At 33.7% G+C, this 72,089-nt stretch overlaps 2 protein-coding genes and 1 long non-coding RNA gene across 9 annotated transcripts; all 3 read left to right on the top strand.

Moving 5' to 3' along the window:
* The first annotated feature begins 13,925 nt into the window (after window positions 1-13,925).
* LOC147410074 (putative disease resistance protein RGA4) lies at window positions 13,926-19,105 on the top strand. Its single transcript, XM_086432262.1, has 3 exons — window positions 13,926-17,107; window positions 17,777-17,823; window positions 18,760-19,105. Exons 1-2 carry the CDS (start codon window positions 14,060-14,062, stop codon window positions 17,783-17,785), a joined length of 3,057 nt encoding a protein of 1,018 aa, XP_086288388.1. The 5' UTR covers window positions 13,926-14,059; the 3' UTR covers window positions 17,786-17,823; window positions 18,760-19,105.
* Window positions 19,106-46,482: 27,377 nt separating this feature from the next.
* LOC147410073 (putative disease resistance protein RGA3) lies at window positions 46,483-53,468 on the top strand. The gene is made up of 5 exons (XM_086432047.1): window positions 46,483-49,182; window positions 49,217-49,296; window positions 49,364-49,533; window positions 51,006-51,097; window positions 53,092-53,468. Exons 1-4 carry the CDS (start codon window positions 46,604-46,606, stop codon window positions 51,045-51,047), a joined length of 2,871 nt encoding a protein of 956 aa, XP_086288173.1. The 5' UTR covers window positions 46,483-46,603; the 3' UTR covers window positions 51,048-51,097; window positions 53,092-53,468.
* Window positions 53,469-62,428: 8,960 nt separating this feature from the next.
* LOC147410072 (uncharacterized) lies at window positions 62,429-67,810 on the top strand. Of its 7 annotated transcripts, none has more exons than XR_015175600.1 (5): window positions 62,429-62,580; window positions 62,996-63,103; window positions 63,202-65,437; window positions 65,863-65,905; window positions 67,143-67,801. It is a non-coding gene; the product is annotated as an uncharacterized LOC147410072 (long non-coding RNA). The 7 variants fall into 7 exon arrangements; XR_015175597.1 differs by having other exon boundaries at window positions 65,863-65,930; XR_015175598.1 differs by having other exon boundaries at window positions 65,863-65,930; window positions 67,140-67,801.
* Window positions 67,811-72,089: the final 4,279 nt, after the last annotated feature.

Here is a 72,089-nt window from a genome sequence, read left to right as displayed (position 1 = left end):
TCGTTACCATCGACATCCCACACCAATGTTATGGGAGCTGAATAGACATCTGGACCGAACATCTGTCAAAATGTTTGGATTGCGGTCGAACATGATTTAATTTGAGTGCTGTTAATGGCTTACCAACTTTTACTTATTACACTTCAATGAAAAAGTCAACGGTAGAAAATTATGGGCAGAACATGTAAGGACTGCACCCCACCTCACCTTTTTTTTCTGTTGATTTTACATATTTGTATTTTGGTGATAATTGACATACCCTTTGACCTTATTGCCCCCCTTCCCACAAATTTTATTTTTATTTTTTTTTCTGGGTGATTTAGTCACCCTTCTATCAAATTTAATATCATGTGTTTTCAAGCTGATGTCATACCCTCTTTGACATTTTCTTTTTTCCAGAATAATAAAAAAACATAATAATAATAATAATAAATAATAATAACAATCAAAATGCCCCCTTTTCAACTTGTAATAGAGAAACATTAGTTTTTCTTTATACAATCATTCGTCTTAAAGCACTTCAACCCTTATTAAAAATTAATTTCAATTTATATAATTTCATCTTCAATCCATCTTTTTGAGCATTACTTTAATTCTTCCTATGATACCTTAAGAACATTTTCATAAAAATTTCATCTTCTAGTCAAATGAGCCTATCTTGTTCTTTAGATTGAAAGATTTAAGTAGTTAAACTTAAGGTTGAAAATTAGAGTAAATTTTTTTATCTAAAGTTGAAAATTAAGGGTTTTGATTTTAGGTTGAAGATGAGGGTAACGAGGTTATTTTGCATTTATCTATTGGAGAAGACCAGGGTCGAAGGGTATTTCGAGAATTATTTGAAATTCCTTATATTTTTAAATTAATGGCATTGCATCACTTGACTTGGGTCTTCTCTCATAGACCAATGAGAAATGACCTAAATGCCATTTTGTTTAATCGCTAAGAAAAAACATTTGAATTTTCTCTTGATCTTCCAGCTTTTCAACGTTATCACTAACTATGGTTTTCCCCCTAGGAGGAAATCCTGGCTCTGCCCTTGTTGGGAATTGGTAAAAGTTGGAGTGTCAACATAAACTCTCTCTCTCTCTCTCTCTCTCTCTCTCTTTATATACATATTAGATTTAGGATTTTATATGAGCCTAATCCTAATTGTAAACAACTCTTGAAGTTGTTTGAATGTGTTATAACTTGAACAAGCAATTGTAATGTTTGAGTGATGTGTTTTAATCTTTAATAAGGTGCGATAAATAATTTAAGAGATTGGGGTGGAATACGTAAAAGTTAGAGTGCCAAAAACAGCTCTCTTTAGGTGCGAGGAACATATTATTTTTTCTCAAAAATCCAATCTTGATTTTGATTTTTGATTTTTGATTTTTTTTTGACTAAAATAGATTAAAATAATTGACAGTTCACTTTGTTAGGGACTTAGGTAATATATATATATATATGGGTCCCGTTCAACACTCTACACTTTACCCTACGTGTTTCATCCTACATGGGTTAGAAGTTTTGGAATAGGCTGATTTTTGGTTAGGATGATCTCTATATTTGGGATGTTCCATATGTTTAGATTAAGGACTCTCAAATATTTGAGTCTTGCATGAGAGACTAACAAAAATAATAGAAATGCTCAAAATCCCATGATTTTCCTCCCCCAAATCCATCATCCTAAACCACTAGATTAAAAATTTAACACTGAGTTTGACATTAGAATTCCATCTCCCTTCATCCAAATCGAAGGCAAATATTTCCTATCTTTCCCCTTCAAAAATGAATAATTTGAGTGGAAGATCCATATTTTTTTTTAGAACGAATCTTATTTTTGTTTGTATTATTTCTACTGTAAAATTCGTTTGTTTGTGGGATTATTTTCTCACCACAGATGACTGAAAGATCAATAGAGATAGAAATTTTCCAATAAAAATCAAATGTTTTTTAATTAAAATTAAAAAAAAAAAAAAGACATTTAAGTCATTTTCTATCAATTCCTCGAAAATACGGCCTCCGTCAAATATCATCCACCAAAATTAATCTATAATTTATTCACACCACATGCCATCATGTAATTGATTGGACTAATGATAAGCTGACGTGGCAAAATAACCTGGTCTGTACGAGGTTGACATGGTAAAGGCATAGAACCATTGAAATTTTTTTTCGTTGTGTATCTCGAAAAAAAAAACATGTATGATTCTATGATCTTGTCACGTCAGCCTCGTACAGACCTCATATTTTGCTGTGTCGTTCATAACATAACGGCACCATTAATTATGTTGCGTGTCACTATGGAGCCACAACTCCTTCACGGCTGCACGCATTGGAGACCGACCCCGACCACTCTCTCTCTCTCTCTGTCTGATGTAGATTTTATAATGTTCGATACTTCTCGGATTGGCTGATTGGGTCCTTCTCTTTGGATCTAAATAATTGGATTGTACCTCGATTTAGATCAAACCTGATTCGACATATAATATATATGTAAAGGTTGCTTGGATCGAGATATAGTCATCAAGTTGGAATACAGGTTTAAAGTGGAAAGAAAATCTTCGAAAAAAAACATGAAAAGAAAGGAGAATATATAAAACGGTAAAACAACGATGTTAAAATGTTAAAAAATGTTTATGATGTTAAAACTGTTTAACCATCAATATATCTTTTTTTAAAGCAGAACAAGATATATGAATTTTTAAAAGAATCATAACATCAAAGTATTATTATCAAATCCCGTATTAAAAAAATTTATAGGTCAAACTAGAAATAACCATAAGGCTATAAAAATTAGCCATATAGTTATAAACAAATAAGTTTATTTACTTAGATTATACATATAATCGGGTTTGACCTAATTTAATTGTTAATGGATCAGGTCTGGATCTTAATATTGAGACCCAATAAAAAACCTGGTCTAATAAGAATCCGATCCGATCCTTATTGGATCAATATCGGGGGACCATGTAGAGCCTGGTCCAAGATCCACATTAGAGCCACATGGACGGTCACATTGGTATAAATGACACTTCAATCCTCTTGATTTTGTTGTCTAGATTGGGTTTGTAAAACAAAAAAAATTCAAGAAAAAACATTTTTTAGGTCCAAATATTGAGTTTCAAAATGGTGGGCAACTGCATTTTCATATTCAAAATTTAAATTCAACCATAAAAAAAATCTCTTTTTTCAATCTTGTCTTTCGTAAGAGTTCATAAATTTTTATGGATGCTCTACATGCATATGACATCGATGGTGTTTTTGGGTGCCATGCGGTCCATAGAAATAAATGGTCCTTTGGTCCATATAACCCCCTTATCTAATTGAATTATACCTTTTCTCACATGTTAATATGTCATTGCCCTGGGTCCATTTGGATCATGGCTATTTGACGTCGCCCAATTCATTTAGTTCTCGGCTGAGCTTTTTAAACCCTGATTGGATTCCAAATCTTAGATCCAAACCAGAATTAATTAAATTAGATCGGATCGGGTATGACCTGATCCATTGACATCTATAGGGACCTCAATAAGAGAGGAAAGAAAATCACAGACATTATCTATTAGGGTACTCTAGGGACTTCAATCAAATCCCATACAAAAAGGGAAATTGACATATCCATCATGAGATGATAATTGAATTTCATTAATCCAATCTGATTGGGTTCTCATTACCAACCTCCATTTGATATTTTTATATTTTATTTTATTATTTTATAATTAAGAAACAAACAAAAATAGACAATAGTTATCAAGATACTATAAAGACAAGATGTCCAATATTCTCCCATTACTCTAAGATTTGGTTTCATTTCATGATCAGTGACCCCACACACTAATTTTCTTTAGATCTATTATAGGGACCAGTTGAGATGGGTCTAGTTTTGATTTATTCTAATATTCTTGGAATATAATGGGTTTGTCTACGGTTGGAATGTGAAAACAAAAATATATTAATGATTTGATTGGACCACTATCATACAAATATTTATTTTTTGTGGTAACAAAATGTTTAGGGCTTCCAATGTATTGGTTTGGGTTTGATTTAGATATGAAACGATAACATATTAGATTGGGTCCTCATTGGATCTCAATATTTGGATCCAATTTTGGATATTACATATATATGAGATGCACAAAGGACCACATATCTATATGCATTCCATCCATTTGAAACATAAAAAGCATGATTGGGTAACACATGGATGTAGAGTATAAACTTTTATAAATTATTAAAATATATCTTCAGCGTGCGATTTTAATTTTAAATTTAGGAGTTCAGTGGAAGTCCATTTTCAAAATCTGACATCACGAGAAAGTAATTTATTTACTTGTTTTATTTTATTTTTTTAATTTTTTTAAAACCTAATCCAGACCATAAACTCTAGAAGACTAAGGTGTCATTTGAACTCGAACCAAGTTCGTGTTACCTTTTACCCTATATTTTATGTTTTACCACATTTTATATGATTGGGTCCCTATTGGCTCAGAACATGATCAATCGTGAAACTAATCAGAAAAAAAGTTAACAAATTACATCTTCATTGAAATTCAAATCTTTGACACAAACCCTAAGTTACTGTGAGGCAGATTAGATTTCGGTTTGATCCAATGCATCAATAGCCTAGAAGTTTTTCATCTAAAGGTATCAAAATTTTTAACATTGGGATGCAAGATAGCTATCCATTAAGTGAACCCAATACTTGATCATTAATGGAATTGATTGATTTTTTAAGGTTCGGTTTGGTTTCATATTTCGGGCTTTATTGATAATTAGATGAGGTAAGTCGCACCCATATTGTTCATTTTTTGGGGTCTTAATTGAGTAACCTAGGAATCTATTTTTGTACGAGTAAGAGTTTCGTCCATATATATCTAATCCAATTTTCGTGTCTGGTCCAAGCCTATAGAGCTAAACTATCATTTGATTGATATAATGTGGTCACTCATGCTCTACAAATATAAAATGTGTTTTAAATATAATTTTTATCCTCTACTTATTTTTTATTTAATATTTTAAATTCTTTTCATTAAATATTCATAATAATATTTTAAAAATCAGATCAAATCAATTGTTCGACGAAATTCAACAGAAATTTGTATTGAAATAAGTTTGATCATGAATATTCATTTTTTTGAAGTTTTCTTTTTAATAGAGATAAATAAAAATAATGGTTGATGCATTTTTTTATATATTTAAATTGGGATGTAACAAGTAAAGTTGGGTTGCCAATAAAAATTTTATTATTTTTTAATTATGAGGAAAGTGAATTAGAGATATTAAATGGTGATTTAGAGGGTGGTAGGCACTGGAGTTCATTTTAATCTGAGAAGATGCCTGTATAGAGGCAAAAAATAGAGATTTGCGTTGGAGTTGCTCGCAAAAATGAAGAATGTCTGTTGTTGATCATCGACAGATGTGAAACCTAGTGGATGGATAAGGACAATTTTATTCGCCATATGTCCTATAGCGGGCTGTCCTCAAGTCTTTAATACTTTTGTCTTATTTACTTTCTTGTCCGTTGTTGTGAGATGTCTAATATTCTTATTGGGCTTGGACTGCAAGAGACAAGGCAGTATCAAAAGACACTTTTTCCAATGCGTAGTGGGCTCAGCCTGAGGTCCAAAGTGGAGGAAAAGGTCCTAAGTGGAGTTACTCGATTGGGCCCATGCAGGGGTTTGGGGCAGTGCCACAAAGATGAATTTCTTTGGGTATATATTGTATTTTCGAGTAGGGTTTCTTATGTGTTTTTGGTCTGTAAGGTTCTTTGCAACTGTGGATAGAGAGTCTGTAAATTTTATCGTTGATAGTGGATTTTTCTCCCTCTCCTCCATGGACGTAGGCAATTTGTTATTCTCTTTAATCTTATTACACTTCCACACGACAGGTGTGTTTATGGCAATTGATCTTTATTCTAAAAAAATTATAGCTTCAAACGATGTTTATATAAGAGAATGTTCTCAAGCGTAGGATTGAGATGAGAAAATGCTCCCTAGGGATTCCTTCCATATGAAATTGCTACCCAATAAACCTCTTGTGATATGTAGGAAACCTGTATTAAATCCATATATCAAAATATGTTGTAGGCATGATGTGTAAGACACAGTTACAACAAATCCGTTCATCGATTTACTTATGGAGCAACGTAGGTGCATCTAACTTTTAATCTCTAGGAGCATGCTAGGATTTTTGAGATATATGTGATTCTTGATCTTTGAAATTTTATAGAATTATGGGTAAGTGGAAAAGATTTAGAATGGGTTAACAGATTTAACCCGAATAAATTTTGAATTGGACCAACAAAAATACATCAGCCACTTCCCAAAATAGTTGATGTTCACCAAACCAGTTGACCCATAATCATAGTGATAAAAATCTATGATTTTTTTTACAAAAGTTAACGAAGTTTTTGAAAAAATCATGATTTCGACATATTTTTGAAAAAAATACAGATTATTCTTAATTTTAGCAATTTTAAGTTTACTTTTATCATTTAATATTTGAAATAAATATTTTTTAATTTAATATATATATATATATATATTTATATATTTATATATTTATTTTATCCAATGTTTTTCAGACTTTATCGACTTTTTCCGGAGCTTTTCTTACTAAATTATTCCCAAACCCCAACTTTGTCACTATGCCCATTTCAAGAAGTAGATCCATTGAAGAGGAGTGTACGTAGGTGCTTTCTTTAAGGGGTTTCATGACTCCGTAGGAATTGACGAAATGCAAACAATATCATAATGTGATACACCCAATATATAACATTCTAATAATTTATCATCTTTCACTCATCCTTCTCCCTATAGAAAAGAAAAAAAAAAAATCTAAAAAAATAACATAGAGAATCCATTTTCTATTTTTTCTACAACTCAAAATGGGTCTAAAATGTAAATAGACTTATTAGCCCCATAGTGGTAGGTAATGCGTTGATCATCGTAAGACTTGAGTTATTTTACGTGAAATTGGACATCACAAATTGAAATGCTTACATGCATGCAACGCATCTCAATCTACTTCAAATATCTTAGAGAAGCCTTATAAGATTAGTATTGGAGCTTCAATCAATTTCTCTTTGATCAACTTCAGAGCCATTGTTTCTAAATCAAAAATCAAACTGACCTTGTTTCATGCAATATGTATATGTTGAGGGCGTCATTGATTTGAATTCGGTTTTTCTCATCCTAGTGGTTGAAGTTCTCTTATAGGTTCAATGTCCACCCATCTTTGCCACAAACACTGAAGTTATAAGCTTGTGACGAGGAGAGGAGAATCATTTCGATCAAAGACAAAAAGCATAGATATCTGTTGAATTGCATGTGTAAAGATTGATGAAGATAGTAAGAGAAACACTAAAAAGATATTAGGGGAAATATATATAGAGATAGCTTGCGAGAAGATTGAAAATTTGAAATAGAAAGGGAAAGAGTCGTGATAATCTGACTACCCCATGTGCCAATGGCACACTCAATCAACTCTCCTGACGTGACAAGTTCGGGAACTCTAGATCTGTATGCCTCGGAATACATGGTTCCCTTGGGATATACATTTTATGGGGAACTGCAGTAGTGTATCTCGAGGCATACAGATCTATGGTTCTTGAACTTGTCACAATAGGAGAGTCGATTGAGTGTGTCATGTTGGATAGTCAAATTATCACTATTCAAAAAGAAATCTCTTCAAGGGAGCTACTACGAAAAAATTAATGAGAGGAAACAACTAAAGAGAATTAACATAACGGAATCCAATACCCGTACATCAAAAGCCACTACTTCATCTCCAACACATCCTTTAAGAGGAAACCCTTGCATTGAAACAGCAATGCGTGGATCGATCACCCTACTAGCAACAATTACCAATTATGAAATCAACAACAGAACTGCCAATTATTCAAAGAGATAAAAGAACTACCGGACTTCCTTACAAGATATAATCGTAGTATTAAATTTTAAAATATTTTCACGAAATACATTGAAATATTTCCATTTCCACAAGGTCCAACATAAAATTTAGTCAACAATTTCTTTACATATATATATCAGTGAAAATTACTATTCATTTATAAAATGAATAGTGAATTTTGATCAGAATAATCAAATTTACATATAAAAATGTAAGATTTTGAATAAAAAATATTTCAATGAGTAATAGACTTTTACCGAAATATTAATATAGGTATCCACATACAATCTTCCATGTTTTGACTAGTTAGATATATCAGTAAGTTTTTCATTTACATTTAAATATACAAAAGTGAGTATGTGTGAGCCCCAAATTTTACATGGTATCAGAACAAAAAACTATAAGCATGTAGGAGACATGCTACACGTGAGGGGGAGGGGGAGTGTGAGCGATAGTCCCACATCGCCTGGGTATCATGACCTTGGACTATATATAAACTTGAGGCAATCCAAGCCAGTTTTGTGAGGATGAGTTAGGCCCATGGGTTTTCACATGGTTTCAAAGTATGTCTTTCTTTTCTCCATGTCACCCAATTCACATTTCCACATGCTTTTTGGGCCAATCCAGCCCACACGTGCTCGGGCATGTTGAATTTAATCCCACATTGGACATTTATTGCCTTGTCTCTCTCCTTATAAGCTCATGGGCCTCTCCATTCGTTGCCAATTAGTTTTGAATTGGACCCCTAAATTTATCACATATTAAAGAATTTGTAGTCAATGCGACATTATGATTTTTATTTCCACGAGGCATGTAGTTGTTTCAGGTGTCAAACTCTTACGTACTTATGCCAACATGTAGCAAAGCACTACTAATCTTCATTTTCACAATTCGTATGACTGTTTTTATTGTATTTTGATGGCTTATGAGTATGATTTCATGTTTGTTTTATCATTTACTATACTTCCAATGAAAACCTCCTCAACATTTTCATCATTTCTTGATTTTTATTTTTATTTTTTTATTGTTTATGTCACGAGGTGAGCCCATCATTTCTTGAAATGTATTTGATTTCAACATTGTTGGAAATATTTCCATCAAATATTTTCATTTTCAAGATGATCAAAATAGACATTGAAATCAAAATTTAATACCTTGGATAGAGTTTTCAAATAAAGACTCATTTTCTCTGGTTGAATCCAAGAACATAACTTCCAAATAACAAAGTGCAGATAATCGAACCAAGATTGTAATGAACCTGGAACCAAAACTACCGATAATGACTGTAGATGCAAAAACTTGCACTACCTCATGATTCTCCCTAATCAAAGATCTCTCACCTTCTTGTGTTCCTGGGTGGGCTTGCAACAACACCACTCCGACGTCCAAGTCCGGATTTTAGTATAAGAGGTAGAGCAAAGATTTTTTAAAGAGAAATTGCATAGATTTCGGTGTGTTTCACCTTCATATTTATAGGAGTTTTCTCCCTTGATATTCCCATATTTTCTCCATGATTCCCGTCCGAGTGGTTACACCATTTTACGGGCTTGCCTTTATTTCCGCAAGAGCAGTTATACTCCATATTTTATGGGATTTGTATCAAGCTTCACACCCTTGGGGCTCGGTTAAATTCAAGTCGGTTAATCTGGTCATTCGGATGCTCAGTTAAATGAAAGTCGGCTCTTCTAGTTGTTTGGGTATAATTCCTTGAGATTGCCACATGTTGCCTTTTTTGAAAAATATCCTCCACATTGACCATTCAAGCATTATAAGACAATTATAAAGATCAAACCAAAAGGAAAAAGAAAAAAATCAGTAGTGTTGTTGGATTTCAACATTTCCATCTGTGATCTCCTGCTACAAATACTTCCCTTCAACTGAACATCCATCGCAAATGCACATAGCAACTTGGCAAGGATATCCTTCATTGATCCGCTCAAATCCTTAGCCATCAATTGACGTGTCGTAACCTTATTGATCTCGATCACATAGCCAAGAGAATTGTTACCACCTGACATTGACCTTCCCTCTCAAGGTCAATCACACAGAAATCCCCAATAGGACCCAAATTGACATGCCTTTCTAGAACTTCTACATATGAACCTCCTTGTACCAGCTTGGAGAACAAGCTTTATGAGCTGTTTGCAGAATTGCATGATTAAAATTCAACAATGTGAACTAGAAAATGAAATAATCAAAATGAGCAAAATATAGGAACCACTAGCTAGAGATGACAAAATGTTAATATCAAGCAAATTAAATTATAGAAAAGATTGTTATTGTTCAATATGCACTCAAGACCCGAGCCCAAGAGTTGGACTACAATGAAAATGTCGACAGAAATCCCAAAATGCCCCACTACAATCTTTTGGGCTAACTGGCTTACCCTTCACAAATGAAAACTAAAAAGTCAGACTGATTTATAATTCTACCTGATGATTTACATACCCCAAAAATGCTTTAATCCAATAGTTAGAAACCATCTACTTGAATCCTAGAAGTCAACAATGATGCTAAGTTTTAGAATGTAAGCCAGCTCACCAAAAAGGGGGCCAAGCATTTATAAAGTTAATGGGCCCATATGTTTATTAAAAAAATTGATGAAAATATGTTTACAGATTTTTCTAGAGATTTGGACTATATGGATAAAACTTGGCCAAGAAACCAAGGTTGGAGAAGTGGGTCTCAAGTCCTAACTTGGGCAAGGTAGATACCAAATACTGGGCATGACCTAGACTTGGCAATAAGCCTTTTCTCTCGGCTGTGTAACAAAAGTTATTTGCAAGTTAGAGAGCTGAGATGCCAAGACAATCAAGTCTAGACTCAGAAAAACAACCAGCCCCCCACCCCACACACTTTTTTTTTTTTAAATGGAACAATTTCATGATCAATATTTCAGATAATAGACTAACAGTGGCATATTGATTTTAAGCCATTTTAAATGGCTTAATTTCATAAGTAATAGTTCAAGTTAATAGATTACTAATGCAATTAATAAGACAATGCAAGTCTGGTAAGTGTGTGCAATATCAGATATGGCCTATCAATTGGACATTCATAATGGAAATCACATGTAGTAAACATATCTTCAGTATTTATTAAGCAGCAGACTTGATTGATAAAAAACTACAAATGTAAAATCTACATTGAATCCAATGGTAGTATGTAATGTAAGTCTTAAAAAGCAAGGGTAACAAATAAATGAAACATTTTAAAATTATACACAACAAAGATAGTACACAACACTTGAGAACTATGTGACAAATCATAGGTTCTTAGTTCTGAGAGGACTCAACTTCCATACTATGCATTGCCAAGACCAAATAATCGGCTCAGATATGCCACCTCTTGGCTGGGATTTTGTTTAAAAAGAAACATAAAACCCATGATACAAACAATCCTCATAAGAGAAGCCTTAAAAAGAAACATAAAACCCATGATACAAAGAATGCTTCCTGCAAAGTTGTTTTTGTTTATTGATAGATAAAGAGTTAGTGATTAGCAAATGAAATAGCGATTATGGGGGTTTGAACCAGGGGGAGCTAGGATTTTCTTCCAGGGGGGCAAATTATAATAGTCAACTCAACTGAGTATATCAGTAATAGCCTACCAATATATATATTGACGAACCCTACAAATAAATAAGCATAACTACTTCTTGGGACAAAAAGAAACTTTAGGAGAAAAATCATTAAAAAAATGATTAAATTACTAAAATACCCCAGACATTAAAACATCTCTAGAGCCTACATTATGCTTAGGAAAATCTTTTTAAACACATAAGACAATGAATTTAAATCAAATAAACTGTTTCGCAAATTTCTATCAAATTCGACAAAATTACGAAAACGCCCTCATAGGGTCCATAATCATTTCATGTCAAAAACTCATAAGTGATATAAATCGATACTCTCATTGAATTTCTTACGAAAAATTAATTTCAAAGCATTCCAAAACATCAAAAAATAACATTTCAACGCAAAAGTCCTATTTGAGGGTAAAACGATAATTTTCTAATCCTAAAATTCAAAATTTTGAAACTAATAATTAAAACATTTTCAAGGTAGGCTCTTGATGCAATGCGAATAACAATTTTCCAATTGGTCCTTAATTCTCAAAAGAATACTGAACAATTAGGTATCAGAAACTTTTTGATTCACACACCAAGTAATTGCAAAAATAGTAAAAATGTCTAAAAATCAAGGTAAACGAATGAATCGGGTTTAAAAACGAAAACTCAATTGCAAATAAATTGATCTTGAAGATTTCAATGTTTCCATTCAAGAGTCGATCTTCTCGAATTATTCTTATTTCGTCGCCCCTTGAGATCCGTGGGCTTCGGCCTTATGCTTAGACGTTTGGCGATCCAAACGTTTCATGAATTCTTTTACAATGATCTTTACATCAGCTCCCAGGTTGCCAATAGTCCAGACATCTTCTCAATAGCCCTGCCTAGACTGATCTCACATGAATATACACTTAATAAACAAGTGGTTCAAGTCTTCTTCCTAATCTCTACAAAGGCAACAGACTACGTTGTCAACAACCCTCCAATCCTTCAACCATTTGAGAGTTTTCAGTCCTTCGCTCCCCTCCACTGATAAGGGCATCAACATTAGAATTAGGGCCCACTCTAGAATCATAGTGCAATTCATCAAGGAACTCATTTTTGAGGATACCAAGGTTCCTCCCAAAGTTTGGAGGATCTTAAATGGATTCAACACAAAACTTGGTTGACTCAATTGAATTTTTTAGGTGAATAACCAATTTGTCAACTCAAATTGAAAATGCACCGACTCCTTCGATAAAAATCGAACTGAGTTTACAGTTGTACTTCAGGGTCGGTTACCCTAAACATGTTGTGAAATGGTATCTTATTTAATAGGAAAGTACAAATTCCAAACTATTTACAAAGTTAGTTAGAAAAAAAAATAATTATTTCACTTTTTTATAAATACTATGAATGCCCCTAATATTAATTTGGTGAAAAACCAATTTTACCCCTACTATATTATCATTTTAGGGGATCTCCAACCAACCCGTTCAAAAAAATCTCTTCAAAACAGCATCTTCGACAAAGTTTAGACAGTGTTGAACTCTAACCAGCCCCTTTAAAAAAAGACATCTTAAAAAAAACATCTGCTTTACTTTTGTTGGTGGGTTGATTTAAAACGTTGAATGGAAAGAAAAGGAAATTAGAGAAAGCGATTAGTGATATAGACATCTCTGGCAAAATTGAAGATTATTGGAGTTTAATTTTGCAAAACGATCTCCATATTTCAAGATGTAAGGTTTAATTGGAGATGCTTAAAAGAAAAATCACCACCAGAGTAATAACCACGATTTGGTAACTATTTTGGAATATGTACTGTCATGGTAATTTGGAGATCTCTTCTTCATGAGTTGGTAAATTTCTCTTTAATGATTATTTAAAAAAATACACAACTGTTAATTATAAAGTATTAAAACTATTTTCAAACTTGTAATTGATTAAAACTAATATAAGGGCTTTAATCTTATCTCATGACCTGATTTTGGTGATTTCACAACTGAGTTAGCTCTGTTAACAAGTTGAACTGATTATTATGGAGTTGACTCATAAAATTTGTTAAATCGAGTCAACTTTAAATCCAATCGATTGGCGTGAACTTCTGTTGGCACCCCAACTTTTACTTGTTACATTCCAATTATTTAAATTATTTAATCATATCCAGTTAAAACTAACACACTATTTAGAATCATAACTAGCATAAATTTCCATAACAGAATTTTCCCATAATACACTAATAAGAATTGTACACTGATTTCTTTCTTTAAAAATCCATAAGAGAGAACATGAACCATCGACAATCATTTACTCCGACAACTTAATGTTGATGTTGTTCTCTCTTAAAATGAGAATTAATCTACTCACCTTATTTATTTAATTTAGTTGAGGTGTAATAAGTAAAATTCGGGGTGCCAATAGAATTACCCTTAATAATTGATGGCTGATCCTACCACCATCAATTATTGAGTAAGCACATGCACCACCCAAAACAAGTCAAAAGTTGTTGCTGTTGCTGCTGTTTCTTCTTCTTCTTCTTCAACATCAACAATTTCATTCATCAATTGCAATTCTCTTTCTGTTCCATAGTCCTCTTAAGAGATTTATATAATAAGCATGGCAAAATCAGTTGCATCTGCTTTTCTTAAGCCTGTATTGGAGCAACTTGGCTCTTCAATTGTAACAGAGTTTGGATTGTTATGGGGTGTTAAGGAGGAGTTGGACAAATTGTCTAGTTTCATGTCAGCAATTCAATCGGTTCTTCAGGATGCTGAGGAAAAGCAAATTCATTCAAAGCCGGTGAGAGATTGGATGACAAAGCTTAAAGATGTTGCTTACGATTCCGAAGACATATTGGATGAGTGTGCAACTGAAGCTTTACGATCCAAAGTGGAAACTAGCAAGTGGAAGCAGGTATGCAATTTCTTCCTTTCCTGTTTCGGTTTAAAGTCTCTTCAATTTCGATATGAGATAAGTCATAAGATAAAGGACATCAATGAGAAATTAGAAAGAATTGCAAAGGAAAGGAATGATCTTCATCTTCGTGATGGAGATGGAGGATTAAGGCTACCTGAAGTCAGGACGAGACTGGAAGCCATCTCTTTGATACATGAATCAGATGTTTTCGGTAGAGAAAATGATAAAGAGAAGTTAATAAATCTGTTGGTATCGGATGGGTCTGTTGCAAAGGAGCTCTCTGTTATTCCCATAGTCGGTATGGGTGGAGTTGGTAAGACGACTGTTGCTCAGCTAATTTACAATGACAAGAGGGTTGTGAAGCATTTCGACATGCAAGGTTGGGTTTGTGTATCTGAAGATTTTAATTTAAAGAGACTCACAAAAGCAATTATAGAAAGTATTTCCAAACAGCAATCATCTAATTATGAGGAATTATCCCCACTTGCGGAAGAAATTCAGAAAATAGTGAGTGGGAAGAAATTTCTACTCGTATTAGATGATGTCTGGAATGAAGATTCTAAAAAGTGGGAAGTCCTAAGAGCTCCCTTGCGATGTGGAGCAAAGGGGAGTAAAATTATTGTCACCACTCGAAGTGAAAAAGTTTCACAGATCATGGGCACTATTCAAAGTTTTCCCATAGGAAAATTGTCTGATGAAGACTGTTGGTTATTGCTAGGAAAACGGGCATTTCCAACTGAGAGCTGGGATGAGCATCCAGATCTGGTGGTGGTTGGCAAGAAAATTGTAAAAAAGTGCAGGGGTATACCTTTGGCTGCAAAGACACTCGGAGGCACCTTACAAGGTACGAAACAAGAAAGAAAATGGAAAGACATTTTGAACAGTGAAATATGGAAATTGCCACAAGGAGGAGAAGATGATATCTTAAATTCTCTAAGATTGAGTTATCATCACTTGCCCTCACATCTAAAGCAGTGCTTTCTGTATTGTAGCATATTTCCCAAGGACTATGAATTTGAAAAGGAGGAATTGGTCAAATTGTGGATGGGGGAAGGTTTTATTACATCCGGTGTTGGGCAAAGGGAAATGGAAGATGTGGGTTGTGATTACTTTGATGATTTGCTATGGAGGTCATTCTTCCAGTGTGAGAAAGACAAATATGACATATTGATCTACAAGATGCATGATCTGATCCATGATCTAGCACAATCACTTTCCGAAGGTGAATGTTTTAGAATGGAGGACAAAAAATTAATTCATTTTCCTGAAAGGGCTCGGTATGCTTCTTGCATCACTCTTACAATGTTTGAGCGGTCTCTTAAAAGCAAAAGGCTTCACACTTTACTAGTGTTCCCGGGGTCTGAACCTAAAATGGTCCCCACTAATCTATTCCAACAAATGAAATTCCTTCATGTGTTGAAATTGGATGGTGATATGAGCGAGTTGCCCGATTCAATTGGCAATTTGAAACACCTACGATACTTTGCCCTTTCATCTTTATATATACAAAGATTGCCTGAATCAGTGAGCAGCCTTTATAATCTGCAGACATTAGATCTTAGTGGCTGTATTGATTTGGTTGAGTTACCCAAGGACACAAGAAACCTGATTAACCTACGAGATCTTACCTTTCAGACATTTCAAATGAGTTCGACACCAAAGGGAATTGGGAGATTAACATGTCTACGGGCACTGTCAAAGTTCGTTGTTGGTAAAGATAGTGGGCATGAGATAGGACAATTGATGAAATTGATTAACCTCAGAGGTCGATTGCAGATTTCAGGGCTCCAAAATGTGGTCAATGCGGAAGAGGTCGTGCTGGATTATAGAGAATATATTGAAGTGGAGGAGTTGGATTTATCATGGGAAGATTATCAGAGTGTAAGTATTGCAGAGGAAATACTTGAAAGGTTCCAACCTCACCCTAATCTTAGAATCCTAAAAATCAAAGGCTACAATGGTGAAAGATTTCCAAGCTGGATTGGGGATCCGTCTTTCTCCAAACTAGAGCAAGTGCTGATAAAGGATTGTAAATCATGTCAAACCCTCCCTCCTCTCTGTCAGCTACCTTCCCTCAAGAGATTATATCTAGGCGGTGGTGATTTTTTGGTTGATGGAAACCTGTTTAATAAGGCTTTTCCCTCATTGGAAGAGCTTTATATTGATTCATTCCCAAATTTAGTAGAATGGAGTAGTGACACTGAAGAAAAAGGTGATTTCCCTTGCCTCCATACACTTGGAATTGTTGATTGCATGAATTTGATTGCTCTTCCAAGGTTTTTGACAAATGTTCGTGAGTTAAATTTAATAAATTGCAATGAGAGGATATTAAGCTCTCTGTCTTACTTCGCCGCTCTCTCCTCCTTGAGGATACGTAATTTTAAAAATCTAAAGGCCATACCCAGTGGGTCGTTAAAGAAGCCAAAAGCACTCATAAAGCTTTTTATCCAAGATTGTGAAGAGTTGGTTACTCTAGATGAGGGTCTACAATACCTAGTATCCCTTCAAGAGTTGTATCTTTATAGCCTTCCTCAACTGGCATCCTTGCCAGATGGATTGAAAGACCTCAACTCCCTTAAAGAATTGTTCATCAACAATTGTGAAAGACTAGCAACCTTGCCAAAGGAGGGACTGCCCACCACGCTTCAAACTCTCCAAATTTACGACTGTCCATTGCTAGCAGAACAGTGCGAGAAGGAGAGAGGGGAATATTGGCTCAAGATATCACACATCCCCAACTTATACACGGTATGTTTTTTTCTTTTTACAATTGTCCATTGCTAGCAGAACAGTGCCAAAAGGAGAGGCGAATATTGGCCCAAGATATCACACATCCCCAAGTTATACACGGTATGCTTTGTTGTTTTTTCACTAAAATACCCTAAATACCCCTTAATTACCTATGTGCATTTACAATAGGGTTAAAATTACAATTTGAAGTTTGATCATTTTTTAATTTATAAAAAATAAAAATAAAAATAAAATAGAAATACAATTTATTTATTAAAATTATCTTTTTTTTTTTTTAATTACTGATTTTACATATAGTTTGAAACGTTTGTTGTCCCCAGTAAATAAGATAATTTCATCCGATTATTTGGTAACGTGCGACACTCACCTCCAACACTTTATGGAATCAACTTTTCGATTTTAGAATGAAAATGCATTGATTTACTGAGGAAAAATTAAAATAAAATGTTTGATTTATTTTAAAATTTTATGAATTTTTTTCCAATAATATTGAGTTTTAAAATTAAATTATAACATTTTCCATTCCGTAACATTTCAATTTAATTTTTTTTTTTTTTTTTACATATTTAAACTTAGAATGGGACTGTAGTCTTGGGTTGCATTTATCATTAATCTTTTCTTTTCAGTTGCTACACAGGAAGCTAATCATTTTCTTTTCTTTTCCAGTATTGCTGATGTTCTCTTCAAGCATTGGTGCAAGTGGTTCTCAATAGGTATGGTTGAAAACACAGATCTGACATGCAGTGTTCAGTTGTAACCTTAGTTTTATTATTCGTTGAGTTGATTTGAAAATTGACCGAGTCAACTCAACCAATTACTTGGATTTCAAGGTGACTCAGACTCGCTAAGTCATCAATTTGACTCAATTTGCATCCGAGTTTATGCTCCTAAAAATATGATATTAAATATATATTATTGAGGTTGGATCATTAAAGGATATTTCATTAATGAAATTATATTTTTCTTTTCCCAAAATCATATTTAGAAAAGGAAATTTAAAATTGTATAAATTTAAAATGGATCAGAAATTTTTTTGATTCACTTAGATTGGTGGTTGGAAAATTGTTTATGTAAAAAAATCAACAGTTCTTCAAAATATTATGGTTTTATTTGAATCGGACCAACTTCATTAAGTCCGTCCATTTGCTCAAATCAGTACATAAAAACACTAATAACTAATGTTTCAGCGAGTTGAGTTTCTGAAGGAGGTCTGGGTCAACTCTAACCTGACTTGCCTCTCTCAACCCATAACTTGAACTTGACTTTTTCCCCTCACAGTCCGAACCAAACTTAATCCACAACCAACAAACTTACTTGATTTGACGAATCAATCTTATCCATTACCATGACTTGGTTGGATAATTCGTTGAATAAATCTTAGCCATTACCTATCATTCATAAAAAAGTAAACACTATGTGAAAAACGAGAAATTTGACAGATTGAAACCATCGAATTCCCACATATTCGATGGTTGCCATCGAAAGTTTGTTAGTCGGATTCAAAAATCAATGGGCCAAATCCGTTGATTATTTTTTTGACAGCTCTTACTCATGAAATTTAGTGCCTTCGTTCTGTCAAAATTGTTCCATTTTGAAGTAGGGGCCACAATTGTTACGATTTTGGTAATTGTCACTTATGAATTCTACAGATTGTCATCTAGAGGGACTCTTCAAGAAGTACAAGTTGACTGATCTACAAAATACGCAACATGAGGAAATGATTACTGAGCTATAAAAGAATTTGCATATGTAGAGAGAAATCCAAAGTGAGGTGTAGGAGTAAATAACTCGGTTCTTCTGCAACATGTTTCTTGATGGCCATCCTCCTAGTCAGGTACTTTGAGATACATGTAGTTCCACTACCTTAGACTTCTTAACTTGCTTTTGTCATCCTCCTAGTCAAGGACTTTGAGAGGCACTTAGATACATTTAGTTTTACTATTTTAGACTTATTTACCTGTTTTTTTTTAACTTGTAAAATAATTTTTTTCCTTCGTATATTGTTTAACTAATAATTGTTTTTGTATTGTTAACTAACCCCTTTTTAACTCCGCCGATGTAAAATTAAATGTTTTACATTGCCGGTCCCAAGCCCGGATGAAGGAAGAGGGAAAAGGAAGATCCAATAAGTATTTTACTTGGATATATTTAGTGAATGCTTTGTTTTGATTTAATTCAACTAATTATTTTATATCTCATGTGTTTTCTTTGAACAGAAAACAAGAATTTGTAGGAATGAGTTTGTGGGTAACTCAAGAAGTAAGAGATTCCTCTCTCAAATAAGGTGAATTTCTAAAAAGAGTTATTATTGCCATACCAACCTTTACTAATGCCACACCAACTATGTGCAATTCTTTGGTGATTTACATAGGAATTGGTGTGGCATTAGTAAAAGTTGGTGTGGCAATAGCAGCTCCCATTTCTAAATGACCCCTACATTCTATATTCAGTTAGACTTTAAATAGATCCCTTGGGATGAACTTTGATAGAGTATGCTAAAAAGAACTTGATAGATCCCTTTTTCTGAGAATGTATCATGTCATGAAGCTAGGAAGCCAATATTTGGATTTTTCTTACATGTTTCGACATAAGCAAATAGCTTTCCATTCATGTTGTTTCCTACCCCAAATTTTCAATATAAGGCTTTGATGATGATGGGTTCATGTTATATCCTGCCCCATTTTTTGGATATAAGGCTTTGATGTTGTGGTTTAAAATATTTTGTAGTTCATTTTGTGGTTTAAAATATTTTATAGAAAAAATAACTTTTTCTCTTCGAATCATCAGAAAGAAAAAGTTATTTCCTCCAGTCAATAGGTCATCTTCCATACAATTAAACATAATTAAAAATCAATAAGAAATTAGTCCATGCTAATACCAAAGACCAAAGCTTTACATTATGTGAGACATAGAAGCGTAGGAGGTGGTGGAGATCGGCACCATTTATTGTAAATTAGTCCATCCATTTATTGTTGTTGAAAATAAGTCTACAGTTTGCAATAAAAACGGTGAACCAAAAAGAAATCTGTCAGTATGGTAACCAATCTCAATTTCTAAGTAAGTTATTACAAATAAACAGTTTCTAAGTTTGAAATTCTGAGAAGAGAAACTATTAATTGTAATTTACTTAAAGAGGAAATTGTTTGGTGCTAGAATGTAAGAACATAGAGGAACTGAGGCTCGGTAGGAGAAGAGGTATTAGACATTTTCATTTATCTAATTAGATGATATGGTAATTCACTTCTTGCATTATGTGAGTTTTCCCATTAATTTCCTAAAATGTACTCTTCATAAGACTTTAAATAGAGTTGGTTGGGCAAAAAATTTATTCATGTTGGTTATCAAAAGAGTTGGTATAAGGTGTGATAAAGATGATTAAACACGTTATCGACAATATATTTCAACAAATCTATCTCGAGATTTGTGAAATAAGATCGCATATGATTTTATTGATTTGATAAAAAGGAGATACAACTCTCAATGTTTTCCTCTAATTAACAGTCCAGTACAAAATAATGACTTATATAACTTTTCTTCTCTCCGGACTTTGCGCTTAATCGACTGAAAAGATTGCTTTGACGATGACTTTATTTGTGTTAGATTTTCTTAGAGGCTTCTGTAGATTTTCTTATCTCCGGGATTCGTGCTTTATTGACAAATAATATTTTCTTGACTTTTGAAAAATCACTTTTGAGCTTGATCTTCTGTATAGGTTTGTTTCACACTTTATTGATTGAAAATGATTTGTTGGCTTCTACGAAAGGGCTTTTGAGATTGATCTTTTGTAGAGGTTTGTATAGATTTTCTTCTCTCCGGGCTTTGCGTTTTATCTGTTGAGAAGGATTTGTTGGTTTCTAAAAAAAGGTTTTTGAACTTGATCTTCTGTAAAGGTTTATGTAGATTTTTTTCTCTCCGGACTTCGCGCTTTATCGGTAGAGAAAGAATTCTTGACTTTCGGAGAAGGGCTTGATGCTTGATCTTCTGTTTAATCGGAGTTCGAATCTTTGAAGAACTTTGTTTTATCTTTGGAAGAGGGCTTGAGAGCTTCTTCTTCTCTAGAGGGAGGGCTTCTGTCTTCTGAGAGAAAGTGATCCAATCACTCTTCAAATGAGGGAGGCTCTTGTATTTATAAACTTAAAGATAATTTAACTTTCTAATTATACCCAACTTAAAGAGATTTAATTGGTTTGTTTAAAGGCTAAACTTATCCAAATCCAATTTTAAGGATTTTATAGATTGTTATTGGGCCAAACTAATTCATTTGGGTGTAAGGCCCAATATTTAATATGTCGATCACTTGAATTTGTTGGATCATGGGCTTTATCTGCAAAAGCCCAAAATCCAAGCTTGTAGGGGCACGTTCCCAGTTAATGGACTCAGTTAATAAATATTTTTATTTATTTTAAAACATTAATAATTATTTTTAATATGTTTTATACTTGATTTGGCGCATGGATATTCGAGCTAAATCGAGATTTAAAATTATGGTTCAAACCATTATTTTTGAAAAAGGAGTTTTATAGTCCAATTTTTGGGAATTCAATTACAGATAATTTATTAAACTTATCTGATCAAATTGATCCGTAAGTAAAATATATTTGTTCTTAATTAATCCTAGATCAACCTGTGGAGATAATGAAGAAATAGTTCTGAACATTCTCGTCAAAATTTAGAGTTTTTTATTTTAATCTTTTTAATAAAAAAAGAAAAAAAAAAGTGATCAACTTTTGACGCATTTACGATTTCGGCTCACTGTTCATTTTAATAACCAAAAATGTTATCATTTTGAAGTTTCTTTTTTAATAACAAAAACGTGATCATTCACATTTTGGTAATTAAAATGAACAGTTGAACGGAATAGTAAATAACTCATTATGAGCTCACAAAATGGTAATTCACCCTATAACATTTTTCATTCTTTAACTTTCATTGTCATTAGTTACGTTGGAAGCTAATAATTTTCCTTTCCAGAAGTATATAGTTTGATGTTCTCTTCAAGTGTTGGTGCCAGTGGTTCTCAAGAGGTATGGTTGAAAACACAGATTAATTATAACCTTAGTTTTAAAACTCGCTGAGTTAATTCAATGCTTGGCCGAGTCTACTCAAACAATTAGATTTCAGAGCAATAGAAATTGCTCTTCTTGTGAACTCAGCAAATCACCAAGTAAACTTATCAACTCGTCTTTTAGTGGACTTGTCGTCATCGATTTGACACAATGGATATCTAAGTCGAATTTTAAAACAATAGCTATATCAATAACTATGTTTTCAGTACTGAATCAGACAAAAAATATTCATGTTGGTTGGGCACGGGTTCAATTTTTGTCGATCAATTTGTATTTATTAGAAAATTGAAAAAGTTTGAGTAATTTTTACTAAATTTTCTTTTCTTTTCTTTTATGCTTGTAAGAAATTATATTTTCTTTCGAAAATCTAATTTGGAAAAAGAGAATTTTAAATTTTATAAATTTAAAATGGTTCACAAAAGTTGGTGATTCAATTCGGATCAGTGGTCCAACAGATTGATAGTTCTTTAAAAAATTATGGTTCTATTTGAATCTTATAAATTCAAATCAGTTCATAAAAAAGTAATAACTAAAGTTGCAAAGGAGTTGAATTATGAATGGATCTAGGTCTAGCTCAACTCTAAGCCAAAGTATATGAAATGTAAACTTAATGGAAAAAAAAAAGGGAAAAGTTGCTAGGAACAGCCCAAATGTCACTCTTCGATTTTATCATCCATAAGGATGAAAAGATAGAGGAGGATGTTTATATAATTAGATTTGGAATCTTTTTTTTTTTTAAATGGATTATTGAATGTTGGGTATCCAAGAAATAACTTGTTCTTATTATATTAACATTTATTAAAAAAACAAAAGACAGAGGAGAATTATGAGCACACCTAACGATTTAAGCCATAAAAAGAATGAATGTTTTATCAGAACTTTCTTTTACTCTATCCCTCAACTATATAAATATCTGGGTTTGAGGTCCCTTATCAAGAGTCTTGACACTTCAATTGGTTCCTTCCTTAATCGATAAAAGTTGTAGTTCTTGAGAAGGATTTATGTATGAAGAGATGCTCCAACCTATAAGATTTCATGTTTTACAATCCTTTCTTGAACCTGCTCAATTCTAACAACCCCCATGATTTTTATTTCTGTAATCCAATGTGACATTGAAGGCTTGATGTTGTCTAGGTGTTTTGACTGAAGAAACATACAATCATAGGAATTGTTTCAACCATTGGTCCCACATGGACGTAAGTTGAGTCATGGTATGAAGAATGGTAATAAAATTGGATTCGAAAATTGTAGACGGATGGACAGGTTGGGGGTTAGTTCGATTTAATTTGGATAAACGTGGGAAATTTTTGGGGAAAACAAATCACAAAAATTAAGGGATTATACACAATGTATTTCTAGGTTTCTTCCCATAAACGCTTTGACTTTAACCTCCCTAAAAGTCATATCTTGTTCTTGAGAATTAATATCTCTGATCGTATATATACTCTATAATAAAAGGTTGCAACGTGAGGATTAATATTTAAATGGGTGAGTTAGAAATGTTACCTTCAAAAGAAAAAAAAAAGATTTATTTCCAAACTGATTACATGCCCTTTTGACCAAGGTTTTGTGTGAGCCTAATATAAATTGATATAAATACCCTTGTATCCAATCACTATCTTAGGGTCTCTTCTTTACAGCTTCTAACTCCAGCTTCAGGCATTGTCTTCTTGGAGAAGCATAATCCCAAAATTAAGGAAGTTATTTTCAAGAGAAACTTGTTCGTTACATGACATCTTCTAATTGTTGGATTCTAACAAATTGACCAAATTGCCCTTATATATATAAAAATTGTCAAATGATATACTTTAACATATGAAGATCACAACATTCAAATAATATTAATTAAGTAAAAAATTATTCATAAATTTTTTTAGATAAACCTCTAAATATCATATTACCATCTACATTAACAATCAACCAAACACATATTTCTTACTTAAGGTTGAAAATAATTTTTTTTTTCAAATTTTAATTATTAATTATTTTTCTCATTTTTAAAAGAATTAGAAATATAGGTTTTTATTATTATTATTAAATTTTTTTTTTATTACCTTTTCTTTTCTTACTACTGTAATAAAACAATAACTTAGATTTTACTACTATTAATAGTTATTTTTAGTTTTATTATTTTTATTTATTTATGTTTATTATATTTATTTTCTGATTACTATAATAAAATAGTAATATAAGTTTTTTTTATTATTATTATTTAGTTTTTAATTTATTATTATTTATTTTATAATAATATAGGTTTAAAATTTTAAATTTATAATTATTTATTATTATGTATTTTATTATTATATATTCTTTTCTCATTACTATAATAAAATAGTAATATAAGTTTTATTATTATTATTATTATTATTATTTAGTTTTTAATTTATTATTATTATATATTATTTTTCTTATTTTGTCGCTTGTGAAGTCGAGGACTTCCATAGGAAATGGACATGAAAGAAGAAAATTAGTTTTTAATGACGTTTAAGATTTCATCATGGAATGTTAAGGGCTTGAATGATAGAAGGAAAAGGTTGGTGATAAAATCTATGGTTTGTACTATGAAACCTCAAATAGTTACCTTCTAGGAATCAAAATTAGAATAGGTCAGCCAGAAGTTGCTTAGCGAGATTTGGGGTGGCAGGGAGATTCCAACAAATGGGATAGCAGGGGGTATTATTGTGCTTTGGGATAGGGGTTGTGTCATCATGGAGGGAACGTTGTTAGAGCTTTTTCGACTGTAAGGTTGTGGATAGTGACTATCAGTAGATTTTTTTCAAGAGTCTATGGCCCCTCGACGGATTGGGAAAAAAAAACTCAATTTTGGTTGGAGTTAAGTGATGTGAATGCATTCTGAGGAAAGTTGTGGTGTCTTGGGGGAGAGATTTCAATGACATATGTTTTTCATTTGAAAAGTTTGGTGGATCAAGGTTAACTACGAAAACGAGGAGGTTTAAGGAGTTTTTTCAAAATAACAAGTTGGTTGATTTTCCCTCGTATGGAAGGAAGTTTACTTGGTCAAATAACTAGGGGTCCCCAATTATAAGTAAACTTAATAGGTTCTTAGTGTCATCAAGTTGGGAAGATCACTTTTTAGGAGTTTCCCAAGACTTAGTGCCTAATCCAACTTTTGATTATTGCCTGATTTTCCAAATAGGACCGATTGTTAGGTGTCCGCTGCAAGAGAACTTTAAGGAGCTAATCGAGAGTTGGTGGTTGAGCCCAAGTTTTTAAGGAAGACCTGGGGTGGTGTTCAGGTTGAAGCTAAAATTTATTAAATATAGACTCAGGCAATGGAATAGGGAGGGTGGAAATGAAAAAGAATAAGCTTTTGTTGGAGCTAGAATAGTTGGATAGGAAAGAGCAAGTAGGTCTTTTGTCCCTAGGGGTAGAGCTAGAAGGGGCGCAGTTTAGGAAGAGTTCAAAAAGAGGGTGGATATGGAAGAGATGTGTTGGAGACAAAAATTAAGAATTTAGTGGCTCAAAGAAGGAGACGAAAATATAAAATATTCTATCATATGGCTAATGCTCATAGAAGATCCAATTACATATCCAAGATAAAAATTGAGGGTATTTGAGTAGAGAGGGAGGAGGAAGTAAGGAAATGGGTGGTTGATTTTTATGTCGGTTTGTATTCTAAACCTCACCTCGTGGTGTCGAAGCTTGATGGTTTACATTTTGATAGTATCTCCGAAACACAAAGGATTTGATTAGAGAGACCGTTTGAGGAGGAGGAAGTCTTGACATTAATTTTCAATATGTGTTTGAATAAGGCCCCTGGTCCGGATGGGTTTACCTTAGACTTCTTTAAAACTTGTTGGAACTCGAATTTTTGCCGCATTCCGAATTGCTCACAAAGATTCACATATTTTATCGTGATTTGAATTTATTACTTGTTTTTCTTGTCAATGGGTTCACTATTTGCCCAAGTTGATCGAATACGATAATAATGTGAATTAAGGATTATGGATCTCTTGTAATGGAATGACATGTCTATGGCATATATTATGAAATTAGGGCACATAGCATTCCCACCCTCTTTTAAATGGCCTTGTTCTCAAAGGCGAAACTTCGGAAATCATTGTTAATGTGGATCCCATGATTCCCAACTTGTATCTTCAATTAGTGATGGATTGATTATGGCATTTGACCATTCGTTGATTAATGATGGTTTGGGGTTGGATTCGAAAAATGTTATCTTTCATAAAGGATTGGAATTTGGAAGCCTAACCATACCAAATGGGTGATGAGTACCATTAATTTAACCTTATAATTGACACAACACCTAGAAGTTACTGGAATTCAGCATATAGTTGGATTTTTTTTTTTTGGTAGTCCAGGGAGTATACACATCTTAGGTACGACTAGTCTACCTGGGGCCGCACGCACCATCCCACGCTGTCACATGTTACGACATTTAAATAGTTACATTTTTGTGAAGGGGCATATAGAGATTCGAAGTCATGACCTAGGGAGCAAACCCAGTCACTTTCTTATCATCTCAGCTAGGACTTAAAATAGGTCGGTTTGATGTCGGATATGAGTGTGTCCATATCTATTCTAATTTTTATTCTAATAAATCTATTCAATAAACAAAAATATAATATTGATATTTATTTTAATTTAAGGTGCCAACTAGCTCATGTTGGTAAACTCAACGAGTGATGAATATTTACACCCTTGATAGTTTTAAGTATTTACACCCGGATGCCCTTCACTTAATTAATTTATTCGAAAGACCATTTTATCACCTGAAAAACATTACAAAACTCAGATTTTCCCTTTCTTCCTCTTACAGAAATTGTAAGAGCAAGCCAAACTGATACAACATTTAGAAATTACATGAATTTCACATCAAGTTGATTCAAATGAGAATTCAATAATGATTTAAAATTGTAAATATTCAATAAGTTATTATTTCACTATTCTAAGTAATTTTGTAATTTAGTAATACCACAAGAGAAATTGGTGATATTAGGTTTACTTCTTCATCGAAAGTTAATGTTTATTTTTGTTGATGATTCGACCGTGAAATATTGATTTTATTTTTGTCAAAATGACTTTCAAATAGTTCAAGTGGCCAACTAGCTGCAGACTACCAATTACCAATTTGACTTCATCGCTTAAAAATATATCTTTAAAATCATTGCACTCCTAAAAATAGAGTGTTGTTCTCCTTCCTTTTTTTTCTTCTTCTTCATCCAAGTTCATAAAATGTATTTTTTTTTTTTAATCTAAATATCTCAAGGACGTATTAGTCAATTACCCTTATAATTTTCAAACTAGGTGTGAGATAATTACTCTTTAATAATCTATTCAATATTTTATAATAAATTGTTTTCTCAAACATTAAAAACAGATATTTTATTTTAATTTAAGTTTCCAGCTTAGGTGACAAGGTCAACGGTTGATGAATAAAAGTAAGAAATGAGCGTAGTGGTTTCCATGTGCCTATTAAATAAATTAAAAAATTAAAAAGATCCTAATTTTAAAACTGGTGGGTACGACCAGTTTTAAATTTTAAAATTAAAATTAGTATAAATACCTCTAAATTTGCTATTGGCAATCCAAGTTTATTTGTTAGATCTCAAGTTAAATATTAACAAAACAAACATTGTTATTAGCAACCGAACTTTACTGGTTACACCCAAGTTAAATATTAAAAAAAAAAAAAAAAAAAAAATTGCTATTGGCAACCCAACTTTACTTTTTACACCCAAGTTAAATATTAAAAAAAAAAAATTGTTATTGCCAACATAACTTTACTTGTTACACCCCAAGTTAAATATTAAAAAAAAATTGCTATTGGCAACCTAACTTTACTTGTTACACCCCAAGTTAAATATTTAAAAAAGAAAAAAGAAAAAAGAAAAAATATTGTTGGCAATCCAACTTTACTTGTTACACCCCAATTCAAATAAAAATAAATATATATCCACCAATTGTATGAGAGATCAAATTTGGTCTGATCACCTTTCCACCACAAAAAAAAAAAAAAAAAAAAAAAAATTGGTCTAATCATGTTTAGTAAAAAAAATATAAATATATACATTTAAATTAATTTCATTTATTTTAATAAAAAAAATTGAATATTCATGATTAAATTGATTTTTTATTACAATTTTTTGTTGAATTTGGTTGAACAATTGATTAAATATGAGTTTAAAATATTTTTATAAAATTTAATAAAAGAACTAAAAATATTAAATAATAATAATTGAAACAAATTAGGGATAAAAATTATATTTAAAATATATTTTTTTTTGAAAAAGAAAATTAAGAATGCCATTAATGTAAAATAATGGGGACACAATTGGTATTTATACAAGATGTATAGTGAAATAGAGACCATCTCTATTTTTTTGCTTTGTCTCCAATTCGAGAGATGTGAATAGTGATTTAGATGGTGTGTTAGAAATTAAGAGACCGGTTGGAGTTTGGTTAGGAGGTCTCTATCTCTAAATGTAGAGATATAGAGACCGATTGGAGTTGTTCTTAGCGGTTTTATCGAGTTGACTTAATAAGTTGCTTTGCTTCTATTGAGTTTCAAGATTGACTTACCTTCACATCCAATCGAGTCGACTCGGTTAGGTTTAGAAATTATGGTATTAATTTTTTCTAAAGATACACAATATATAAGGTGGCGTTCGGAGGCCCTAAAGAGAGCCAGACATTTTTTCAATGGGTTAAAAATTTCGTAATGGGTTGATTTTTGGTGAGAATGATCTCTACACTTGGAAAAATCATCAAAAAAATGATCAAATTACCAAAATACTCCTGACATCAAAATATCCTTAGAGCCTATATTACGCTTAGAAAAATCTTTTCGAATACATAAGACAATGAATTAAAACCAAATAAATTGTTTCACCAATTTAAACCAAATTTGACAAAATTACAAAAATGCCCTCATAGGATCCATAATCATTTCATGCCAAAAACCCATAAGTGACACAAATCGATGCTCACATTGAATTTCTTATGAAAAATTGATTTCAAAACATTCTAAAATATCAAAAAAGAACCTCTCAACGCAGAAATCTTATTTGAGGGTAAAACAATAATCCAATTCTAAAATTCAAAATTTTGAAACTAATAATTAAAACATTAATTAATGTAAAGTGAAATCTTAATAAATTAAATTAAAATTTTTAAACAAATAAATTCAATTAATTAAGCTCACAGGTCAAATTTTTAGTGGTAGCCCATTTATTTAAGTGTAACTCACATAATATTTATTAAAGAACCCTCCACTGAGGGTCCCAAATAATTAAAAAATAATTTAATTTAATAAAGAACCCTCCATTGGGGGGTTATCCAAAAATTAAAAAATTATCATTCTACGTAAGTCAAAATTTAAAATTCAAAACCCTAATTGAAACAACCTAACTTTATCTCTAAAAGACCTAATCAAAATCTTAATCTCCCAAAAATCTCTTTAAAAAGGAGCCCCCACCACATAAATTCGTAGCTCAAGAAAAATCCTAGGAAAGAGAGGCAAAAAACTTTCCTAAGATTTCCCTAAACCCAAAATCTGAAGCCCCAAATCTGAAGCTAACATCCGAACCCTATTTTTCACCTAAAAAACATTTAGAAATTCCTAAAACACCCCCAAAAGTCAGAAAATATTTAGATCTAGGAAAAGAAAACCTCATCTTGAAGATCAGAAGTAGATCTAATGACGGAGACAAAAGCAGGAAAATTCACACGAGGAACGTTCTTCGCCAGTTTTTGAGGGAATTAACCTTTGCAATCATCCAGGTAAAAAATGTAATTTTTAATTTTAATCTTTAGGCCGCTTTTTCCTTGCAATGTAGAATTTTTGAGAAAAGTAGAGACCGATATTCGTCAAACGGGATTGGTGCCTGTAGATACTCCATTTTTGCATCCGCTTGATTAATCAAGTCGTCAACCCAATCGCAAAGGTTCTCAATGATGGATGTCTATTCCAATGCTTTATTTTGTTACCAGATATGTTCAGAAATCCGGATGAGGTATCTCGAACTGACAAAACTTAGAAATCACACTACACTAGGAAAATACGACCTTAGAAACATAGAAATCATCATCTTGCAAACCAAAAAGAAGCTTCACGATAAAAATCACTAAAAATGACTAAATTACCAAAATATCCCTAACATCAAAACAACTCTAGAGCCTGCATTACGCTTAGGAAAACCCACTCAAACACATAAAACAACAAATCGAAATCAAGTTAACCACTTCGCCAATTTTCACAAAATTTAACAAAATTACGAAAATACCCCTCATAAAGTTCACGACTATTTCATACAAAAAACTTCAGAAATGACAAAAACCAACATTCCCATTGAATTCCTTACGAAAAACTGATTCCAAAACATCCTGGAACATGGAAAAACGACTTAAAACGTAAAAAATCCTCTCCGATGGTAAAATGGTAATTTCACAATTTTAATAATAAAAATATTTGAAATTAATAAATAAATCATTAAATAATGTAAAATGAAACATTAATAAAATTAATTTTAAAATGTGAATAAAAAAATCGATCAATCAGGCTTTCAGGCAAAATTGTTGATGGTTCGTAAGATATTTCTTTAAGGACCCCTCCATTTGGGGGTCCAAAGAATTAAAGATATAATAAAGAGGGGTTCTCCAAAAATTTAAAGTCAATCAAGCAAAACTAAAGTCAAGATATTAAAATCAATCAAATAAGACTAAAGTCAAAATTAAAGTCAATTTAGTAAGACTAAAGTCAAGTATTAAAGTCAATCTCATAAGACTAAAGTCAAACCCTAAATCAAAACTCTAATCTAAACTATCAAGTCAATATCATAAAACTAAAGTCAAAACCCTAAGTCAAAGCCCTAAAGACTAAGTCCATCTTATGAGACCAAAGTCAAAATCCTAATTAAAGCTCTAAAAGAAATCCTAATCAAACCTAATACTTCTAAAAACTTTATAAATAAGAGCCTCCACACCTTATTTTCGTATCAAAGAAAAAATCCTAGAAAAAGTAGGTGAAGAAGCCTCCCCAACCTCCTCAAAACCCTAATTTTGGAGTCCCAACTCCTTCCCTAACACCCCTACTCCGATTTTAGCTTAAAAAACACCCAAAAACCTCTCAAAAACATCCCAAAAATCCACAATAAATTCGAAGCACCCAGATCCAAGAAGGAGATACCTTACCTCGGAGATCAGAAATCAGATCTGGAGATAGAACGAAGTAAGGAATACGGTACAAGGAGTCGTTTTCACTAGATAGAACGAAGGTAAGCTTTTTTCATTATTTTTTAATCTAGGTTTGTCATTAGCGATGTAGATTTATTTGGGATAAGTAGAGACCGGCAATGACCGGGTGGGGTTGGTGCCTAACACCTTTCAACCCTGTAACATGATCCCCGGATTCAGATTTTCTGTAGTAGGTTAGTTCATTATCCGTTTTAGAGTCAGTTTGGTTCCTAGACCATAATAACTAGGTGGTGACTCCCAAACCTCAAGGGTCAAAAGCGGATCTGCGCACCCCGCGGATCGAGGGCGCTTTCAGTGGCGACTCCACTGGGGACCTTCAAGGATCAAACTTAAAAAGCCCCAAGTATGGGATACGTCGCTAATAGGACCTTTTTATTTGATTTTTAGTTAATTGATTATTTGTTTATTGTATTTTATTTATTTATGTTTTTTGTTGTTGTTATTCTTTTGGCTTAATCATAGATCATGTGATTCAATCTTGAATATCCTAATCCGGTATATCATTTTTTTCTATGGTTCAATCGAAAGTCATTCAGAATGACCCTAAATAATGCGAGATTTCAAAGGAATAGTCTTATTGAGGATGAGATAATGGTTTTTGGACCATGATTTTTTTTTACACATGTAATTATATTTCGATTAAAAATTTAGGTGTGTGCTTGATTTGATATTTGACCATTTTCCTTAAAAAAAAAAAAATTCATAAATATAATTGTTGTTAGGAACGTCAACGTTTTTTCATTTGATAGCCGATGTGCGATGTATTCCTCAACAACATTTTTTATTTATTATTATTATTATTTTTTTTAATTTTTAGTTTTTATTTTTAATTTTTCAAAAAAATAAAAATAAAAAAAGTGGTTTTTTTTATGGTTAGGCGTGCTGCCCTATAAACAAGGAAGAAAACAAAAAAAAAAAAAAATTAGGTGTTGTCTACAGCAACATGGGGCTTGTATACAAAAAAAAATCAATTTTTTTAAGGAAAAAATTTTGGTTTTTTAGGTACTGTTCACAGGAACTATATGTTGGTGTGTAACAAGCAAAATCGGTCTTATTATACTCACACATCATCTTCTTAAGATGATGAAATCAGTTGGGTTCAACGTGTTAACAGAGAACGAATTTCTCTCTCCGATATATCGGCTGAAATCTCAGCCCTATCAATGTTAATTTTGATTAAATCGCTGATTCATTTCGATTCTAATTATAGTTTTTTAAAAAATCGACTCGATTTAAAGGATTTTTATTAGAAATAAATCGTTTTTTTTTTTTGTTTTGTCCTCCATGATCGCTGGTTCAAGCCGTAGTAAGTGCAGATTTCGCATGAGATCGAGAACCATTCCGTTCTGATCAAATCAAACCTGACATGGATCAGTTTTTAAAAGGGATTTCATGGCAGAAATTTCCTGTTTTTTTTTTGTTTTTTTTCTTTTCTTCTTCGATCTAATGTTCCGATTTTTCTTGAGAACCTCGATTTATTTCGATTTGGAAATGGGTAGATTAGTTTAAAATGAAAAATCAGAATTATGAAGTTCGTAGATTTTTTCTTTACTCTCTCGGTTTTGCTGGATTAAGTTGTATCGATATCATTGGTTCTAGCTCTTGTTGCTGCTCTCGATATTTGGATAGTTAAGAATGTTGATTAGATGGAGATTGATAATCGGGGTGAACACAAAACGTGGCTGTTTCCATATGATTTCTTTAAAGCAACAACTTTTGTAACACGTGACAACGGGGATGGCTGCTAAGCACCCATTGGTTCCGGAAAACCAATCACATGACGTTGTTGCATCAAGCCGTTCCTGATCTATTCTTCTATTTTTGCAGGTTTTTATTAGTCGGAAAATATCGATCTAACAATTTTGATTTAAAATCAGATTTCACAAAAATATCACCATTTTCAGACAATTTTCTGTCAATTAAGGGGTTTAACTTACATTGAATTATATCTCCATCAAGTCCCTAAATCGATAAGAAAGTTTTTCCTAAAAAAAATATTTTCAAGAGAAAAATAAAAAAAATCAAGTCTTGGATGTTGCCAACAGCAACATAGGGGTGTATATTTGTTTATTTTGGTTTTGTTTCATAAGACTCTTTTGATTAAAATCAACCTGTTTTCTAAAAAAAAAAAAAAACAACATCCTCTTTATCTCATCAATCATTGTTATATTCTCAATTCGATATCCTTTGAAATTCTAAATTATTTTGGACTATTCGAAATAACCCTTGATTGGCATACATAAGGAAATAATGTTGGATTAAATGCTTGCTTCTAACATGGATATATGCTTGATATGCTTATCTTTAATCATGTGATTTAAATGTTTTTTTTATCTTGATTAAGTTCATGTGATTGGGATAGGATTTATTTCGATTAAATATTCATGCAACTCATGTTATAATGATTGGTTTGATTGGATCCATGGGCCCATGTGTTTGGAAAAGGCCCCGGGCACACCCCACCCTGTGTTGCACACACCACATGCATATTTACTGTTTTATCCACTTACACGTCCCATATAGCTAACGTGGCACTAGTGCGTAGCCCGGTCTCCTCAGAGATGCGACGTCATTCATGAAAACCACAACTCCAGTCACGTACCTTAGGGTATATCAAACTGGGACATTAATACCGTCTGATCAAGTGATTCTGAGATGTATATTGATGCACCCAGGCTGGAGCGACCTGAGCCTTTGACCTATTGTGAGCCACACGGTCGCACGTCCCGATTGCTAACGTAGTACTAGTACGTGGTCGGTCCCCTCGTGGGATGCCAAACCATTTATGAAAGCTACAACTCTTGACTCGTACCCATATGTATGTAAAAGATAATCTAAGTATACCAATTGCACTTCTTGGTCAAAACCAGTGCCTAAGCAAGATCTTGCCCCGCTGTACCCTACTGTACGAGGGAGATAGACTACGTCTATTCTAGACGAGAGGTATTTAAGTGGGCCCTTGCTCAGCATTGTGCGTCACCTCTCAACTGGAGATCAAACTGGCTGTTTTTAACTTCAGAGAAGTGAGTTGAGGTTTTAGATTATCACCTATACGGTATATCAAACCAAGTCACCACGTATCGAGAGGTATATAGGTGTGCTTGGGAAAGGGTGGCCAGATAAAAATGCATTGCACGTAGTAAGCTTAGAGTTTAGAAACCTTCCCTGTAGGTCACGACTAGAACTTATCGTGGGTGTTCCCGAGTTGTTTACTGAATGGAACCTTTTGATTGATGAGTGTATGTGAATGATGAAATCAGAATGCATGTGAATGATGAGATGAATGTATATGAATGATGAGATCAGGAATGTACGGGTTTGTCCTCAAGGATAAATTTTTTTGTTGTTTAACCTGATTTGAAATTAAAATGGGTGCACCGACCTAATAAAGAATCCATCTCTTGCAAATGACCCAGCCCAACTCGATCCAACAATCCTGATGGTCCGGGCCATTTAAATCGAAATAGAAATCAAATTTTCAAATAAGAAAAATAGTTTACAAATGGAAAATATTTTCCAGAAAAAATATTTTCCAAAAGAAATGTTTTCTAGGAAAAAGTGTTATTCTCTAGAAAAAATATTTTCTAAGAAAAAACGTTTTCCAAAAAATATTTTTCATAAGAACAAGATTTTCTAAGAGAAAATACTTTCCAAATAAAAAATTATTTTTCAGAAAAAAATGTTTTCCAAGAAAAAATATTTTCCAGAAAATATTTTTCATGAGAACAAGATTTTCCAAAAAAAAATATTTTTCAGAAAATGTTTTCCAAAAGAAAATAAGGGACGAATAATTTACAAAATGATTTATTCTTTCATAGAAAATGACTTACAAAAAATCTATTTTTGCATGGACCTTGGAAACGTACTAAAATACCTATGGATCTAGTTAGTTTGTAGTAAATCGATTGATCTATTTGGAATAAGCTTTTTGATTAACTTTTACATGATCAAATGGATCAATTGATTACAAGCAAAGAAAAGTCTAATTTAGTCCATTCGGTTAGATTGATCTAAATAGAATTAACAACTTGATTGGATGCGTGATGTCATTCATGGAACCAGTTAAATCAACGGGTTCCTATTATTTCATTATGCTTGCATATGATCAAATGAATTAAATTGGTTACATCACTTTGCCCATCGGACTGTAGGTCATTATATTAATTTCTTATTTTGGTAAACCTGGTAATGATAAAGGATGCATCCGGATTTAATAAAAAAGAAACATTTTATTTGATCGAAATTGCTCTAAGACATTCTACATCATCCTATTTTGTGTCTTTACCCCTGTCATTCTGTCAAGTTATCTAACTTGCTACCTAAGTATAGTTTCTATTCTTTGGTCAAATCCTTTGCCCTTGTTGATCGTGATCTCTAATTTGTTTCCGAAGGATTATCAATCTTCAACACGATTAATCTACGTCAAATCATGCAAGATTTTGTGAACCAGATGAATCATGCTTGCCAATGCCACCCGATGGGGGCATGCCAAGATAATGAAGATAGACATAGAGGGGATTCAACGACTAGAATCGATACTTCAAAAAAATATGAATTATTAAGTATGCCTAAATACGACGGAACTTCCTGTCCAAGAACTCACCTATGCTCATATGTTGGGGACATGCATCTTCGAGGTTTAGGGAGTGAACAAATGACATAATTATTTTGCACCACTCTCAAAGGACCCGCTCTTGAATGACTTATATTGTTAATACAGTCTCGACTTCATACTTGGGAAAAAATCATGGAAGAGTTTATGAAGCATTTTAGTCTGATCCAACACAATCGACAGTTAATGTTATTAAACAATCCAAGCCCAGAAGAAAGTTTGATAATCTCGGGATGACTTTAAGTATCGCATTGAGGATGTTAATAAAGAAATGACTATTACAGCCTAAATCCGTACCTAATGCCTCTCAAAGTAATGACGAAAGTCACCAGTTCTGTGAGTTTCACCAAGTTACAAGTCATTACACTAACAAATGTATATCTCTCCGCCATGCTATTCAAGACCTCATCGACGCAGGGAAGATAACTTTTAAGTGAAATGTTGAGTCTGCTGGATAAAACACCATTTAGTTGTCCTAGTCTTTCCATTATTTTTTGTCTCGTAATGTCAAGTTTCAAAAAATATTTCTTTTTACAAGAGTCATTGTTCTAGGTTAATAATAAAATCCTTCTATTCCAATGAAAAAAAAAAGATTCTTTCGATTATCATGTGTGCAATAAGTCTTCAAATTTTGAAAATGAATTTGATTAAAAATTGAATCTAAGGATAATTCTTGAGAAGTGCGAATCAAAACTGTCCAATCCCTAGAGGAACATGAGAAAATAATGGACTTACTTAAAGAGTTCAGAGATGTTTTCGCATGATCTTATGAGGATACGCCTAATGTGAACATTAATATTTTTCAACAATGAATCTTTGGTCTGATGACATGGGCACGACATATATATCTAGAATCGGAGGTTATTCTGACAGTTCGAAGACACATCGCATCTCGAGGGAGTCATGGTCAAGAAAATTTAGAGCATGAATTACACTCAAAGAATCAAATGTCACTAATGAGTTCAAATACTCAAAGTAATCCATCAAATTGGATTAAACACTTCAAGATCACAGCGTTCAGAATTTACCATCCTGGGTGTCAAGGAAATGAACATTATATAATGGATGCCAAGAAAGGGACATCAAATAAGGGGCAAAAATTTTCCTTTAGAAAAAGTACTATCTCTAAGAGCCAGAATCAACACTATAAGAGAAGACCAGCTCAAGTACTCAATGTTAAAAATAAAATCACTTGTTTAGAAGTTCGAGCCCAACTAAGGCAGATCAGTTATCATCAAAAAGACCATACAAGGCAAAGCATTAGCTAACCTCAATCAAATTATGTGATATCCCATTTAAAGAGGCCTTTCTTTGATTGATACGCTTTTCCCAATCTCACCTTTTAAATATAAATATATATATTTTCCTTCTCTAGCCCCTCTATCTAATATGAAAAGATAATCCTTTTTTTTTCTAAACCACACCAACCAACCAACCTAGGGGAGGGTATTTCGAACTACGTTTACACCTGGTCCCAAACTAAATTGGGGTACGTAGGCAACCTGAGAAGTTACTTCAGGCCCGGTTCAAAAAAAAAAAAAGATTTCTACTCCTAGAAAAAATGAATAAATAATGGAGTATTTTTTTTTCATCAAAAGTCAAGAATGCCAAACTAGGGGCATTTTTTTTAAATAAAAAAATCAAAGAAAAAAGATACTTAGAAATGGAGAGTACATTAGACTAGGGGCATTTTTTTGGGATTTTGAACCATATATCCTTTCTTTCTAAACCCTCCTAAGCCCACCTAAAAAGTCCTTCTGGGTATTACGTAAAATGGTCAAGAAAAGTTTGTGCTATCGCTAATAAGGATCTCTTAATGAAGAAAAGTAAAAGCCTGCTAAGTTGAAAACCTGAAAAGGGCGACTTAGGCAAAAACTAAGGCAAACTCGCAAGGTTGAAAATCTGAAAGGAAAACTTTGACAATAATCAGAGCCAAGAAAAAAAAAAAAGCTCGCTAGATCGAAAACCTGGAAAGGCGATCTAGGCAAAAGTCAGAGCAAACTCGTTAGATTGAAAATCCGAAAGGACGGTCTAAGCAAAAAGAAGAGCATATAAAAAATAAAATTCCTAACCTACTAGATTGAAAATCTAGAAGGACAATTCTGACAAAAGTTAAGGCACCATCAAAGAAGAATCTGAGAGGAGAATCTATGAAACTTCCTACAAGGCTCATGCCGCAGTAGAAAGATTAGACGAAGGACAAAAACTCAGAAGACATCGAAATCATCTTTAATTTTCGAAGGAATGTTCATTAGATTAAATGATCTGAAAGGGAGAAAAACAGATTAATTTCAAACTTCGAAAGAAAAATTCAAACTTCCAATGTTCATCAAATTTTGAGTTTTTCAAATAATATTCAAAGTTGCACATATGATGCTCTTAAGAGTCTCAGAATTTTAAAGGATGAGGTCACTTGAGTCAAGCATGTTCGTCTATTCTTTGTCATCTTTAAATAAAGGTATTTTTTTTTATCTCAGTTGTAGAAGTTCTTGTTATGTTTCATTTGTTCAATTTGTCTGTTGAACAATTTTGACCTAATAAAAATTAACCATCTCAATAAATCCAAATATTATCAAACCAGGTTTATCAAGAAGAAAGAAATTCTGATTTAAAGATCATTTTGGAACATGTGCCTAAAGAAAATGAGATGCCTAATATGTTTTGAACAGAAGTTTTCAAGGTTTTTCTTTTTAAACTTTCTTTCCATTAGTGTTTATTCAATTTTTTTTTTGGGATAAAAGTATCGTAAAACTTGTTGATAACTCAGATCTTTTCCCAGAGATTTTCTCAACCTTTAAGTTTTATTCTACTCAGAATTTATTTCCCAGATCTATTCCCAGATTCATTCATTATTTCCATGATTCTTTCCAAATTCATTAATGATTTATTAGATTTATTCATTCCTAGATTCAATCATTCATTTCCAAATTCATCATTATTTTCCAGATCTGTTCATTCCCATATTCAATCATTCTTTTCCTTATTTTCTCTTTCCCAAGTTACTCATTCTTTCTTAGAATCATCCACTCTTTCCTAGATTTATTCATTTTGCTCAGATGCCGCCAAGGGTTAACTTGGATTTTGCTCAGTTGTCGCCAATGGTTAACTTGGATTTTGCTCAGTTGCCGCCAAGGGTTATCTTGGATTTTGCTCAGCCAGTTGCCATCGAGGGTTTGCTCGGATTTTACTCAGCCAGTTGCCGCCGAGGGTTATCTCGGATTTTGCTCAGTTGCTGCCAAGGGTTATCTTGGATTTTGCTCAGTCAATTGCCGCCGAGGGTTTGCTCGGATTATGCTCAGCCAGTTGCCGCCGAGGGTTATCTCGGATTTTGCTCAGTTGCCGCCGAGGGTTTGCTCGGATTTTGCTCAGCCAGTTGCCGCTGAGGGTTTGTTCAGATTATGCTCAGCCAGTCACCGCCGAGGGTTATCTCGGATTTTGCTCAGTTGCCGCCAAGGGTTATCTTGGATTTTGCTCAGCCAGATGCCACCAAGGGTTTGCTCGGATTATGCTCAGCCAGTTGCCGCCGAGGGTTATCTCGGATTTTGCTCAGTTGCCGCCAAGGGTTATCTTAGATTTTGCTCAGCCAGTTGCTGCCGAGGGTTTGCTCGAATTATGCTCAGCTAGATGCCACCGAGGGTTTGCTCGGATTATGCTCAGCCAGTTGCCGCCGAGGGTTATCTCGGATTTTGCTTAGTTGCCATCAAGGGTTATCTTGGATTTTGCTCAGTTGCCGCCAAGGGTTAACTTTGATTTTGCTCAGTTACCGCCGAGGGTTTTCTCAAAATTATGCTCAGTCGATGCTCATTTATGCTCAATTTATATTCATTTTATGCTCAGATTTGACTCATTTCCAACTCAAACTCTTCGAAATCTATCTTAGATTTTGAGCCCACACACTTGCACAATTGTTACATCAGTCAAGGAGAATTTTCTAAAATTCAAGGATCTGACACTGCCAGTGAGAGCTCGCGCTCAAGGACCTGACATTTTTCTAGTTCGGGGAGAGTTTTACACTCAAGGATCCGAATACCCAGACGAATTGCTAAATCAGGCTGCAAAATGAACTGTCACTAGCTTTGGCATTCGGATATCGTACTATCTACCAAAATAGATTTGCTATCTAGTTTGCTTCAACCCTCTGCCAAAGAGTGGCATCTGTAGACACCCCATTTTTGCATCTGCCTGATTAATCAAGTCGTTAATCCGATTGCAAAGGTTCCCAATGATGGATGTCTATTCCAATGCTTTATTTTGTTACCAGATATGTTTCAGAAATCCGGATGAGGTAACTCGAACTGACAAAACTTAGAAACTACGCTACACTAGGAAAATACGACCCTAGAAACATAGAAATCATCATCTTGCAAACCAAAAAGAAGCTTCACGACAAAAATCACTAAAAATGCTTAAATTACCAAAATACCCCTAACATCAAAACAACCCTAGAGCCTGCATTACGCTTACGAAAACCCACTCAAACACATAAAACAACAAATCGAAACCAAGTTAACCACTTCGTCAATTTTCACAAAATTTAATAAAATTACGAAAATACCTCTCATAAAGTTCACAACCATTTCATACAAAAAACTTCATAAATGAAAAAAATCAACATCCCATTGAATGCCTTACGAAAAACTGATTTCAAAACATCCTGGAACATGGAAAAATGACTTAAAACGTAAAAAATCCTCTCCGAGGGTAAAATGGTAATTTCACAATTTTAATAATTAAAACTTTCGAAATTAATAAATAAATCATTAAATAATGTAAAGTGAAACATTAATAAAATTAATTTTAAAATGTGAACAAAAAAATCGATCAATCAGGCTTTTAGGCAAAATTGTTGATGGTTCGTAAGATATTTCTTTAAGGAACCCTCCATTTGGGGGTCCAAAGAATTAAAGATATAATAGAGAGGGGTTCTCCAAAAATTTAAAGTCAATCAAGTAAGACTAAAGTCAAGATATTAAAGTCAATCAAATAAGACTAAAGTCAAAATTAAAGTCAATTAAGTAAGACTAAAGTCAAGTATTAAAATCAATCTCATAAGACTAAAGTCAAAACCCTAAATCAAAACTCTAATCTAAACTAATCAAGTCAATATCATAAGACTAAAGTCAAAACCCTAAGTCAAAGCCTTAAAGACTAAGTCCATCTCATGAGACCAAAGTCAAAACCCTAATTAAAACTCTAAAAGAAATCCTAATCAAACCCTAATGCTTCTAAAAACTTTATAAATAGGAGCCTCCACACCCTATTTTCGTATCAAAGAAAAAATCCTAGAAAAAGTAGGTGAAAAAGCCTCCACAACCTCCCCAAAACCCTAATTTTGGAGCCCCAACTCCTTCCCTAACACCCGTATTCCGATTTTAGCCTAAAAAACACCCAAAAACCTCTAAAAAACATCCCAAAAATCCACAACAAATTCAAAGCACCCAGATCCAAGAAGGAGATACCTTACCTCGGAGATCAGAAATCAGATCTGGAGATAGAACGAAGTAAGAAATACGGTACAAGGAGCCGTTTTCACCAGATCTGAGGGAATAACACTTTTACAGATCGAAGGTAAGCTTTTTTCATTATTTTTTAATCTAGGTTTGTCATTAGCGATGTAGATTTATTTGGGATAAGTAGAGACCGGCAATGGTCGGGCGGGGTTGGTGCCTAACACCTTCCAACCCCGTAACATGATCCCCGGATTCAGATTTTCTGTAGTATATTAGTTCATTATCCGTTTTAGAGTCAGTTTGGTTCCTAGACCATAATAACTAGGTGGCGACTCCCAAACCTCAAGGGTCAAAAGCGGATCCGCGCACCCCGCGGATCGAGGGCGCTTTTAGTGCCTAACACCTTTAATCCCGTAACGTGATCCCCGGACTTATTTTTTTTGTAGTTCAGTACTTTTTATCCGTCTAGAGTCATGTTTCGATTCCTAGACCGTAAAACTAAGTGGCGACTCCCAAACACAAAAAACGGATCCGCACCCGTAGATCGAGGGCACTTTCATCGAAGAATTAAAAATATAATTTAATAAATATCCCTCCAAGGGGGGTTCTCCAAAAACTTAAAAAATCCTTATTCTACTTAAGTCAAAATATAAAATTCAAATAAAACTTAATTAAACCCTAATTGAAATAACTTAATCTTATATCTAAGTGACTTAATCCCAAACCTTAATCTCAAATCCTAATTTTCTAAAAGCTCTTTAAAAAGGAGTCTTCACCACCTAATTTTGCTAGTAAAGAAAAATCCTAGAAAAGAGAAGCTAAAAACTCTCCCAAGACTTTCCAAAATCTTAAATTTGAAGCCCCAACTCCATACCTAATACCTAAACCCTATTTTTTTCACTTAAAAAATACCTAGAATTTCTTAAAACACCTCAAAAAGTCAAAAATATTTAGATTTATGAGAAGAAAACCTTATCTCAGAGATCGGAAGCAGATCTAGCGACGGAGACAAAAACGGGAAGATTGACACGAGGAACGCTCTCCGCTAGTTTCTGAGGGAATCGACCATCGCAATCACCTAAGTAAAGAAGGTAATTTGTTTTATTTTATTTTTTTAGGCCATTTTTTCTTGCAATGTAAAATTTTTGAGAAATGTAGAAAACGACGTTTGCCGGGCGAGATTGGTGTCTAACACCTTAAAATCCCGTAACATGATCCCCGGACCCATTTTTTTTTAGTTCAATACTTTTTATCCATTTAGAGTCATGTTTAGTAACTAGACTATAAAACTAGGTAGCGACTCCCAGAAAAATAAAAAGCAGATCCGCATCCGCGGATTGAGGGTGCTTTCAGCCATATTGAGTCCTAAGATCTTTGAAGAGATCTCTCGTGGATCTTGGGCTCAATCTCAAAGATTCATATTTCGTTCAGGATCCTTAGAATCAGGGGATTCACCATGATCGAATTCCGATTAAGAGAGAAACCCTGATTTGAAGGAAGGATCTATAAATAGAGGAATCAATGAAAGAAAAAAAAAGGATTGGAATTTATAGCTTCTTGAATATTATATTGTCTGCAACTTTAACTTGATCGTCGGAGGATTATTGGCAGGTACCATACTAGTGCTAACAAGAGGGACGGGGGAGCTATTTCGGTTCAGTAGAGCAGGGTTGATCAAGGTAAAACTTGATTCTGCCTCTATAGTATTGATTCACGGTTAGATCATTAAACGAATTTAGGAACACAGGTCTGCTTGTTTAATTGTTAACTTGTTATATCCCCTTTTAAGTTTTGTTCTAGTATATAATCTTCCAAGGCTACTTGTTCAATAATTCGTAGATTTACTTGGTTGTTCCATTATATGGAGAATTTTCTTTTTTAGGGGGAGGGGAGGGGGGTTGGAAAAAAATCACTAAATGTTAACATCCTTTTTGGTAGATACAAAGGCATATAAGGCCACTTGTTCAAGGTAGGCTCCTGATGCAAGGCGAAGAACAATTTTCCAATTGATCCTTAATTCTCAAAAGAATACCGAACAATTGGGTATCAGAAACTTTTTGATTCACACGCCAAGTAATTGCAAAAATACTAAAAACGTCTAAAAAACAAGGTAGACGAATGAATCGAGCTTAAAAACAAAAACTCAATTACAAATAAATTGATCTTGAAGATCTCAACATTTCCATTCAAAAGTCGATCTTCTCGGATTATTCTGATTTCATCGCCCCTTGAGATCTGTGGGCTTAGGCCTTAAGCTTAGACATTTGGCGATCCAAACGTTTCATGAATTCTTTTACAATGATCTCTACATCAGCTCCCAGGTTGCCAATTGTCCAGACATCTTCTCGATAGCTCTGCCTAGAATGATCGCACACGAATATACACTTAATAAACAAGTAGTTCAAGTCTCCTTCCTAATCTCTACAAAGGCAACAGACTGCGTTGTCAACAACCCTCCAGTCCTTCAGCCATTTGAAAGTTTTCAGTCCTCCTCTCCCCTTCACTGATAAGGGCATCAACACTAGAATTAGGCCCCACTCCAGAATCATAGCGCAATTCATCAAGGAACTCATTTTTTAGGATACCAAGGTTTCTCCCAAGGTTTGGAGGAATTTAAATGGATTCAACACAAAACTTGGTTGACTCAATTGAATTTTTTAAGTGAATAACCAATTTGTCAACTCAAATTGAAAATGTACCAATTCCTCCGATAAAAATTGGACTGAGTTTACAGTTATACTCAAAGGTGGGTTACCCTAAACATGTAGTGAAATGATATCTTATTTAATAGGAAAGTACACATTCCAAACTATTTACAAAGTTAGTTAAAAAAATTGGTAATTATTTCACTTTTTTATAAATACCATGAATGCCCTTAATATTAATTTAGTGAAAAACCAATTTTACCCCTACTATATTATCATTTTAGGGGATCTCCAACCAACCCCTTCAAAAAAATGTTGGAAAAATCTGCATTTTTTTTATCCAGATTTTTGTGATCAAGTAGGGATATTCGAGCTACGATACAAGTGGGTCCCATTAATTTTTTGAGGATGGACCACTTGGAAACTTATTCATCTCATTGAAGAGAATAGTTTCATGTTTTAAGTTGTCAAAAATCCATTATGGGTGAATGACAAATCAGCTCCAAAGAACCCCTATTAGCCATGGTTTGTTGTATGTGGTTTATAAGATTATTGAGTTTATAAGAGAAACTCTTTAGTCCCACATCGGATAGGAATAAGAAAATTGTCTAGTTCTTATATAGAACTTCTTATATCACTTAAGTGTATATGAGAGAGAGACTTGGATAAGCCCACGCACGCGCACAAGGGGCCCATGGGCTCAAGAAGGATTTGATCCATTGGTCCAAAATATCCTTAATGCGTATGCGGGCACACGATGCACGCGCAGGGGGGGGTGCAAATTTCGTCACACACCCCTCACCGTCCATTTAATTTTAAGGGGCACACCCCTCACCGACCATTAGAACACCATGGGTGCCTGTTCGGTCGGCCAGTAAGGACACCTCCCTTGATTTCTTTGGGTGTCTCTTAAGAGACACACATGCACCTGTCCTTTTCTAAGAGACACTTGCACATTCATTTTCGTCTCTTAAATTTCTATAAATAGGTCATCTCGACCTCAATTTTATTCACTCAAAAATTTTCTCTTCTTCTTCTTTGCTGTTTAAACGTGCAAGCATTCTGTTTTCCTTTTGCATTCTTTGAGAGTATAAAGAGTAGCGTTCGGTTCGCTAGACGTGTAGATTGTAGTGCTGCCTCTACACGTGTGATCGTTGTATCCTGGGAGACAATTGTTCATTGATCCGTGTGCACCAAGTTGCGGGAACAAAATTGTCTTAAGGACATTGTGTTCAACACAAGCCTCGGTCAAACTTTTATTTTGTTCATTCTCGGGTATCTACCGCATCAAAAGTTCAACAAAAAATCTCTTCAAAACAACATCTTCGACAAAGTTTAGACAGTGTTGAACTCTAACCAGCAGCCCAACTTAAAAAAAACATCTTCTTTACTTTTGTTGGTGGGTTGATTTAAAATTTTGAACTTTTGACATAAAAATGATTTAAAAATATGTTAGTGGATTGTTTTGAAAATTTTGAAGGACAGAAAACTTTTAAAATGTTGAATGGAAAGAAAAGGAAATTAGCGAAAGCGAATAGTGATATAGAGATCCCTTGCAAAATTGAAGATTATTGGAGTTTAATTTTGCAAAACGATCTCCATATTTCAAGATGGAAGGTTTAATTGCAGATGCTTAAAAAAAATCACCACAAGAGTAATAACCACGATTTGGAACTATTTTGGAATATGCACTGTCATGGTAATTTGGAGATCTCTTCTCCATGAGTTGGTAAATTTCTCTTTAATGATTACTTAAAATATACACAACTGTTAATTATAAAGTATTAAAACTATTTTCAAACTTGTAATTGATTAAAACTAATATAAGGGCAAAATATCTTATCTCATGACCTGATTTTGGTGATTTCACAACTGAGTCAGCTCTGTTAACAAGTTGAACTGATTATTATGGAGTTGACTCATAAAATTTGTTAAATGGAGTCAACTTTAAATCCAATTGAGTGGCGTGAACTTCTGTTGGCACCCCAACTTTTACTTGTTACATTCCAATTATTTAAATTATTTAATCATATCCAGTTAAAACTAACACACTATTTAGAATCATAACTAGCATAAATTTCCATAACAGAATTTTCCCATAACACACTAATAAAAATTGTACACTGATTTGTTTCTTTAAAAATCCATAAGAGAGAACATGAACCATCGACAATCATTTACTCCGACAACTTAATGTTGATGTTGTTCTCTCTTAAAATGAGAATTAATCTACTCACCTTATTTATTTAATTTAGTTGAGGTGTAATAAGTAAAATTCGGGGTGCCAATAGAATTACCCTTAATAATTGATTGCTGATCCTACCACCATCAATTATTGAGTAAGCACATGCACCACCCAAAACAAGTCAAAAGCTGTTGCTGTTGTTGCTGTTTCTTCTTCTTCTTCTTCAACATCAACAATTTCATTCATCAATTGCAATTCTCTTTCTGTTTCATAGTCTTCTTAAGAGATTTATATAATAAGCATGGCAAAATCAGTTGCACATGCTTTTCTTAAGCCTGTATTGGAGCAGCTTGGCTCTTCAATTGTAACAGAGTTCGGATTGTTATGGGGTGTTCAGGAGGAGTTGGACAAATTGTCTAGTTTAATGTCAGCAATTCAATCGGTTCTTCAGGATGCTGAGGAAAAGCAAATTCATTCGAAGCAGGTGAGAGATTGGATAACAAAGCTTAAAGATCTCGCTTACGATGCCGAAGACATATTGGATGAGTTTGCAACTGAAGCTTTACGATCCAAAGTGGAAACTAGTAAGTGGAAGCAGGTATGCAATTTCTTCCTTTCCTGCTTCGGTTTAAAGTCGCTTCGATTTCGATATGAGATAAGTCATAAGATGAAGGTCATCAATGAGAAATTAGAAAGGATTGCAAAGGAAAGGAATGATCTTCATCTTCGTGATGGAGATGGAGGATTAAGGCTACCTGAAGTCAGGACGAGACTGGAAGCCATCTCCTTGATACATGAATCAGATGTTTTCGGTAGAGAAAATGATAAAGAGAAGTTAATAAATCTGTTGGTATCGGATGGGTCTGTTGCAAAGGAGCCCTCTGTTATTCCCATAGTCGGTATGGGTGGAGTCGGTAAGACAACCCTTGCTCAGCTTATTTACAATGATAAGAGGGTTGTGAAGCATTTCGACATGCGAGGTTGGGTTTGTGTATCTGAAGATTTTAATTTAAAGAGACTCACAAAAGCAATTATCGAAAGTATTTCCAAACAACAATCATTTAATTATGAGAAATTATCCCCACTTGCGGAAGAAATTCAGAAAATAGTGAGTGGGAAGAAATTTCTACTCGTGTTAGATGATGTATGGAACGAATATTACAAATATTGGGAAGCCCTAAGAGATCCCTTGCGATGTGGAGACAAGGGGAGTAAAATTATTGTCACCACTCGAAGTGAAAAAGTTTCACAGATCATGGGCACTATTCAAAGTTTTCCCATAGGAAAATTGTCTGATGAAGACTGTTGGTTATTGCTAGGAAAACGGGCATTTCCAACTGAGAGCTGGGATGAACATCCAGATCTGGTGGTGGTTGGCAAGAATATTGCAAAAAAGTGCAGTGGTATACCTTTGGCTGCAAAGACACTCGGAGGCGTCTTACAAGGTACGAAACAAGAAAGAAAATGGAAAGACATTTTGAACAGTGAAATATGGAAATTGCCACAAGGAGGAGAAGATGATATCTTAAATTCTCTAAGATTGAGTTATCATCATTTGCCCTCACATTTAAAGCAATGCTTTCTGTATTGTAGCATATTTCCCAAGGACTATGAATTTGAAAAGGAGGAATTGGTCAAATTGTGGATGGGGGAAGGTTTTATTACATCTGATGTGGGGCAAAGGGAAATGGAAGATGTGGGTTGTGATTACTTTGATGATTTGCTATGGAGGTCATTCTTCCAGTGTGAGAAAAATAAGTATGATGAATTGGTGTACAAGATGCATGATCTGATTCATGATCTAGCACAATCACTTTCTGAAGGTGAATGTTTTAGAATGGAGGTCGAAAAATTAATTGATTTTCCGGAAAAGGCTCGGTATGCTTCTTGCATCACTCTTACAATGTTGGAGCGGTCTCTTAAAAGCAAAAGGCTTCACACTTTACTAGTGTTCCGGGAGTATGAAACTAAAATGGTCCCCACTAATCTATTCCAACAAATGAAATTCCTTCATGTGTTGAAATTGGATTGTCTTGAAATGACAGAGTTGCCCGATTCAATTGGCAATTTGAAACACCTACGATACTTTGCCCTTTCATCTTCTTTTATAAAAAGATTGCCTGAATCAGTGAGCAGCATTTATAATCTGCAGACATTAGATCTTAGACGCTGTTATAAATTGGTTGAGTTACCCAAGGACACAAGAAACCTGATTAACCTACGACATCTTACCTTTCCCAAATTTCCAATGAGTTCGACACCAAAGGGAATTGGGAGATTAACATGTCTACGGACACTGTCAAAGTTCGTTGTTGGTAAAGATAGTGGGCATGAGATAGGACAATTGATGAAATTGATTAACCTCAGAGGTCGATTGCAGATTTCAGGGCTCCAAAATGTGGTCAATGCGGAAGAGGTCGTGCTGGATTATAGAGAATATATTGAAGTGGAGGAGTTGGATTTATCATGGGAAGGTTATCAGAGTGTAAGTATAGCAGAGGAAATACTTGAAAGGTTCCAACCTCACCCTAATCTCAGAATCCTAAATATCGAAGGCTACAATGGTGAAAGATTTCCAAGCTGGATTGGGGATCCGTCTTTCTCCAAACTAGAGCAAGTGGTGATAAGGGATTGTAAATCATGTCAAACCCTCCCTCCTCTCTGGCAGCTACCTTCCCTCAAGAGATTATATCCACGCGGTGGTGATTTTTGGGTTGATGGAAACCTGTTTAATAAGGCTTTTCCCTCATTGGAAGTGCTTTTTATTAGTTCATTCCCAAATTTAGTAGAATGGAGTAGTGGCACTGAAGAAAAATGTGATTTCCCTTGCCTCCATACTCTTGGAATTGGTGATTGCAGGAGTTTGATTGCTCTTCCAAGGTTTTTGACAAATGAGTTTGATTGCTCTTCCAAGGTTTTTGACAAATGTTCGTGAGTTAAATTTAACAAATTGCAATGAGAGAATATTAAGCTCTCTGTCTTACTTCATCAAGAGTTGTATCTTTATAGCCTTCCTCAACTGGCATCCTTGCCAGATGGATTGAAAAACCTCATCTCCCTTAAATACTGGAAATCTTACATTGTGAAAGACTAGCAACCTTGCCAAAGGAGGGACTGCCCACCACGCTTCAAAGTCTCCAAATTTACGATTGTCCATTGCTAGCAGAACAGTGCCAAGAGGAGAGTGGCGAATATTGGCCCAAGATATCACACATCCCCAACTTCTACACGGTATGCTTTTTTTCTTTTTACACTAAAATACCCTAAATACCCCTAAATTAATCACAATTTGAAGTTTGACCGTTTTTTAACTTATAAAATATATAATAATAAAAAAAATACAACTTATTTATCAAAATTACTTTCTTTTTTATATTATGGATTTTGCAAATAGTTTGAAACTTTTGTTGTCCCCAATAAATAAGATAATTTCATCCCATTATTTGGTAACTTGTGAGACTCACCTCCAACACTTATGGAATCAATTTTTCGATTTTAGAATGAAAATGCATTGATTTACTTAGGAAAAACTAAAATAAAATGTTTTATTATTTTAAAATATTATGAAATTTTTACCAATAATATTGAGTTTTAAATTAAATAATAACATTTTCCATTGTTTAACATTTCAATTTTCATATATATTTTTTTTAAAACATATTTAAACTAAGAATGGGACTACAGTCTTGAGTTGCATTTATCATAAATCTTTTAATTTTTCTAGTGTTCATGTTTCAGTTGCTACACTGGAAGCTAATAATTTTCTTTTCTAGGACTTTTGAACGTATTGTGCAAATGATTCTGATTCAAGAAGTGGTGCAAAGTGATTCTGAATAGGTATGGTTGAAAACACAGATCTGACATGGAGTGTTCAGAGTTGTAACCTTAGTTTTATTCTTCGTTGTGTTGATTTGAAAATTGGCCGAGTCAACACAACCAAGTACTTGGATTTCAAGGTGACTCGGACTCACTAAGTCATCAATTTGACTCGATTTGCATTGGAGTTGAGTTTTAAAACTATGGCTATAATTATACTAGCAATGTTTTCAATACTGAATTCAACAAAAAAAATTCATATATTTTTGGCAACGATGGTACCAGGGTTCAATTTTTGTGGATCAATTCATATATATTACAAATTGAAAAAAGTTTGTGTAAATTGTATCAATTCATATTAATGAAATTATATTTTTCTTTCCCAAAATCATATTTGGAAAAGGAAATTTAAAATTTTATAAATTTAAAATGGATCAGAAAAATTGTTGATTCACTTATGGTTTTATTTGATGGGAAACTTCATTAATTGGCTCATTTGTTCAAATCAGTACATAAAATACTATAACTAATGTCATTTCAGAGTTTTTAAACAAATAACGAAGATGTGAACCCTATTGTTCCTACTTAACCAATGGGCTTGAGTTTCATAGGACGCCGCATGTATTGAGGACATTTCTAACTAACGAAAACACCCAAGCTAGGGTAGCCTTCAATACATGTGGCATCCTGTTTTTGGTTAATCATTTAATCTGAGATTCTGTGAAATCTTGAGATTTAATCGAGTTGTTTTACATTTAGAGCTATTTTTAGAGAACATGATACAAAATATAATTATAAATTCTAATATATTTAACAAATTTGGACTCGTGAATCATTGAGTTAACTCGACTAAAGGCTTTATTTACATCTGAACTTTTATTTTGCAGATGGTGGGATCAAACAGGTTCTGGACCCAACAGGAAATGTGAATTTAAGCCCATTTCAGCAGTGGAGAAGTGCCTATGAGTGTATGCAAAATGTAAGAATCTTTGATTATTTCTCCTAAAGCTGTTAATAGATCAGGTCTAGATCCGATCAGGTTGATCTGAGACCCGATCCGATAATTATCAAATTCAGTCATTCTCAAGTTGAGTTATTTTTTAGGTCCAATATTAGGATCCTAATCCAATCAGATAAAAATTGTATTTGATATACAACTTATAAATAAACTTCATATATATATATATATATATATATAGGGTCGGGTTATTACGACCCCCTTTGCGACACACCATTTTGTCTTATATGGGCAAAAATGTTTGGAATGGGCTGATTTTTTGTGAGGATGATCTCTATGGTGAGGAGATCATCCTTGCCAAAAATCAGCTCATTATGAAATTACTAACCCCATGTTTTCAAGTTGAAAAATTTTAGACCGTCCAATTTTTGTAAATCAATTTTGATGGGGTTAGAAGTTTTGGAATGGGATGATTTTTTGTCCAGGATGATCCCCTCATCACAGAGATCATCCTCACAAAAATCAGCCCATTCCAAATATTTTTGCCCATATAAGACAAAATGGTGTGTCGCAAAGGGGGTCGTAATAACGCCATCCATATATATATATATATATAGAGAAAAGAGTTGTATGGTAAATCTTATGAAGTAGACACCGTTTCCTATTCTATAGGAACTGAATTCCGTTCTTGATCTGACTTTAAAGAGTCATGATTTCCAGACTTGAAATTTGTACTCAATCTGTACGCAGCTGACAAGGGCACAAAACCATAGATTCTTTTTTTTGGGATACACAAGGCAAAAAGATCGACGGTTCTGTTTGCTTTCCACGTCAACAGACTGAGTGAAAATTTTCAAGTCAGAAATCATTTGTGGTCTGAAAAAAGGAGAGAGAGATTAATTCTTTGATTCAAAAATTAATTTTTAATTATTTTTTTACTAAAAATGTATGAAAAATAATTTGCTTTTTAAGAAGGTAGACAATATATATAGAAGCATCCTAGTGTTTTTAATTTTAATAAGGCTTTAAGTTTGATATGGGGATATAAGTTTTTTGAAAAATTTAATATTTATACACATGAATTTTTGAAAGTTTTCTATAGTGTTGAACTCGAATTATATCCGAAACACTATCATATCACATTTTTGACATTCTTTGACTTTTTGACCAAATTTTTAAATGAATTACTAAATGTATATTCCAAATCATAGTCGAATTAATCTTGTAAATTTACAAATGTTATAATGCCAATGGCTTATTTTTAATTTTTATTAATAAAATAATTTGAAATATTTTTACATTGAATGTTGTTCATTGGTATTATATTGTTTTATGTTCAACGAAGGGATAATAATATGTGACATTTGGTCAATAATATAGCATTAAAGGATATTTCATCAATGAAATTATATTTTTCTTTTCCCAAAATCATATTTGGAAAAGGAAATTTAAAATTTTATAAATTTAAAATGGATCTGAAAATTTGTTGATTCACTTAGATTGGTGGTTTGGTTATGTAAAAAAATTAACAGTTCTTCAAAATATTATGATTTTATTTGAATCGGACCAACTTCATTAAGTCCGCCCATTCGTTCAAATTAATACATAAAACACTAATAACTAATGTCACACACGAGTTGAGTTTCTGAATGAGATATGGGTCAATTCTAACCTGACTAGCCTCCCTCAACCCATAAATTGAACTTGACTTTTTCCACTCACAGCCCGACCCAAACTTTATCCACAGCCGACCAGGATGGATAATTCTTTGAAAAACGCGAAATTTGACACACTGAAACCATCAAATTCCCACATATTTGACGGTCCACCCCGTCAAAAAATGCCATCGAAAGTTTGTTAGTTGGATTCAAAAATCAATGGACTAAATCCGTTGATTATTTTTTGATAGCTCTTACTCATGAAATTTAGTGCCTTCATTAGTCCAATTTATTCCATTTTGAAGTAGGGGCCACAATTGTTATGATTTTGGTAATTGTTACTTATGAATTCTACAGGTTGTCATCTAAAGGGACTCTTCAAGAAGTACAAGTTGACGGATCTGCAAAACATGGTAGCAAAACATGATAGGCACCATGAGGAAAGGATTACTGAGCTATAAAATGAGATGCATATGTAGAGAGAAATTCAAAGTGAGGTGCAGGTGCAAATAACTCAGTTCTTCCGCAACATATTTCCTGATGGCCATCCTCCTAGTCAGGTACTTTGAGAGGCACCTAGATACATTTAGTTCCACTACTTACACCTCTTTACCTACTTTTGTCATCCTCCTAGTCAAGGACTTTGAGAGGCACCTAGATACATTTAATTTCACTACTTTAGATTTATTTACATGTTTTTTTTTTAAAACTTATATAATATTTTTTTCTTCTTATATTGTTTAACTAATAATTGTTATTTTATTGTTAATTAACCCCTTTTTAACTCCGCCGACGTAAAATTAAATGTTTTACATTGCCGGTCCCAAGCCCGGATAAAGGAGGAGGGAAAAGGAAGATCCAATGAGTATTTTACTTTGATATATTTAGTGAATACTTGATTTTGATTTAATTCAACTCGTTATTTTATATCTTATAATTTTTGTATGTTTGACTATGATCTCATGTGATTTCTCTTGGACAGAAAACGGGAATTTATAGGAATGAGTTTGAGGGTCCCCCAGGAAGTAAGATGTTCCTCTTTCAAATAAGTGAATTTCTAAAAAGAGTTACTATTACCATATCAACCTTTACTAATGCCACACCAACTATGTGCAATTCTTTGGTGATTTACATAGGAATTGGTGTGGCATTAGTAAAAGTTGGTGTGGCAATAGCAACTCTCATTTCTAAATGACCCCTATATTCTATATTCAGTTAAACTTTAAATAGATCCCTTGGGATGAAGTTTGATAGAGTATGTTGAAAAGAACTTGATAGATCCCTTGTATCATGTCATGAAGCTAGGAAACAAATATTTGGATTTTTCTTACATGTTTCAACATAAGCAAGCAATTTTCCATTCATGTTGTATCCTGCCCCAAATTTTGGATAAGGCTTTGATGATGATGAGCTCATGTTGTGGTTTAAAATATTTTATAAAAAAAAATAACTTTTTCTCTTCGAATTATCAGAAAGAAAAAGTTATTTCCTACAGTCAACAGGTCATCTTCCATACAATTAAACAAAATTAAAAATAAATAAAAAATTAGTCCATGCTAGTACCAAAGAGCAAAGCTTTACATTATGTGAGACATTGAAGTGGAGTAGGTGGCAGAGATCGACTAGGGTAAGCATCCATTTATTGTTGTTGAAAAATAAGTTTACAGTTTGCAATTAAAACAATGAACCAAAAAGAAATCTGTCAGTATGATAACCACTCTCAATTTCTAAGTTTGAAATTCTGAAAAGAGAAACTATCAATGTAAGTTTGCAATATGTGAGTTTTCCCATTAATTTCCTAAAATGTACTCTTCATAAGACTTTAAATAGAGTTGATTGGAATTTTTTTTTATTCATGTTGGTTACCAAAAGAGTTGGTATAAGGTGTGATAAAGAGGATTAAATGCGTATCAAACAACAAAAAAAGCCCTTGCAACAAGTATCACTGCATCGAAAACACCATACTCATAATGCCATACAAATTGGACCAATATAAATTTGGGACCATTTCTAGGTTTTGATAGTCCGCCCTAAATGTCAGAGAAAACTTGATGAAGATGTCAAACGTTAGGTTTGTAATCTAGTTAACACCCATCAAAATTAATTAAATATATTGTTGAAGTCTAGTATAAGAAACTCGAATGACAATTTAAAAGATATAGCGCATAAGACAACAATTGAAAACAGTTAAAGGATTAGAAGAAGAAAAAAATATTTACCGTCTGTTGCCTTCAATATAATTGGATGCTGAGATGTTGTAAGCATTTTTCAAAAAACATATAGAATATTTCAACATCTTGATGAATAATGGGTTTAATTAATTTGAATTTTTTATTGTTTTGTCTAATTGCTTTGTACATGTTTAGTAGGAGATTTGCATGCATGGTGACCCTACACAAGCAAGATATGCAGTTGAGATGGTTGGCATCTTGAGTACAAAATGGTCAAGATTTTTTGATTGGTAAAGAGACGGTACATCTTTTTTTTATATTATAATGATGATGGTTATACTGCCCTGAAATGTGAATCATGCTTACTAGTTTGTGTTAGTGCTTCTTTTACACAAATAAGGTGTTGAGCGTTGTGTTACCCACCTCTGCTCCCGGGTGTCATATGCCCACGTATCGTGTCCCAATTCAACCCATGACCCTCTTATAATCATAATTGCGCCTTCCTATCTGATCAGTTGTTTTGGGTAAATTGTTGTGAACATAAGGTTGGACACCAATTTACCAACCTACATTGAAGATGTTACAAATCATAGTCTATGATTTAGTTTTATTATATTTGGTTATGGACAGATTAGTCTCTCTCTCTCTCAGTCAATTAGTTGTGGGGAATGATTATTCACTTATTTTAGACAAACACGAAGGAACACAAAACAAAGGATCAAACTGAAAAAAGGGAAGGCAACTTAACAAGGATAGGGATTTGCAAGATTTGTTGTCTGTCATATACTAAATAGACTTGCCACATATGATATTTTATTGATAAGGTTTTTATAGTTTTTTTTTTTTTGCAATGTCTATCATTGTAAAAGTTATCCAAAATGTTGATATACAATTTGTCTAATTATACTTAAATTTCCTGTTTGCCTTTGTTTTAATTTTATATTATTTTTTTCATCATTTAGAAAAAAAAAAAAAAAAAACAGAACAACCTAGATTTTACTTCAAAAACAAGTATACAGTAATTTTAATGAATAGAAATGTTCTTGATTCTATGCCAGAATCCAAGGAACTAAATACACACACCCAAAGATGATAATAGCGTAAATAATCAATATATTGATACAATATAATATCATAGCATAAAGTTTTATGAATCTGAAATTTAAATGTAATAATAATATCCACAAAATAATTCAAATGTAAGATTACTCATAACTAAGAACTCAAAAATCTCCCAAAACAAGAGTTGGCGACAACTAGAACTAAAAAATTATTGTGTGGATATTATTATGTTTAAATTTCAGATTTTGTGAATGTCATTACATTTGTTTATGGGCGATCATATAGAAATGCTCACTCATAAACACCATTATTGATTCCATGGATATTATTATGTTTAAATTTCAGATTTTGTGAATGTCATTACATTTGTTTATGGGCGATCATATAGAAATGCTCACTCATAAACACCATTATTGATTCCATGGATATCTAGTGTCGCTAGTAGTCGACAATAACGAATAAAAATTTTGCAGCCACAAACCACAAATTAAATGGTCATTTAAACCATTAAGATTCATGCAAACAAGAGCAGATTTATGGTGGGGCCACTTGCTCCCACAAGATTTTTCAAAGTCTATTAGGATTTATGGGTTATTGGCCCTACAAAAAATTCTCTATTGGTTGCCCTCACATTCGTAAAATCCTGGCTCCACCCTTGCATGCAAAGCTATATGATCTGCAAGCTCAACGATCAAATCCTCTCACACTATTTAATTATTTTCTTATCATTCATTCTTGTTTATTTATTTCATGTCCTTTACATAATATTGAGCAAGCTTTGGGCAATAAGGCTGCAGTCAGATAAACGAGTGTTAGGCATTGGAACTTACAAGTTTTCTTTGTTATACATACCGAAAAAGTTGCCACTTGAAGATTGTTAATGCCACTCTATTGTGTAAAGTTCTTAAGCGACTCTAACTTGGGTATATGAAACATTATCGAGATAGCGAAGAATTAAGTGTATGATTTTACAGGTTGTCATCTAAAGGGATTCTTCAAGAAGTACAAGTTGACGGATCTACAAAACACTGTAGCAAAACATGATAGGCACCATGAGGAAAGGATTACTGAGTTATAAAATGAGATGCATATGTAGAGAGAAATCCAAAGTGAGGTGTAGGAGCAAATAACTCAGTTCTTCCGCAACATATTTCCTGATGGCCATCCTCCTAGTCAGATACTTTGAGAGGCACCTACATACATTTAGTTCCACTACCTAGACCTCTTTACCTACTTTTTTCATCCTTCTGGTCAAGGACTTTGAGAGGCATCTAGATACATTTAATTTCACTACTTTAAACTTATTTACATGTTTTTTTTTTAAATTTATATAATATTTTTTTCTTCTTATATTGTTTAACTAAGAATTGTTATTTTATTGTTAGCTAACCCTTTTTTAACTCTGTCGACGTAAAATTAAATGTTTTACATTGCCGGTCCCAAGCCCGGATAAAAGAGGGAAAAGGAAGATCCAATGAGTATTTTACTTGGATATATTTAGTGAATGTTTGGTTTTGATTTAATTCAACTGATTATTTAATATCTTATAATTTTTGTATACTTGACTATGACCTCATGTGATTTCTCTTAGATAGAAAATAGGAATTTGTAGGAATGAGTTTGAGGGTCCCTCAAGAAGTAAGAGGTTCCTCTCTCAAATAAGGTGAATTTCTAAAGAGAGTTGCTATTGCCATAGCAACCTTTACTAATGCCACACCAACTATGTGCAATTCAACCCATGACCCTCTTATAATTATAATTGTGCCTTCCCCATCTGATCAGTCTTTTTGGGTAAATTGTTGTGAACATAAGATTAGAAACCAATTTAGCAACCTACATTGAAGATGTTACAAGTCATAGTCTATGATTTAGTTTAATTATATTTGGTTATGGATAGATTGGTCTCTCTCTCAGTCAATTAGTCGTGGGGAATGATTATTCACTTCTTTTAGACAAACACAAAGGAACACAAAACAATGGATCAATTTGAAAAAAGGGAAGGCAACTTAACAAGGATAGGGATTTGCAGGATTTGTTGTCTGTCATAGACTAGATAGACTTGCCAGATATGATATTTTATTGATAAGGTTTCTATAGTTTTTTTTTTTTTTTTTTTTTTTTTTGCAATGTCTATCACTGTAAAAGTTATCCAAAATGTTGATATACAATTTGTCTAATTTATACTTAAATTTTCTGTTTGCCTTTGTTTAATTTTTATATTATTTTTTTCATCATTTAGAAAAAAAAAAAAAAAATGTAAGCATAACAACCTAGATTTAATTTTAAAAACAAGTATACAGTAATTTTAATGAATAGAAATGTTCATGATTCTATGCCAGAATTTAAGACACTAGATACACACACCCAAAGATGATAATAACGTAAATAGTTAATATTAAATGTATTAATAATATCCACAAAATAATTCAAATGTAAGATTACTTATAACCAAGAACTCAAAAATCTCCCAAAACAAAGAGTTGGCGAAAACTAGAACTAAAAAATTATTGTGTGGATATTATTAATTATATTTAAATTTCAGATTTTGTGGACGTCATTACATTTGTTTATGGGTGATCATGTAGAAATGCTCACTCATAAACACCATTATTGATTCCATGGATATCTAGTGTCGTTAGTAGTTGACAATAACGAATAAAAATTTTTCAGCCACAAACCACAAATTCAAACAAGAGTGGATTTATGGTGGGGCCACTTGCCTCCACAAGATTTTTCAAAGTCTATTAGGATTTATGAGTTATTGGCCCTACAAAAAATTCTCTATTGGTTGCCCTCACATGCGTAAAATCCTAGCTCCACCCTTGCATGCAAAGCTATATGATCTGCAAGCTCAACGATCAAATCCTCTTACACTAGTTAATTATTTTCTTATCATTCATTCTTGTTTATTTATTTCATGTCCTTTACAAAATATTGAGCAGGCTTTGGGCAATAAGGGTTGAAGGGTTGTATGGTGTAGAGAGTGGCTTAGGGTATTTATAGAAAATGTGGAGCGATTAATTTAATATTTTCTTGAGACATGTGAGATGGAATCAAGGATCAAATTAGGGAATATTGAGAATAATTGAAGAGTTAGAGTTGGGCTTGATTATGGATTTTTGATGAATTGGGCTTGAGCATAAACTTTGGGCTTGATTATGGATTTTGGTGGTTTAAGAACCACCTAGACTATTTCATTACGTGAGCCCATTTTTCCTTGGATATTATCTATTGCAACTACTTCATCAAATCATGGATTACCACATTCCTTTATTCAATCCATTTTATCGTGTCGCGGTAAATAATAGTTAAGGTGAATAAACATATTCGGTTTTGCTTCTTGACTTTGTCACATTCATCTTTCTACTCCGGATCTGGTTAATCTTTAATCAATAATCTTCAAAAATAGACAAAAAGTTAGAATTTTCAATTATCATTTATTTACACAATTTATACTATGATTAAACTAAAAATGCATGTAAGACCTCCATTGAATTAAATGTAAGATTACACGTACAAATACGAGCGTTAGGGTCGGAAAGTCTATTAAGTGACCTAATAAATATAGGTAAAATATGAATATTTCGATACTTATCAAAAGGTTCTCGCAATTTTTCTGGCTAATATGCGTTTTGTGGTGGGTAAAGGAAATAATATCTCTTTTCTTTTCCACAATTGGTTAGATAATGGAGATCTTACTGTGCAGTTTCCGAATGAAAAGGATCTTCTTCCTCTTAGTGAGGTTTGGAATAATGGTGTGTGGGACTATTCAAAGATACAGTCATTTTGTTGAGATGATGGTGCCAATTATTGCAGCAATAGCTCGGTTGAGCAAGGCTATGTAAAATATTTTTGTGGAAGTAAATATATATATATATATATATATTTATTTATTTATTAAGAAATTTAATATATTTTTAAGTGACTTCCCCGAGCAAACTTGTGAGTTTTCAACTTGACTCAGTTTTGTGTACATATGAGTAGGGGCAAAGCTAGTATTTTCTTGTAGGAGGGCAAAACTATAGGTTATATATAGGAAGGTTGAAGAGCTTGAAGATGATCGGTTTTCAAGAGAAAATTTAAGGATTTTCCTATTAGAGGTTGAAGAAAAGATTTTTTCGGTCATTTCCGATCAGCTTATGAGAAAAGACCCAATTCAAGGGGCAATGTCATTAGTTTTAAAAAAAAGATATTCTATTGCCACACCAATTTTTTCTAACGCCACTCCTATTCATATGTAAATCACCAAAGAATTAGCACACATCTTGGGATGGCATTAGAAAAAAGTTGGTGCGGCGATAGAAGCTCTCTTAGAAAATAGGGTATTCAAATACTCATCAATTTTATGAGGGGTATTTGAACCACCCAAAAACAATTGAGAGCGATGGAAAAAAGGTCTATGGAGGTATGTCAACAATTTTTTTGAGATGCTCAGTACTATCAGCCAATACTTCATTTTTTTAAAGATGCTCAATATTTGTCATGCATCACTCATAAAGAAAATGATCCAACAATCTTTAAGGAATTTCTTAAATGCAAAGGATGCACACTTTACTAGTATGCCCAAGAATTGAAACTGGAAGCATCCCTAATAATCAATTCCAAGAAACAAAATTATTTCATGTGTTGGATGTGTGTGCTATAGAAATCAAACAATTGTGTGACTCATTGGCAATGTGAAACACCTACTGTACCTTACCGTATTTTCTACAAATATACAAAGATTGCATGAATGAACGAGCAGCCTTTATAACTTGTAGATGTTAGACCCTAGTAAGTGTTACTGGTTAGTTGAGTTACCCAAGGACACACGAAACTTGATTAATCTACACCATCTTGATTTTTGGACTGCAAACATTCGTTGGATACTAGAGTGAATTGGAGGATTAACATGTCTACGAACACTGTGAAAGTTCAATGTTGATAAGAGAGTGGACATGAGATAGGAAAACCAAAGAGATTGATCAACCTCAGAGATGAATTGCATATTTTTGAGCTCCAAAATAAAGTGAATTTGAAAGAAACGTTACATGGGATGGGGTGATGATTATAGTGACAATCACAAAGCGAGTTTTGCGAATGAAGTACTTAAAAGGCACCAATCTCATTCCAATCTCATAATGCTAAGTATCAAGGGCTATAATGGTGAAAGATTTCCAAATTGGATAGGGAATCCATCATTCTCCAAATTGGTGAATGATGAGTTACAATATTGTAATTCATGCGAAACCCTCCCTCCTCTTTGGCATCCACCTATCCTAAAGAGACATCTTAAAGTGGAAATGGATAATGTGAGATATTTGGGTCATAAGTCTTGTGTTGAAGGCTCTTGAAAATGAGTGATTGTCAAATTCTAAAGGTAATACCTAGTGGGTTGTACAAGAACTTAGAAGATCTCAATTTTTTTTTGTTTGTTTCCTAGTGTAAAGAGTTGGTATCATTAGTAGAGGATGATTATGAAGATTGCAAATACCTCCACTTTCTGAATTTTATTTTAGAAATATGTGATTGACCCCAACTCATGGTTTTATCAAATGAGGGTCTATAACACCTAATATCTATTCAACAATTGTTTATAAGAGAAGTTCTTTATAAACCCCGAGTGGTTGGCTCAATGCAATTTCGGACCGATAAGTGCATAATGCTTGTAGGTCGTGAGTTCGATACCCAATATGAGCATTAATTTCTCAGGGGCAACCCGTGAGAGCACACCCCCACTTACCTGGTGTGTGTGATGTGCGGGCGTTGCATGTGCCCCTGGACAAGTCCTTTATCAAGACCATGGTCTATGGATTGGGCAAAGCCTAGATACAGGCCCGATCTGTATATACGGGGATATCCGGTTATCAAAAAAGAAAGAGAAGTTCCTCATCTCACATACTTACTAGATCATTTGTTGAAGACCAAATTAAAGCACATATTTGTTTCCACTTTCCGGTGTCTTCCTATTCTTTTGTGTATCAAATTATTTAATATGAGGGATTTCGTGCACATATTTTCCTTCACCTCCTATTTCTTTCTCCTTTTCTTTGATAAAATTTATTAAATGGGAGAGATTTCAAGAACTTTTTATAGGATTCTCTACCGCTATTACATGTTTTATTCAGTTTGCCAATGGTTTGGTGTAAATCTACCATTACGTGAAAATGCAAGATATTCGACCAACACAAACGACAATCCCAAGTAATTGAAACCATTCGTTGGGAATAATCATGATTTTAAAATTCGGTTCACATCTTTTCTTGTCCGTGCTAGATACTGAGTCGTCTCGGAAGAGTTTTTCAAAATGTTTGAGACATCGCGTTCAAAAAAATGAAAACTGAATGTGGGGTTCTTTATCTGTTCGAAAATTTCATTTGTCCGTCCGTCTTGTCAGAGATGACTCGGGCGATATGGCTCGGTCTCGGATGAGTTTTGAAACCATTTGGGATACAGTCATCGAATATGTTAATTAAAAAAATCAAAGGAGCAACGTTTTAAAGGCTTCAAAATTTCTCTCTCTCTCTCTAGTCTCTCTCCCTCTCTTTCTTCCCCGATCTCGATCACATCTTTCTCTCATTCTTCTGTTGATTGGATTTTGGCGAACGAATACCAGAAGAGGAAGTCCAAGAAGGTTAGGGTTACTTTCTCTCCCTCTCTGATTACGGAAAATTGTGTTTTTCTCTAATTTATTTTGGTCTTTCTTCAATTTCCAAATGATTGATTATTCTATTACTAATAGGAGTAGAAATTCCAATCTTATAGTTATTAATACACCCCTTCATCTTCATAGATTTGGAGGTATCAAATGTCTAGATTCATCTTATTTTTGCCAGAATTTCGAAAAAACTCAGATTGATCAATTAGATTCTTTTTAAAGAGTAGAATACGTTGGTTTCTACTTAAGAATGTCGAGAAAGAAGAGATGGTATGATTAATTTCTCACATTTAGCATCTAGGGTTTGTTTTTATTTTTTTTCTCTCGAAATTGAAAATTTTTTTTCTTTATTTCACACTTTAATTTGTTGTTTTGTTGATTATTTGATTAGAAGGAAGTTGATTTGGTGTTGGGAGGAAATGAAGGCAAAGCATGAACCTGTAACAAGGGTTATATGAAGAGCATGGCTTGTAATTTGTTTTGCCACAACGCTCATGAGGTATCTCCTTCAACCTTGTTCAAGATTCATTTCAATTACCTTAAAAGTGCACTAGAGAATTCATTCTCATTGTTGGTGTTATGGGTTTAATTTTGCAGCACCCAAAATGGCTCATACATCTTCTACTTGGGCTTTGTTTATTCTCTACCATTCTCTGAGATCCCCGACTTGCCATCTCCTTATGATAATTGTCCAACCCTTGATATATTTGGGCTACATATAGACGTCCTTCTCTGCCAGAATTCTTGTCACTACATTGAAAATTGTTGAGCTGATGCACCTTGCTGGTATAGACGGTTCAAAAAGACTAAGCAGAAATATACCAAGAAAGCTACAAAATGAGTTTCCTCAAAGAGATATCCATTATATTTCTCCCGCCAGTTCTTCATGTAAAGCTTCCTGTGAATGAACTTTATGCCTTCTGCTAACCTTCTCATACCTTCCAACCGGTAACTTCGCTAACCTCACTGCATCTTCTACTGTGAAAGCATGCTCAACAGTCGTAATGATAAAAGTGTGAGTATCTGGGTTCCAAAGTTCTGTGAGCATTGTCATTAGAGACTTGTTGGGGTACACATCGTGCATCAAAATCTCCACTGCAGCCACGAACCCTAGCTCTTCAAGCCTCTTTCATTTCTTATCGTCACTGAAAACCCTTTTCACCCATGATGCCCATTAAGCGGATTCCCAGCAGTAATAGTAGTCGATCTCTGGGAAGAAATCATAATCTTCTTCCTCCCTCAGGAAGCTGATTGGTCTCCTCTCAATTTTATCTACAGTAGAGCCTTGAAATCGAAGTACTGATCGCAAACCGAGGAATTCATTTGCTGGGTCCCTTTGTATGGCTGATCGATTTACCAATTCCTGCCCTATTTCTTGGCAATACTCTATGGTGACCACATCCCAGTATTGTGGTCTTGGCTCTCTGGGTGACTGTTTAGTTATCTGACTTTTGGACGAACTCTGAGTGGCTCTTGTGCTGGACCTCCCTTGGCTCTTGCCTTGGTGGTTTTCTTTAGTTTGGGTGCTATTTCAGATTTGCACAGCCATTACAAGATATTTCGGTGAACTAAGACATCATCATCAATATTGCCATCAGATTACTAATCACTCACAAGGGGACTGTTTTCTTTACTGGGTTTCCAGGTTTTATTTTATTAGTGATTGGCAAAATTTCGAGAAAAATCCAAAATTTTCTAAGTTTGGACCCTTTGATCGCTATCTTGAATGCTTTGAAATTTCCTAAGTTTTTCAGCCTTGTTCGCTATTTTATAACACCGCTTTTTCTGGGACTCCTCAATCGCTATCATGGTTGGTCGCTATCCCCCCTAATCGCTATGTTTTCCTTCAAAATTTTCTAAGTCTTACTGTCTGATCGATATATCTGTGGTCGTTACTTTTGTCTCTTTTATCGCTATCCCTGCGATCGCTTTTTTTCATCCATCTGATAGCTATTTTTGCCTCTCTAATCGTTATCTCCATGGTTGTTATGTTGTCGAATTGCTTTTTTCCTTTGATTTCTATTTCCTTGAAATTTTGCTAAGTGTTACAGCGATCTCTGAATGCTATTTTATAGCGACTTCATGATCCATACATAGCGATCACAAAATCATTATTCGGGGGGTCAAACTTTTCAAAATATTGAGCTTATGATCGCTATTTTCGGGGGTGTTCCGCTCGCTTTCTTTCATTTTCCTACAATGATTTTTGGGGGTTTTCGTGTCGTTTGGTGCTCTACTACTCTTCTACATCGATTTCGATCCTCATGTTTGATTCTAGGATTCCTTTTTCGAGCCCTACTTTTATTTTTCTTTGGTTTTTCTCTACCTGTGCTACTGTTTTGGCCTTTATGTCCCTCCTTCATACATTCCACTATACCAACACCATCATCCCTCCCACTGTCCTCTACGTTCTTTTATTTTTATGGCCAAGGTGTTCTCAGCCGACAACTACCCACATAATGACACCACAACCAAAACGACAAGGAAAACAAACACAAATACCCAAATAACAACCTATACATATAAAGGATTTGCGCACTCTTACTAGTGATACTACTTCGGAAAGAACTCTTTGGTCTCCAAAGCTTCAGCGAACTTGACTGCCAAATGACGCCAATGCAAAGTGGCCTTCCATTTGTCTTAGGCTTTTTTATAGCTATTTGAATTTCCTCGAGATACTCAACACATAGCAAATCATGATAGGCACCATGAGGAAAGGATTACTGAGCTATAAAATGAGATGCATTTGTAGAGAGAAATCCAAAGTGAGGTGCAAGAGCAAATAACTCAGTTCTTTTGAAACAAGTTTCCTGATGGCCATCCTCCTAGTCAGGTACTTTGAAAGAGGCACCTAGATACATTTAGTTCCACTACCTTAGACTTCTTTACTTGCTTTTGTCATCCTCCTAGTCAGGGACTTTGAGAGGTACCTAGATACATTTAGTTTCATTACTTTAGACTTGTTTACCTGTTTTTTTCTTAACTTATATAATATATTTTTTTCTTCTGATATTGTTTAACTAATAATTGTTATTTTATTGTTACCTAACCCCTTTTTAACTCTGCCGACGTAAAATTAAATGTTTTACATTGCCAGTCCCAAGCTCAGATAAAGGAGGAGGGAAAAGGAAGATCCAAAGTGTATTTTACTTGAATATATTTAGTGAATGCTTGGTTTTGATTTAATTCAACTGATTATTTTATATCTTATAATTTTTGTATACTTGACTATGACCTCATTTGATTTCTCTTGAACAGAAAACGGGAATTTGTAGGAATGAGTTTGAGGTTCCCTCAAGAAGTAAGAGGTTTCTCTCTCAAATAAGGTGAATTTCTAAAGAGAGTTGCTATTGTCATAGCAACCTTTACTAATGCTACACCAGCTATGTGCAATTCTTTGGTGATTTACATAAGAATTGGTGAGGCATTAGTAAAAGTTGGTGTGGCAATAGCAGTTGTCATTTCTAAATCACCCCTATATTCTATATTCAGTTAGACTTTAAATAGATTCCATGGGATGTACTTTGATAGAGTATGCTGAAAAGAACTTGATAGATCCCTTGTATCATGTCATGAAGCTAGGAAGCCAATATTTGAATTTTTCTTACATGTTTTGACATAAGCAAGTAACTTTCCATTCATGTTGTATCCTGCCCCAAATTTTGGATAAGTCTTTGATGATGATGGTTCATGTTGTGGTTTAAAATATTTTATAGAAAAAATAACGTTTTCTCTTCGAATTATTAGAAAGAAAAAAAGTTATTTCCTACAGTTAACAGGTCATCTTCCATACAATTAAACAAAGTTAAAAATAAATAAACCAATGAACCAAAAAGAAATCTGTTAGTATGATAACCACTCTCAATTTCTAAGTAAATTATTACAAATAAACAGTTTCTAAGTTTGAAATTCTAAGAAGAGAAACTATCAATGTAAGTTTGCAATATGTGAGTTTTCCCATTAATTTCCTAAAATGTACTCTTCTTAAGACTTTAAATAGAGTTGATTGGAAAAAAAAATATTCATGTTGGTTACCAAAAGAGTTGGTATAAGGTGTGATAAAAATGATTAAACATGTATCGAACAACAAGAAAAGCCCTTGCAACAAGTATCACTGCATCGAAAGCACCATGTTCATAATGGCAAACAAATTGGACCAATATAAATTTGGGACCATTTCTAGGTTTTAATAGTCCACCCTAAATGTCAGAGAAAACTTGATGAAGATGTCAGACGTTAGATTTGTAATCCAATTAACACCCTTCAAAATTAATTAAATATATTGTTAAAGTATAGTATAAGAAATCCAAATGACAATTCAAAAGATATAGCGCATAAGACAACACTTGAAAATAGTTAAAGGATTAGAAGAAGAAAAAAATATTTACCGTCTATTGCCTTCAATATAATTAGATGCTGTGATGTTGTAAGCGTAGTTCAAAAAACATATAGAATATTTCAACATCTTGATGAATAATGGGTTTAATTAATTTGAAAATTTTACTATTTTGTCTAACTGCTTTGTACATGTTTAGCAGGAGATTTTCATGCATGGTGACACTGCAAAAGCAATATATGCAGTTGAGATGGTTGGCATCTTGAGTACAAATGATTAGGATTTATAGATTGGTAAAGAGACGATATGTCTTTTTTTAATATTATAATGATGATGGTTACACCGCCCTTAAATGTGAATCATGTTTACCAGTTTGTGTTAATGCTTCTTTTACACAATTAAGGTGTTGAGCGTTGTATTACCCACCTCTGCTCCTGGGTGTCACATGCCCACGTATCATGCCCCAATTCAACCCATGACCCTCTTATAATCATAATTGCGCCTTCCCCATCTGATCAGTCTCTTTGGGTAAATTGTTGTGAACATAGGGTTGGACACCAATTTAGCGACCTACATTGAATATGTTACAAATCAGAGTCTATGATTTAGTTTAATTATATTTTGTTATGGACAAATTGGTCTCTCTCACAGTCAATTAGTCGTGGGGAATGATTATTCACTTCTTTTAGACAAACGCAAAGGAACACAAACAAATAGTCAAACTGAAAAAAGGAAGGTAACTTAACAAGGACAGGGATTTACAGGATTTGTTGTCTGTCATAGACTAGATAGACTTGCCACATATGATATTTCATTGATAAGGTTTCTATAGTTTTTTTTTTTTTTTTGCAATGTCTATAACTGTAAAAATTATCCAAAATGTTGATATACAATTTGTCTAATTATACTTAAATTTTCTGTTTGCCTTTGTTTAATTTTTATATTATTTTTTTCATCATTTAGAAAAAAAAAATGTAGGCAGAACGGCCTAGATTTGACTTCAAAAACAAGTATGCAGTAATTTTAATGAATAGAAATGTTCACGATTTTATACTAGAATCTAAGGTGAATAATAACAGCAATGAAAGTGAAATGAACATATTCGGTTTTGCTTCTTGACTTTGTCACATTCATCTTCCGACTTCGGATGTCGTTAATCTTTAATCAATAATCTACAAAAATACACAAAAGGTTAGAATTTTCAATTATCATTTATTTACGCAATTTATACTATGATTAAACTAAAAATGCATGTAAGACCTCGATTGAATTAAATGTAAGATTACACGTACAAATACGAGCGTTAGGGTCGGCAAGTCTATTAAGTGTCATAATAAATATCGATAAAATATGAATATTTTGATACTTATCAAAAGGTTCTCGCAATTTTTTTGGCTAATATGCGTTTTGTGGTGGGTAAAGAAAATAATATCTCTTTTCTTTTCCACTATTGGTTAGGTAATGGAGATCTTGCTGTGCAGTTTCCGAATGAAAATGATCTTCTTCCTCTTAGTGAGGTTTGAAATAATGGTGTGTGGGACTCTAGGCATCAAAATTTAAACAGGTCCCCGTTGTTTTCTAAATTAATGAAAGTCCCTTAAATTAAAATTGGGCCCATAAGTTTAAATTGGGGCCATTGATTGGGACGGGCCACATATAGTTTGGATTTGGACTTTCGCAAATAAAGCCCATGATCTAAATAAAAATCAAGTGATTCACATTAAATATTGGGCCATACATCCAAATAAATGAGTTCGGCCCAATAATGATTCATAAAATCCTTAAAATTGGATTTAGACAAATTTAACATTTTCAATAAATCAATTAAAATTCTTTAAGTTGTGGTATAATTGGAAAATTAAATTACTTTTAAGTCTATAAATACAAGAGCCTCTCTCATTGAGAGGGGATCGGGATCATTTTATCTTAGAAGACAGAAGCTCTCCCTCTATCATTTAAAGACACAAGTTGACTTTAAAGTGGTTATATTTCAAAATTTTGGAAGAATCCATATTTTTAGGTGATAAATATCCTTTTTATCTTTAAAAAAGTAATGACATTATCTCTATATTTATTTGAGATTATACCTTGATTTTTCAAAGAGATGATTTCTCCCTTGACTTTGATTTTCTTTTATAAACCAATAAAACAATAACCTCAATGCCTTAATTATCACCACCATCACCAATTTCATCGTCACTATCACATTACTGAACTTTTGGTTTTTGAACTTTTGAAATGAGATATATAGTACACGTATGAAGGGATTTGCCTCATATTTTCATTTTTCGAATTCTTGACCGAATTTTAGATTGGATTTTTGCAATAAAAAATCGAATAGAACTCAAATTGGCCACCGCTAAAAACCTCAAATTTTGTAGTGATTGGAACCCCAAATTTATCACATATTAAAGAATTTGTAGTCAATGCGACATTATGATTTTTATTTCCACGAGGCATGTTGTTGTTTCAGGTGTTAAACTCTTCCGTACTTATGCCAACATGTAGCAAAGCACTACTAATCTTAATTTTCACAATTCGTATGACTGTTTTAATTGTATTTTGATGGCTTATGAGTATGATTTCATGTTTGTTTTATCATTTACCATACTTCCAATGAAAACCTCCTCAACATTTTCATCATTTCTTGATTTTTATTTTTATTTTTTTATTGTTTATGTCACGAGGTGAGCCCATCATTTCTTGAAATGTATTTGATTTCAACATTGTTGGAAATATTTCCATCAAATATTTTCATTTTCAAGATGACCAAAATAGACATTGAAATCAAAATTTAATACCTTGGATAGAGTTTTCAAATAAAGACTCATTTTCTCTGGTTGAATCCAAGAGCATAACTTCCAAATAACAAAGTGCAGATAATCGAACCAAGATTGTAATGAACCTGGAACCAAAACTATCGATGATGACTGTAGATGCAAAAAATTGCACTATCTCATGAGTCTCCCTAATCAAAGATCTCTCACCTTCCTGTGTTCCTGGGTGGGCTTGCAACAACACCACTCCTACGTCCAAGTCCGGATTTTAGTATAAGAGGTAGAATAGAGATTTTTTAGAGAGAAATTGCATACATTTCGGTGTGTTTCACCTTCATATTTATAGGAGTTTTCTCCCTAGATATTCTCATATTTTCTCCATGATTCCCCTCTGAGCGATTACGCCATTTTACGGGCTTGCCTTGATTTCCACGAGAGTAGTTATACTCCATATTTTATGGGATTTGTATCAAGCTTCACACCCTTGGGGCTCGGTTAAATTCAAGTCGGTTAATCTGGTCATTCGGATGCTCAGTTAAATGAAAGTTGGCTCTTCTAGTCGTTTGGGTAAAATTCCTTGAGATTGCCACATGTTGCCTTTTTTGAAAAATATCCTCCACATTGACCATTCAAGCATCATAAGATAATCATAAAGATCAAACCAAAAGGAAAAAGAAAAAAATCAGTAGTGTTGTTGGATTTCAACATCTCCATCTGTGATCTCCTGCTACAAATACTTCCCTTCAACTGTACATCCATCGCAAATGCACATAGCAACTAGGCAAGGATATCCTTCATTGATCCGCTCAAATCCTTAGCCATCAATAGACGTGTCGTAACCTTATTGATCTCGATCACATAGCCAAGAGAATTGTTACCACCTGACATTGACCTTGATTGACCTTCCCTCTCAAGGTCAATCACACAGAAATCCCCAATAGGACTCAAATTGTCTAGAACTTCTGCATATGAACCTCCTTGTACCAGCTTGGAGAATAAGCTTTACGAGCTGTTTGCAGAATTGCATGATTAAAATTCAACACTGTGAACTAGAAAATGAAATAATCAAAATGAGCAAAATATAGGAACCACTAGAGACGACAAAATGTTAATGTCAAGCAAATTAAATTATAGAAAAGATTGTTATTGTTCAATATGCACTCAAGACCCGAGCCCAAGAGTTGGACTACACTGAAAATGTCGACAGAAATCCCAAAATGCCCCACTACAATCTTTTGGGCTAACTGGCTTACCCTTCACAAATGAAAACTAAAAAGTCAGACTGATTTATAATTCTACCTGATGATTTACATACCCCAAAAATGCTTTAATCCAATAGTTAGAAACCATCTACTTGAATCCTAGAAGTCAACAATGATGCTAAGTTTTAGAATGTAAGCCAGCTCACCAAAAAGGGGGCCAAGCATTTATAAAGTTAATGGGCCCATATGTTTATTAAAAAAATTGATGAAAATATGTTTACAGATTTTTCTAGAGATTTGGACTATATGGATAAAACTTGGCCAAGAAACCAAGGTTGCAGAAGTGGGTCTCAAGTCCTAACTTGGGCAAGGTAGATACCAAATACTGGGCATGACCTAGACTTGGCAATAAGCCTTTTCTCTCGGCTGTGTAACAAAAGTTATTTGCAAGTTAGAGAGCTAAGATGCCAAGACAATCAAGTCTAGACTCAGAAAAACAACCAGCCCCCCACCCCACACACTTTTTTTTTTAAATGGAACAATTTCATGATCAATATTTCAGATAATAGACTAACAGTGGCATATTGATTTTAAGCTGTTAGACTTAACCCTATGATCCGAAGTATAAATCAAGCAAGAACACAAGAATCTCACACGACACAAAATATACGTGGTTCGGTCAAAGAATCGACCTACGTCCACGGGCGAAAACGGCGAGTTCACTATATCAACCAAAGAAGAACGCAGTTACAATTTCTCTCTGTCTCTCGTATCTTTCACACTCCCTTTAGGGTTTCATCTCTTACCCTTTATATACTTAGGGTTACAAAGAGGTTAAATGGGTCGGATCCAAAACCAAACCAAATGGGCCCAATATTTTGCCTGGGGGCTTCGCCCCCGGACTCCCGGTAATGATGGGAAAACCCCACACATTACCCATTAAACAGGTCATGCGGGTCATTAACGGATCTCAAAAGATCCGGGTTGAATCCACAACAACCCTCCACATACAAGAATAGAAGATATAACCAACAAATCTCCACCTTGGCTTCAATTCTAAACAAAGAAACCGCTTTCGCCTTACCCCACTAGGGCCTCAAGAACTGCAAACACCTATCAAGTTCAGGTTGCCCCTAAACTTGATACTTGGGATGACCTTAGTCATTAAAT

This window comes from Akebia trifoliata, chromosome 2 (assembly GCF_017979445.1).
Source record: "Akebia trifoliata isolate Shusen 1 chromosome 2, ASM1797944v1, whole genome shotgun sequence".
NCBI lineage: Eukaryota > Viridiplantae > Streptophyta > Magnoliopsida > Ranunculales > Lardizabalaceae > Akebia > Akebia trifoliata.
The sequence above is the reverse complement of the archived record's forward strand: the minus strand, read 5'-3'. Positions and strand labels throughout refer to the sequence as shown.

Bases quoted from the DNA above. Each gene is read 5' to 3' on its own strand.
- LOC147410074 (XM_086432262.1), top strand. From the start codon at position 14,060: ATGGCAAAATCAGTTGCATCTGCTTTTCTTAAGCCTGTATTGGAGCAA.
- LOC147410073 (XM_086432047.1), top strand. From the start codon at position 46,604: ATGGCAAAATCAGTTGCACATGCTTTTCTTAAGCCTGTATTGGAGCAG. The intron at 49,183-49,216 runs GTTTTTGACAAA...TGCTCTTCCAAG, and splicing joins AGTTTGATTGCTCTTCCAAG to GTTTTTGACAAATGTTCGTG. The intron at 49,297-49,363 runs GTTGTATCTTTA...CTCATCTCCCTT, and splicing joins TCTGTCTTACTTCATCAAGA to AAATACTGGAAATCTTACAT.